Genomic DNA, 56,085 nt, shown 5'->3' on the forward strand with positions numbered 1-56,085 from the left:
CCTCTCTCTCTCAGACCTTTTTTTTTTTTTTAAGTTTATTTTTGACAGAGACAAAGACAGCATGAGTGGGGAGGGGCAGAGAGCAGAGACAGAGAATCCCAAGCAGGCTTCATGCTACCAGTGCAGGGCCCAATGCGGGGCTTGACTCACAAAACCGTGAGATCACCACCTGAACAAAAACCAAGAGTCGGACACGTAATCGACTGAGCCACCCAGGTACCCTTCTCCCAGACTTTGTTTTTTTTTCACGTGCACTTATTTTTGAGAGAGAGCAAGTGAGCGCATGTGGGGGGGTGGGGAGAGTAGAGAAAGATGGAGACACAGAATCTGAAGCAGGCTCTAGACTCTGAGCTGTCAGCACAGAGCCTGATGCAGGGCTCAAACTCATGAGCTGTGAGATCATGATCGGATGCTCAGCTGACTGTGCCACCCAGGTGCCCCTTTTTGTCCATCTTTCTTTCTCCTGCCAGGTCCCCAGTCAACCAGCCAAATCAACTGCCAGTGCTGTGAGTCCATATATATTTTAACTACTGCTACATTTCCACACAAAGTGAATGGCCAGGTGCACCACTGAGGATTTATCCTTTGGGAGAATTTTCCTGGCCACTGTCTTTCAGGATCACCTCAGGGTGGGGCTATAGTACAGACACAGTTCATTTTCTACTTGCATCCATGTACCATTCAGACCTATCAGCAAATTAAATTTTGCTTTTTTTCCTTGTTAGCTGATCAAAGGGACCTCACTTCCTATGTAACCATAGGTATGAGTTGAGGGCAGAGGCATTGGTGCAAAAACGGTGACATGAATGTCTAGGTCATCTGCTGGTAGAGCTTACTTGTGCCCCTGATCCTGTCCATACCCAATTCTGGATGTACTACTTCTGTCCTGCTATAAATTATTGCTGGGCCTATTTAACTTTATGTTTTAGGAGGTCTAAAGGGCAGAACCTAACTTACACAAGAAAAGCTCATGATGAAGAATTTGGGGCCAACAAAAGGATACAAAGGGAATAGTTTTTCAACTTGTTCTGGGGATACACAAGCAAAAAGTTTGTTGATAACGGATTGGAAGGGAGGTCAGGCTAGAGAATACTGTTAGGGCCTCAACAGAAAAGTAGAAGAGAGAATGGTGTAGAAGAAATTGATCTCTAAAATTCTAAAGTGGAAGAATTGGTAAGTTGGTACAGAAATGGAGACAGCAAGCATATTTATGCCATCCTTTTAAAAAACAAAATCATAGCTGTGAAAGGAAGGAGAGAGGTGGCATCTGAAAAGAGGATGAGTTAAAGGTCTCTTTTTCTCAAAGCTTTTTTTGAAGATGGACTTATGTTTATGTACTGAAGGAAGAGGCAATAGAGATGGAGAAAATGGCTAGATTTGAGGGTTAGAGGGGCTCAGCTGAAGTTCTTGAGAACTCATTTTGATAAACAAAACAAAAACAGAAAAGAAAAAAGAAAAAAAAAACCAAAAAAGCAGAAGTGCTAAGCTTTTAATCAAGGGAGCAAGACAGTAGGAGAGTTCAACCTCTCTCCACACAGCCCCCTCCTGGCCATCACTGGGAAAATCCTGACTCAAAGTTTCAAATACTATTTTCTGTTATATACCCATTTCTCCTTACCTGCTTTCTGGGGAAAATAAATATCAATACCAATCCCCGGAGTAAAAGCAGACAGTCTGGATAGGATAGATCTAAACTTCAGCTTCCCGTAAAGTTTGATTTTTTTTCTCTTTTTAGAGAAACATTTTTTATTAATCTCTGCAACGGTTCAAATAGCTACAGTAAGAGTAAAATTTCTAAATGCATTGTCTTGGAATGAGCACAACTCCTCTTGTAGCAAGACGTCCTTTTACATATTTTTTCTCGTCCCTAAGGTACCTGTAAGAAAAAAAAAAAAGGAAATAATTTAGTGTAAGGTTTTCCTACTGGACATCCAACAGTTGTGTTAATGAGATGGGTACAGATTAGTAATTTGATGGCTTTCGAGATCGTTTAGCCAGGGTGTTCACGGGTGGTGCAAAGTAGGTTTTAGGAGACCTGTTTACCTTCTCACGCTAACATCTTTGAGTCAAGGAGAGTGGGACAGCTACTACGCGAACTAGGGCATCTGTCCCAAGTAACTCCATTCTGCTGCCCTTTTACCAAAAGGTTTTTCAATTTCCAGACTGTGACAGGCCACCTGCCCACGTAGCTCTCTGGAAAGTGTCCTAGGCTCTAAGGATGCCACATCGGCCCACTCTAGCGACGTGGGGTTCAGAGAGATGAGTGCTACGACTCCGACCCTCGGAGACCATCCCACTACCTTTGGTTATTAAAAGCGCTTCCGGGAGAGGCCAGCCGGAGAGATCGAAGATGCTCTGGGAGATGATGGCAGCTGCTTCTAGGCCTCAGCAAGGTCTCCATTCACCAAAGGAGTCTACACCGTCCCGCCCTCTCCCCACCCGAACCTGGACACCCCCAGCGTCCCGCAGAGGCAATACCAAGACCCCATTCCACCCAAGATTCAAAGTAGTGAAACAGGAGACGCTCCCCCGCCTCTCAAACCAATTGAGCACTGCGCAGGACTCTAACTGACACCTGGTCGCGCCCCCCCGCGGGGTGGGGTCTTTTGGTCGGAATATGGCGGCGGCGGCGGGGTCTACGGGTCACTCTCCGAGGCGCCCTTGACTGGCTCTCTGCCGCGCCACCTACCTTGCTAGCTAGGGGCCCGGCGCGCTACACGAAGGGGCGGGAAGGAGCGCTGACGAGCACTGGGCAGCGCCAATCAGCACCGAGGAGTCCGGACCGCGCCCAATCAGGCGCCGGGTGGCCACGAAGGGGGTAGGTTGCAGGCGAGCAGCGCATGTGGCGGACGCCGAACGCCCGGGACCTCACCTGCTGCTGCGACTGAGCCGCCCACCTCGCTGCTTCCCGAGCGCTGCACATCAGGGCCCCGGTGCCGGCTTGAGGACGCCAAGGAAGCAGGGAGCCAACAACGCTGACCGGCTGTTGGCCTGCCGCGTTCGCGGCCTGAGCCCAGGAAGGCCTCTTGCAGAGGTTGCGGGGCCACCCCCGCGACTGTGCCATGACCGACTCTCTCCGCAAAGGGGACTCTTCCTCAACGTTTACTGCAGAGAGAGATGAAAAGCCTGTTAGACCGTGAGACGAGCTCGGGGCCGACCGACTAGGGGCACTCGCGGCAGGCCGCCCGCGCCTTCCCGGACCCGTTCTTTTTGCCCTGAGAGGGAGGCCTAGTTCGCCTCCGGGCGCGCAGCGGGCGCCGAGGGGTGGGGCAAGAGGGTCTGGGCGGGGCGCGCGTCGGCGGCATGTTCCTGCGGAGGCCGCGGGCCCTGGCCGCCTGGCTAGCGGGCGCGGCGGCGGCGGGACGCGCGGGGGCGCGGGGCGGGGGCCTGCTAGCCCTGCTGGCCAATCAGTGCCGCTTCGTGACGGGCCTGCGTGTGCGGCGCGCGCAGCAGATCGCGCAGCTGTACGGCCGCCTCTACTCGGAGACCTCGCGCCGCGTCCTTCTCGGCCGCCTCTGGCGCCGGCTGCGCGGCCGCCCTGGCCATGCCTCTGCCTTGATGGCGGCGCTCGCTGGCGCGTTCGTGTGGGACGAGGAGAGGATCCAGGAGGAGGAGTTGCAGAGGTGAGTCCGGAGACGAGGTCGTTCGGTCCGGTTCGCTGGCGCGGGTCAGATTGGGAGATCGGCACATCGATCCTCGGGGCCTGCTTTTTCGGTCAGTGTGTCCGGTTTACCCGGTGGTACTTGAAGTGACGATGCAGTAACTTGATCCTGTTTTAGCACACCATGGTTTTTTTTTTTTTTTTAATTGTCTTTCTGTGCTAATTTCATTTGTCTGGCTAGAAATAACGAAATGCAGATTGGTGTAGGTGGGAAGACTTTGAATAGGGAGCATCACGCCGAAGAAATAACGTTGTAAAAAACAAATTAGGTCTTGAAGGCATGTAACCCATTGGTTCACGTAATCTTTAATTCTTCCAAAAAGGTGCAAATTCAATGCAGGTTTCAAATTTGACCTAAGGATATGTAATTTACAAAATTACTGCATTCCAAATGGGATTTCGTGAGAAATGCCAGGAGAGCTCTTTTGCTGCTGTGACAGAATTATGAGGCTGGAAAGGCTTTTGGCCTCTCAGACCAGTAGCCCAGCCATTTTAACCTGCAAAAATTAGGTCAGTTTTTTGCTGCTCTAACTACAACTTAGGGAATAGTGTTTCATTAGACTCTGAAGTTACGCTGTCATCATCATCAAAATTTCTGGGTGAAAAATGCAGTACCATTGGTTGAATTTGTTAATCTGTGGTTCTGAATCTTAATCCTTATAGTTTTCAACTCATTTCATGGGAAGCCTTGATTTAGTTCTTGCTTTACAGTATCTTTGTCTTTTCCTTTTTTTAGTAAACTTTTTTTTTAAGTTTATTTATTTTGAGAGAGAGCATAAGTGGGAGAGGAACAGAGAAAAAGGGAGAGAGAGGGAGAGAATCCCAAGCAGGATCCGAAGTGTCAGCGCAGAGCCCACAACCGTGAGATAATGACCTGAGCTGAAATCAGAGTCCAGATGCTTAACCAACTGACCCATGCAGGCGCCCCTCTGTATTTTCCTTTTAACAGATATCCCCTCTCTCCCTCCACCCCCTAAATTTTTGTTTCCCTGTAAATCTTTACAAAATTAAGTGGTTGGCCCTAGGCTATGGTTTTTGATCCCTGCATTACTATGATATACATATAGAAAACTTACTAGTTACTAAATATCCACCCTGAGGATATAAATGCAATTGAAAGTCTTAATCTTATTCACAAAAATGTTAAGATACCAAAGCATGATAGGTTGCTTGCCTAGTTTCTGTCAGTATTCTTGTGCAACTTCTCAGTCTCAGGTATGGGAAATAAAACGACTTATGGGAGGAAAACCTTTGTATTAAGAAATTATCAATTAACTGTTTGAATTTTCGTTTTCTTTTTGATGATGAAATACCTATGTTCCCCAGTAGTCAAGTTTGAGAGGAAAATTCCCAGTTGGATCTATTAAGGAAAGACAAGAAAACCAGAAAAGGGCTACCTGGTGCAAAAGAGAGGGAGATGTTTTGGGATGGGAATTGAATAGCATTGGGGGCCTGGGTGGTAGATGACGTTCTTTGGCTTATTTCATGTGTTTTTATGGACAATCTGTCCTGGAGCCTTTGTTTAGTAGGCTTGCCATTAGCAGGAGCTAGAGAGGAAAACAAGATAAAAAATGCATGTGGTAAACATTTGAGTCAGTAGTCACTACCCACTGTGGCAGAAAGAGACCAGTTGATGACCAGGCCCTGTATTCGTACCATTTCCCTTCTCTTTGAGCTGTCTGTGAAACCCGGGGGCATTTGAAACACTCTTGGTTCTAATCCAGCTCCTGAAGAGGTATTGCCCTCTGTTAACCCACTCGCGAATTTCATAAGCTTAGATGAAGGCCAGTCAGAACACTTAAGGTCCTTTCTGATTCTCCAGAGTTGTTGTAGTAAAGATCTTCGTTTAACAATTTGTTTTCTAGTTCATGCTTGAATTCAGTCATATACCTAAAATTTGATGAAGGTGTCCATTTTGAGAACTAAAAAAAAATGTTTGTTACCTTGCTAGGGAGACGAATAGTAACGCTGTTCAACTATATGCCGATTGTACGGTGGTTCTATAGGTTTCTTATGTTTCTAATATCTTGTCATATATTTTATTTAATAAAATATTCTGGGTTCAGGTTAACATTTTTTGTTTGTCGTTTAAGTATTTTATTTGCTTTAAAGGAGGCACTGCTGAGGTTCTTATAGCTAGTTTGGAACATCTTAGATTTTCTTTGTTCTAGTGAAATGATTTTGGGTGGCTTCCATAATGGAGCGTGGTTGAATGTGCCTCAGGACAAGTGCATTTTTTTCATTGTTAATGGAAGAAGAGCATGATTGTCCCATGGCCCCTAAATCACAGCATTTGGTTCTTCTGTGCTGTTTTTGTACCAACTTGTGCTGGTACTCTTTGAATGTATGCTTTAAACGTGGCATGTGTTTTTTCTTATGTTACTTGAGTCTCCGTTCAGAATGAAAAGGAATAACCTCGCTTTCAATTCTTCTATGCTTGAGAACATCTTAACAAATAGAATCTCATTTATTTAGCAACAGCAAGAAAATTTGAGAAATGGAGTAACGTGTACAAAGTGACTCTGACGCACGGATGGGCACCAGGTGTAGAAATCAGGTCTTTTAATGCTTGGTCTAGTATTCTTACCCAGTGGCTTCAATTAAACAAATCAAACAAAATAACTTTCAATCATTGTTTTTGGTACTAGCTGGCATTCTGTGAGCCCAGGACAGATCTTATGGAAAAATACAGTAGTAATTTTTTATTGCTTTGGAACATTAAAAAAAAAATTACAAGAACAAAAGGAGGAAGGAAGTTAAGAAATATGAAAGGCTAGGGGAAAATGTTCTATTAACCCCTCCTCCTGTTAAAAAAGTTACAGTCCATTGCTCCAGAAATTTGAGTAAATAAGTGCCAGTAAAATTTCATAAAGAAATTGTTTAGTTTCCCGCTTTTATCTCAGGGCATTTAGAATAATTGTAACTTTTTGGTGTATTATTAATTAGATAAATGACCAACAAAAGTCCTTCATCTTTTTTGCCACTGTCACTTGAAGATTTTTTGCTGGCATACCCTTCTTAGATCATCAGGACTACATTAAACCTGACTTGAAATTTTTTACATTGTCTTCATTATTTTCCCGTTAACCAGTTGGCCCAGAATTGCATTGAGCTAGCTGATGTTTTGTTATTTGTAGATGTGTTGTCTCGTAACAGTTGTACTTGAAAGTTTCTAACTTTGACCGTAATTTGTAATTTAAGGAAGGGATTATGTGAATTGAGGCAGTTGTGTTACTGAAATTACTAATTTCGGGATGGCTAATTTCGGGATGGCTTTATTTGAATCATTTTGGGCCCTTATATCAAACTCTGTACTGGGGCAGGACTTACATGGCCAAACCTGGTTATACTTATTACTCTGTTTTAATAGTTTTATGTCTTCATTTTCTTTCTATACCTCTCAATCCATATTGAAATGACTTTAGTTTTGGAGAAAGGTAAGCATTGGCTGTCTTTTTCTTAATCCTTTTACTAATCTGCTGGTTCTGTTACTATTTTGGGAATAATCTCTTTTGTCCTTTCTTCTTATTACCTGTTTAAGTCTCTTAGATAACAAGGTTTAGACACTCACCCTGTCCAAACAGGATTTGGCACAGCAGGCTAAAGAGATGTATGGTGAGAGGTTTTCCTTCCTCCACATACAGGATAGTGACTGACTTTGAACACCTGTGTGCTGCTAATGATGTCTGTCATGTCAGCATTTAGAAGTTGAGACCCTTCGGGGGCGCCTAGGTGTCTCAGTCCGTTAAGCGACCGACTTCGGCTCAGGTCATGATCTCACAGTTTGTGGGTTTGGGCCCCACATCGAGCTCTGGCTCAGAGCCTGTAGCCTGCTTCTGATTCTGTGTCTTCCTCTCTCTCTGCCCTTCCCTCTGCTTGCATTCTGCCTCTCTCTCAAAAATAAATAAACATTTAAAAAAAAAAAAAGAAGTTGAGACCCTTCACATATTGTTGAATCTGTGGACAAGAATCATTTGCATTTTCATGTCGCAGTCTTGTGCCAGCATTCAGATTGTGCTATTTCAAGTATGAATGTCAGGCCTTCACAAGACCTTTCTCTCCCCCTCTGGGGACTTGGTCTCATAATTTTAATCAAGGTCACCTAGTGGCCTTTAATTATATAGGAGAGGTTGATAAAGCAATGGGTCAGAAGCTCTGTACCACCTTAGAAGGCCATTAAAAGTATTGCCTATAGTCATATAATTTTCTTAAAACCTTACTATGTAATTTTATGAGCCTCTGATGAAGTTTTAATAAGACATTCCTCCCCTTCTTCATTATGTGATAAGAATGACATTCAAGGGTGGTGCTTAATTTTTACTGAAGAATGCTTTACTAGTCCTGAAAAGTGTCATAATTGGTGCTGTGTGATGCCTGAATTGTTCTCTGAGCCAGTCTGGTTCTGGTTTTGCTTTTGCTTTTTTCTCTGAAAGATCTTACTGTATAAAGTTCCTTTCCTATTTCTATATGTGTTTGTAGTGGTAGCAGTGAATCCTGTTTTGCAATTTTTAATTCAAATTAAAACTTTTTAAAAATGGTTAAACTTTTTTCATCAGAACATCAGTATAAATTGTACTGGCTAGGGTTCTTGGTTGCAAACAGAGGTGATATTGGTTAACTTAAGCCAAAGGGATTAATCAGAAAGATGTTAGGTCACTCAGGGCATTGACAAGAAGACCAGAGTACAGGTTGGCCAAGAGAACAGCCAAGACTTGCCATAGGAATAATCAATCTCCTTAGGGTACTAGTGCTGATTTTGTTTCCCCTAGGTTGGTTGCACTGCTAGACTCTCAACTTCTTCAAGATCACTGAGAATAATCTCCAAAAGATCCCATGCCTTGTATTATTTCCTCAAGATTCACATCCTCTACCAGAAGTCTCTAATTAACCTCCTTTAAGTTAGGTGCCGTACTTCAACTGCTAGGGCTTGAAAGAGGGCTATATCCCACCTATTTTGGGATTCTCATCGAAGCCCAAAGTTTAAAATTCAGAGAAACGGAATTTTAGAGCTAATAGAAACCTTCAAGAAATAATGTCCTAACATTACAGGTAGAAAAAGGGAGGGATTTACAGGTAAAATGACTTGGCATAAGATCGCATAGTTGGCAGAGTGAGGACTGGAACACAGGTCTTTACAGTCACCATCACTTTGGGTTGCTCTAAACTTTTAATCTTGGGCCACTAGTATAACTTTGAATTTTTGGCTTTTAAAGTAATGTGTTAATATAATCTTTTAATAAGAATTTGAATCATTGAGGCCTGCTTTCATATATACTCCATTTATTCAGTAAACATTGGAGTGTTTGATGTTTACTAGGTACTTCTAGATGCTGGGAATACAGACATGAAAGACTGATTTGGGGACATTAGGGAATTCATAGTTTACTAAAGAGGCATGTATAAAGATAGATTAATTATAATATGATATATGGTTGTAGAGGAATAAAAGTAAAAGAATATGGTTACTCTGCCTGGAAGTTGACCTTGAACTGTGTGTTTTTTTGAAGGTTGAAGAAGAGTGGGCATTTCAGACAGTCTATCAGTAGTTGATGTCTTCTTCAGTCTTGAATAACAGAAGAGTTGTATATGATGCAGACAGCCAGCAATCTTTCTTTCCATGGGCTATTTAAACATTAAGGCGAAAATATAAGCCATGTTTTAAAAACTCTTATAAAATGTTTCAGATGTATAAAAAGACTTTAACATGAATGTTACAAATACAGTTATATTTAAGAAATAAAATAAGATACCATTAACGACTTCTCTGTACTCTTGTCCAGTTGAAATCTCCCCTGTCCCCCAGATTATCTATCTCAGTTTGTTGTATTTCATTCCCATCTGTGTCTTTATACATAGGCATATGTTCCTAAATAATATGTAATGAAACATAGAAGGTTATATGGTATTATCTTGGATGTTTTAAAGCTTCATGTAGTTCTGAACAAAATACTAACAAACTGAATCCAACAACATATAAAAAGGGACATGAAGTAGTGGGTTTTATTCCAGGAAAGTAAGGTTAGTTCATCAAATAAAAATCAGTTTAATACACCGCATTAATAAAGGCTAAAAAACCACATGATCATCTCAGTACAGGCAGAAAAGCATTTTGATAGTCCAACCTCCTCTCATGATAAAAAATCATTCAACAACTAGGAATAGAAGGAAACTTCCTCAACTTGATTAAGGGCATCTACAAAAGACATAGCTAGCAGCATAGTTTAATGGTGAGGGACTGAAAGGTTTTCTCTTAAGATCAGGAATAAGACAAGTATGTCTGCTCTCACCACTTCTGTTCAGCATTGTACTGTTCAACAACATTTTTTTTTTTTTAACTGCAAAAGATCATTGCAAGAAATTTTAAAACATATAAATGGGCAGATAAGCTGTGTTCATGGATTGGAAGATGATTGTGAAGATAGCAATACTAGTCAAACTGATCTATTCAATACAATCCTTATCAAAGTCTTAATTAGTACACTATTTTGTGCAATTTGACAAGCTGATCCTGATACTCATATGGAAATGAAAAAACCCAGAATGGTCAAAACAGTTTTGAAAAAGGAGGACAAAGTTGGAGGACTCTCTCTTCCTGATTTGAAAACTTATTACCAAGCTATAGTAATTAAGATGATATGGGGGGTGCTTGGGTGGCTTAGTCAGTTAAACATTGGACTCTCGGGGTGCCTGGGTGGCTCAGTCGGTTAAGTGTCCGACTTCGGCTCAGGTCAGGATCTCACGGTTTGTGAGTTTGAACCCCGCGTCGGGCCCTGTGCTGACAGCTCAGAGTCTGGAGCCCGCTTCGGATTCTCTCACTCTCTCTGCTCCTCCCCCACTCGCACTCTGTCTCCGTCTCTCAAAAATGAATATTTATTTTATTTATATTTTATTTTATTTATATTATTTAATTAAAAAAAATTAAAACAAAACATTGGACTCTTGATTTCAGCTCAGATCATCATCTCACAGTTGTGGGAATGAGCGCTGTGTTGGGCTCCACACTGAGTGTGGAGCCACTTGGGATTCTCTCACTCTCCTTTTCCCTTTGCCTCAAACCCACTTACCCTCTCTCTTAAATAAATAAGTATTTAAAAACGTATATGGTACTGGCATAAGGATGGATAAATAAATTGTTGGAATAAAATGGAGAGTTTTAGAAATAAACCCTTATATTTATGGCCAGTTGATTTTCAAAAAAAGTGCCAGACAATTCAGTGGGCAAAGAATAGTCTTCAAATGGGTCTGGGACAACTGGAGAGGCACATTCTAAATAATGAATTTAGACCCCCTGCCTCATACCATATGCAAAAATTAACTCAAAATGGATCAAAGTGTAAACTAATACTAAAACTTTTTTTTTAATACTAAAACTCTTGGGGCGCCTGGGTGGCTCAGTCGGTTGGGCGTCCGACTTCGGCTCAGGTCACAATCTCACGGACCGTGAGTTCGAGCCCCGCGTCGGGCTCTGGGCTGATGGCTCAGAGCCTGGAGCCTGCTTCCAGTTCTGTGTCTCCCTCTCTCTCTGCCCCTCCCCTGTTCATGCTCTGTCTCTCTCTGTCTCAAAAATAAATAAACGTTAAAAAAAAATTTTTTTTTTAAAATACTAAAACTCTTAGAGGAAAATGTAGGCATGAGTCCTTATGACTTTGGATTAGGCAGTGATGGTTTCTTAACTGTAACTCCAAAAACACAGGCAATTAAAGAAAAAAATAGGTGAATTGGATTTCATCAAAATTAAAAACTTTTGTGCATCAAAGGTCACTATCAAAAAACTGAAAAGATAACCCAAAGCAATGGACAAAATAGAAATTATATCTGATAAGGGACTGTTACTGAGAGTATATAGAAGAACTCTTACATTTCAACAATAAAAAAATGCAATAAAATAACAGTTTAAAAATAGGCAAAGGGGCGCCTGGGTGGCTCAGTTGGTTAAGTGTCTGACATTTTTTTTTTTTAACGTTTATTTTTGAGAGACCGAGTGCGAGTGGGGGAGGGAGACATGGAATCTGAAGCAAGCTCCAGCTCTGAGCTGTCAGCCACAGAGCCCAAAGCAGCCTTGAACTCAGGAACTATGAGATCATGACCTGAGCCAAAGTCAGACACTTAACCAACTGAGTCACCCAGGTGCTCCCAAATGTCCAACTCTTGATTTCGGGTCATGTCATGATCCCAGGGTTCCTGAGATCAAGTCCTATGTAGGGCTTTGGGCTGACAGTATGGAGCCTGCTTGGGACACTCTCTTTCTTTCTCTTTCTCTCTCTCTCTCTCTCTCTCTCTCTCTCTCTCTGCCCCGCCCCCACATGCGGTGCATATGTGCTCTTTCTCTCAAACATTTAAAAATAGGCGAAGAGTTCCATAGCTGTTTCTCCAAAGAAGATACACAAATGGCCAATAAGCACTTGAAAATATGCTTAGCATCATTAGGCCCTGGGGAAATATAAATCAAAGACCATAATGAGATATGCTTCTCACACCCACTAGGATTGCTAGAACCATGAAGATAGACAATAACAAGTGTTGGCAAGGATGTGAAGCAGTTGGAACCCTCATACATTGTTGGTATGAATATAAAAATGGTGCAGCTGCTTTGGAAAATAATTGGGCAGTTTCTCAAAAGGTTAAACATAGAGTTGCCATGACCCAGCAAATTCGATCCTAGGAATCTACCCAGGAGAACTGAAAGCTGTGTAGAACTGTGTCTACATGAAAACTTGTACACAACTGTTAATAGCATTATTATTTATAACAGCCAAAAAGTAGAAACTTAAGTGCCCATCACCTGATAAATGGATAAACAAAATGTGATGTATCATTCAATGAAATAGAAGTATTCAGCCAAAAAAGAGGGGAACAAAGTACACCATGAATGAACCTTGAAATTATGCTGAGTGGAGGGGCGCCTGGGTGGCTCAGTCGGTTAAGCATCCTACTTGAGCTCACTCAGGTCATGATCTCGTGGTTTGTGGGTTTGAGCCTCACATTGGGCTCCATGCTGACAGCTCAGAGTCTGGAGCCTGCTTCAGATTCTGTGTTTCCCCTCTCTCTCTGCCCCTCCCTCCCTTTCTCTCCCTCTCTCGCTGTCAAAAATAAACATTAAAAAATTCATAAGAAAATATGCTGAGTGGAAAAAGCAAGACACAAGGGACTATATATTGTATAGTATTTATATTAATTGTCCAAAATAGACAAGTTCATAGAGATGGAAAATAGATGTGTGGTTGTGAGAGGTTATGGGAGTGAGTGACTGCCAATGGGTATAGTTTTTTGGGGGGATGATGAAAATGTTTTGGAATTAATGGTAATGGTTACACAACCTTGTGACTATACTAAAAAACATTGTATTATACGCTATAAAATGATGATTCTTCTGGAATGTGAATTATATTTTTAAAAGAGGAGGAAAAATATGTAATTATATAAGTTTTTATAATCAACCCTTTGAGGTAGGTGCTGTTATTATCCACATTTTACAGATTAAGAATACAGACTGGTCAAGTAATTTAATGTTTTGGTGAATGAATGTTGGACTGGGATTCAAACTCAGGAAGTCAGGTTTTTATTCATTTTATACTGCTTTAAACCCACACCTTTCTTATGCAAGTCATTGTGTGGACATTTCATTTCACAGGTTAATTACAACCACCTGCAGCATTCCTTTTGTTTTTCTTTGCAGATCCATTGATGAGATGAAGCGGTTGGAGGAAATGTCACATGTGTTTCAGCGCTCTGGAGTTGAACGCCACCCTTCAGAACCAAAATCCCAGACAGAAGGGAATGAAGATTTAGGGGGCAAAGAGCAGCCATGGGAAATGGTGATGGATAAGAAACACTTTAAGCTGTGGCGGCGCCCTATTACAGGCACTCACCTTTACCAGTACAGAGGTGAGCCCAGCTTGGCTGCCTTGTGTGTTCCATGGTTGCCCAGGTGTGCAGGACTTTTGTTCCTCATCCTCTCTAAACTGTTCTTTTCTGATTCTTGATCAGAAAATTTACCATGGTTTCTTGTTTTTGTTTTGCCTCCCCCAGATGACAAGTATCTCAGTGTCTTCATTGCTATACTTTGCTGTAGGTTGTCTTTGTCTGTCTTTGCTGTCCCAATATGATAATCTAGTTTTTGAATCTGCCTTTTATTTTTCTATAGCAAATGTTTTTTTGTTGTTGATGTTTATTTATTGGGGGGGGAGGGGCAGAGAGGGAGTGAGAGAATCCCAAGCAGGGTCCGCTGTGTCAGCACAGAGCCCCATGTGGGGCTCCATCTCAGGAACCCTGGAGTCATGACCTGAGCTGAAATTACGAGTCGCCTGACTGAGCCACCCAGGTGCTCCTGAATCTGCCTTTAAGATCTGTCTGTACTCTATAATTGGAATGCAGTTAAGTGATAGGAATAAGGCAAGTGATGGGGATGTGGCATTAATCCCTTATTCTTTGTTATGTCATTCTAGTTTTTGGAACCTACACAGATGTGACACCCCGGCAGTTCTTCAACGTTCAGGTGAGTAAATTTTTCTTCCCAGATTTGGAGCTTCTAAGCCTGGAAATCCACTGCAAACTGTCCACATGAATAATTTCTTTAACTCTGAAGACATTGGCTTCAGTACATCTATCTTTGTATCCTTCTTCTCCTGTCAAATAGCATCTAGGTACACATTGGACTTACTCTTTGTTCACGGGGATGAGACTGATTCTATCCTCTTACAGGGCTGTTGGGAAGATCAATTAGAGGAATGTAGTTGAATGTTTTTAGTATTTTATAAGGTGTTACGGTTATTTTTTCCTAAACAATTTAAGGGTAAGTTACATACGTGTCCCTTTATTCCAAAATCCTTCAGTGTGTATTTCCTAAAACTAGACATATTCTCCTAACTGTGGTGCCATTATGAAAGTCTCTAAATTTAACATTGATGCAGCTCTTATACTCTTTTTTTTTTTTTTTTTGCAGCTCTTCTACTCTTGTTTGTATTCCAGTTTTTATCTATTGACCCGACAATGTTCTTTACAGCATTTTCCTCTTGAGTGCAGATCCAATCAGGATTTAGTAATGTGGAATATTGCCACAGTGAAGCTATTTAATTAGTAAAGATGAAGAGTATTCAAAGACTCCTTTCTTCCTTGGGTGGAAATGTACGAAAAGGGGAGGTGGGATCACCTAGAGTTGTATAAAAAATTTTTTTTCCTTCTTGGATTTTTCACTGTTTTATCAGGCTTTCAGTAACTAATTAATGATTATGACACTCACTAATAATATGCAAGTGCACACTTCCCCCCAAACACTGAATTTTGTTAATTTATATGGAGTTTTTGTTGAGTTTGGATGTGTATGATATGTCTTATTTTGAAATTCCCTGGTTACAAGTGATGCTAGAAATTTAAATTTTTTTTTTTTTAACGTTTATTTATTTTTGAGACAGAGAGAGACAGAGCATGAACGGGGGAGGGGCAGAGAGAGAGGGAGACACAGAATCAGAAGCAGGCTCCAGGCTCTGAGCCATCAGCCCAGAGCCTGACGCGGGGCTCGAACCCAAGGACCGTGAGATCGTGACCTGAGCCGAAGTCGGACGCCCAACCGACTGAGCCACCCAGGCGCCCCTGATGCTAGAAATTTAAACATACGCTGCCTGCATTTCTTTTTGTGAAGTGTTGCTCATACTTTTGGGCTTTTTGTCTGTTTAAATCTTTAAAAATTTGTTTTACCCTTGTACATTTGTATGTCATTACCTATTAAATTTTCCCTAAACATGTCTATCACAATAGTTTTTTCTTATATTTTCCTTTGCTTTGCCTTTTTATTTTTTTAAAATTTTTTTTCAACGTATTTATTTATTTATTTATTTATTTATTTATGGGACAGAGAGAGACAGAGCATGAACGGGGGAGGGGCAGAGAGAGAGGGAGACACAGAATCGGAAGCAGGCTCCAGGTTCCGAGCCATCAGCCCAGAGCCTGACGCGGGGCTCGAACTCACGGACCACGAGATCGTGACCTGGCTGAAGTCGGACGCTTAACCGACTGCGCCACCCAGGCGCCCCTGCTTTGCCTTTTTAAAAAAATACTTATTTTTGAGAGAGAGAGCGAGCGGGCAGGGGCAGAGAGAGGATCCGAAATAGGCTCCATGCAGTCAGTGCAGAGCCTAACGTGGGGCTCGACCCCATGAACTATGAGATCATGACCTGAGCCAAAATCAAGAATTGGTTCCTTAACTGACTGAGCCCCCCAGGCGCCCCTGTGCTTTGCCTTTCTTTAGTAAGATTCACTTTCAAGATAATGCTATTGGCCTATAAGAAAGGATTTTGAAAGACTTGTCTAAAATAAACACAGCTGTGTTTTTCATACTTTGCCACTTTTAGGTCAGGTTTCCATTTCAGAATAAGATCCTTGGGTCAGAGGTCCAAGCATCTGGAGAAGTCTTCTGCAGCTTTGTTTTGAATTTCTTAGGTCTTGACAGTCTCTTCTCTTTCTACAGCTGGATACAGAGTATAGAAAAAAGTGGGATGCCCTGGTAATCAAGCTGGAAGTGATTGAGAGGGATGTGGTTAGTGGTTCTGAGGTTCTTCACTGGGTAACCCATTTTCCTGTGAGTATTTTCGTTACTATTTTTACTTTTATCACATCCATGTGAGGCAGAACCCTAATTCTGCCTATTCTTTCCTTTAGTATCCAATGTATTCCCGGGATTATGTTTATGTTCGACGGTATAGCGTGGATCAGGAAAACAACGTGATGGTGTTGGTGTCACGGTATGTGTGGTTACTTGTGGCTCCTCCTGAGACCCTTTAGCTGTGTCCTTCATAGATGTCTGGTGGGAGTTTGCATGGTCTTGTTGTTAATAGGGGCGCTGCTAGGACCCCATCCATCCCAGCTAGAACACGAGTGGGCTTTGACTGGTGACAGTCTAGGAAGATAGAAGGGATGTAAGCTTTTCATTAAACCATTTCTTTAACCTTAATATTGATAATTAGAAAAATAAGTGCTTTTTTCTTCAACATAAAAGTTACAAAGCCTAGGAATCACCAAGGAAACTCACTTTGTTTTTAGAACTTAATTTGTATTCATTCATCTTGGTGACTCTCTGTTTTGTTTTATTTTAAAAATTAGAGCCAGCTTTTTAGATTTTCCTCTTAACTTTAGCTCTTACGCTGTTTTGTATGTAAACATTACTGAGTTTCCTTAACTTTTCTCCTTCCCAGTGCTGTGGAGCACCCTAGTGTTCCAGAGTCTCCAGAATTCGTAAGGGTCAGATCGTATGAATCCCAGATGGTTATCCGTCCCCACAAGTCATTTGATGAGGTGAGTTTTACATCATCCGAGAGATGATGTGTAGCTGCTGTGGGATTTTCTCAAGGAATGACTTTTGTCTGAACTGGGAAGGGCAATGGTTCTCAAACTTGGTGTGCATCAGAGTCCACTGGAGCTTGTTAACATACAGTGCTGGGGTATGGCCCAAGAATTCTCATTTTTAAGAGGTCCCCATGTGATGCTACTGGTTTGAGAACCATTGCTGTAGGGTGATACACCTGGAAGATCCTCCAGGACAAAGTTCTGATGACCCACGATTCCTGTTTGTGAGAGACAGGAGAAGATGACGACCTGTTAGCGGCATTCTTTGGGAACTGAAGGAGCGCCTTTTCCATCAGAATTTCACCACAATGGGCAAAACATTTGAAACCTTTCTGGATTTCTGTTTCCTTATCTGTAAAATGAGAGTGTTAAAATAATGTTCTCAGCTTTCTTTAAAATTCTGTGACCTTTCTTTGAGAAGAATTTTTTTTTCAATGTAGGGAATTGCTTTTTTTTTTTTTGTCAAATCTATTGAGTTTACTACGTATTGATTCCAGTGGTTGCTGGTTTTAGTTGTATTTCTTTTTAATTTTTTTTTTTTCAACGTTTTTTATTTATTTTTTGGGACAGAGAGGGACAGAGCATGAATGGGGGAGGGGCAGAGAGAGAGGGAGACACAAAATCGGAAGCAGGCTCCAGGCTCCGAGCCATCAGCCCAGAGCCTGACGTGGGGCTCGAACTCACGGACCGCGAGATCGTGACCTGGCTGAAGTCGGACGCCTAACCGACCGTGCCACCCAGGCGCCCCTAGTTGTATTTCACTTTATAATTAAAGGCTTTGTTTCTTTCATTACTTTTATTTTTGAGCTGGATGAACTGTGTGTTAGTATGGTTTTGTTTTCAACAAGTTGTTCTATTTATACTGCCTGACGTGGGACTTTAAATATGACAGAAATGGTGGTTCGCTTCAGTTAATGTGGTGATTGACTCTTTTTAACTGGGAGATCTGTGTGTTTACTTGTATACTATTTTTAGAGCAGTATTTTTCAAACAGATTGCTACCCATTAGTGGAAGGCAAAATTAATTTAGTGCATTATGACCAGCTGAAAAAAAGAAAAGAAAAAATACATGGAGTAGAAATCATCTGAGTGTAAGCATGTTTCATGAGACTTGTTTAGGTACATACGGATGTATGAATGTGTGTGTATGAGGCTGAGAGAGAACTGGTTGCAGTGTAAAAAGTTTATTTACAGTGTGTTGTAGTTAAAAAGTCCTTTAGAACTTTAGAAAATAGGAAAGAAATAGTAAGGCTACTTAGTGTCCATGGCTAGTTGCCTTTAGGAAGGGGAGCCTGGGTCAGGCTGGAGACCGTGTGGGAGACAAACTTAGGTCTCACTCTTTTCCTTTAAAATTTTAACCTTGCCCCCCATATATTTCCTATTGGGAAAAAACTGACTTGAGTTCCAGCATTGCTACCTTTAGATACCATGACCATGAAATAGCCAAGGCATCGTTTAGCACCTAGCCGAGTGTGTTGTATCTAGCAGGGGCCCAGTAAATAATTTCTTTCAGTTGGGGTGGGGGAACAATAGAAATTATCTATATAATTCTTTTAGTGTATTGGTGGCAAGCTCTTATGAAAAAGGTAAGATTTGAGTGGGGTCTCTTGAAAAGGCAGACTGGATAGAGGAAAACAGGAAGTGCCCTGGGGGCGGACAAAGACAAAAATGAGCCATGAATAGGTTCAGAGACTCACCACTCAGAAAGGAAAGTTGAGATTAGGGAGGAGTGATAAGTTAACATTGACCACGTAGATAGAATACTTGAAAACCAGGCAGCTGCATTTGGACTTGGCAGATGGAAAATAGATCCTTGAGCCAAGGTATGGTGTTTTATTTGTTTTACTTTTATATACATTTCAAATTTTCCCTAATTAAAAGATAAAGAAGTAGAAAGAATCATGTTGATGAACCTTCTGTATCCATTCCCAGCTCCAACAGTGATCAACTCATGGACAAACTTATTTTATCTATATCCTTTCTTGTCCCTTTTCCTGCTCTCCTGATTATTTTGAAACAGTTTCTTGCTTTACTATAGAAGAACCCATAGAAGAATTCTTCTATAGATATTTCAGTATTTATCTCAAAAAGAAAAAGCATTTTTGGAAATACAACCTCAGTGTCATAATAATCCCTAATATCAAATAATCTAGTTAGTGTTCATATTTTCCTGATGGTCCATGAATTTTTTTGTAGTTGGTTTATTTGACTCAGGACTCAGTTGGTTAAGCGTCTTACTCTTGATTTTGGCTCAGGTCATGATCTCCCAGTTGTGAAATGAAGCCCTGCGTCAGACTCTGTGCTGGGCATGGAGCCTGCTTTAAAAAAAAAAAAAAGTTTGGGCACCTGGGTGGTGGCTCAGTTGGTTAAGTGTTGAGTCTTGGTTTTGGTTTTGGTTGAGTCTTTGGTTTCTGTCTCTATCTCTCTCAAAATAAAAAAATAAAAAATAAATATCTTTTTTTTTTTCTTATTTATTTTGAGAGAGCACGAGCTGGGAGGGTCAGAGAGGATCCCAGGCAGGCTCTTTGCTGTCAGTGTGGAGCCTGGCACAGGGCTTGAACTCATGAACTGTGAGATCATGACCTGAGCTGAAATCAAGAGTCGATGCTTAACCAACTGAGCCACCCAGGTGTGCCAGAAGATATTTTTTTTGTTTGTTTGTTTATTCGCTTTTTGAGAGACAGAGTGTAAGCAGGGCAGGGAGCAGAGAGAGAGGGAGACAAGGAGTCAGAAGCAAGCTCCAGGCTCTGAGCTGTCAGCACAGAGCCTGACGCGGGGCTTGAACTCACAGACTGTGAGATCATGAACTGAGCTGAAGTCGGACACTAAACCGACTGAGCCGCCCAGGCTCCCCCCAAAAGATAAAATTCTTGAAGGAAAAAAATAATATCATTCAGACTCTAGACATTTGAAATTTGTTCATATTATCTCTTGAGTCTTTTGAAGTCAGTATGTTTCCCCTCTTTCTTTTTTGTTTTTTTTTTTGTTTTTTGTTTCTTGTTGTTGTTTTGCAATTATATTTGTTGAAGAAGCAGGGCTTTTTGTCCTGGATCTTGATGATTGTATCTCCATAGTATCATTTAATGTGTTCCTCTGTCCCTGTCCCCTGCCTATATTTCCTGGGTATTGGTAGTTACTGTTCAAACCTCAGGCTTGAACAGATTCAGGTTGGTTGGTTGTTTTGGGCAAGACCACTGTATCAGAAGGCCAGTTGATGACTGTTTCTTTCTTTGTGAATTTAGAAATGATTGGTGATTATGGCTCAGATCCGTTATTTCATTAGGGGTATAACAAATTGCTGGTTTTGTAATTCCTTTATTTTTCTTCATTTATTTCCACTTATTAATTGAAATACATTAAGGTAATTTTCCTCACCAACTGTTTGGTTTTCTATAGTGCACATAGGAAAGGGAAGTAAGAGAAATGGTTGATTTGTTCCTTTATTTATGAGTTTCAAAATAATGCATTGGTCCTTTCAACCAGGGATCCTCCAAAGGTAAAGTTTTTATCTTTTTGTTATAGACAAATACCATTAGTCTTTGCTGTAGAAGAACCGATAGAAGACTTCTTCTAATGCTATTTTAGTTGTTGTTGTTTTTTAATTTAAATCCAAGTTAGTTAACATATAGTGTAATAATGATTTCAGGAATAGAAGTTAATGATTCACCACTTACATATAACACCCAGGGCGCATCCCAGCAAGTGTCCACCTTAATGCCCCTTGCTCATTTAGCCCATACCTCCCACCTAGCACCCCACCAGCAACCCCCAGTTTGTTCTCTGTATTTAAGAGTCTCTTATGGTTTGTGTCCCTCTCTGTTTTTATATTATTTTTGCTTCTCTTCCCTTATGTTCATCTGTTTTGTATCTTAAATTCCACATATGAGTAAAATCCTAGGATATTTGGCTTTCTCTGCCTGATTTATTTCAAACAGCATACATAATACATTCTAGTTCCATCCACATTGTAGCAAATGGCAAGATTTCATTCTTTTTGATTGCCAGGTAATATTCCAGTGTGTGTGTGTGTGTGTGTGTGTGTGTGTGTATCATAGCTTCTTTTTTTTTTTTTTTTAATTTTTTTTTTCAACGTTTTTTATTTATTTTTGGGACAGAGAGAGACAGAGCATGAACGGGGGAGGGGCAGAGAGAGGGAGACACAGAATCGGAAACAGGCTCCAGGCTCCGAGCCATCAGCCCAGAGCCTGACGCGGGGCTCGAACTCACGGACCGCGAGATCGTGACCTGGCTGAAGTCGGACGCTTAACCGACTGCGCCACCCAGGCGCCCCTCATAGCTTCTTTATTCATTAGTTGATGGACATTTGAGCTCTTTCCATACTTTGGCTATTGTTAATAGTGCTGCTATAAACATTGGGGTGCATGGCCCCCCTTCAAATCAGCACTCCCATATCTTTTGGATAAATACCTAGCAGTGCAATTGCTGGGTTGTAGGGTAGTTCTATTTTAAATTTTTTGAGGACCCTCCACACTTTTCCAGAGTAACTACATCAGTTTGATTTCCTACCAGCAGTGCAAAAGGGTTCCCCTTTCTCCACATCCTTGCCAGCATCTGTTGTTGCCTGAATTATTGATTTTAGCCATTCTATTTTTTTTTTTTTAATTTTTTTTTTTTAACATTTATTTATTTTTGAGACAGAGAGAGACAGAGCATGAACAGGGGAGGGGCAGAGAGAGAGGGAGACACAGAATCTGAAACAGGCTCCAGGCTCTGAGCTGTCAGCACAGAGCCCGACGCGGGGCTTGAACTCATGGACCGTGAGATCATGACCTGAGCCGAAGTCGGACGCTTAACCGACCAAGCCACCCAGGCGCCCCGATTTTAGCCATTCTAAATGGTGTGAGGTGGTATCTCACTGTGGTTTTGATTTGTATTTTCCTGATGATGAGTAATGTTGAGCATTTTTTCATGTGTCTGTTAGCCATCTGGAGGTCTTTGGAGAAGCGTCTATTCGTGTCTTTTGCCCATTTCTTCACTGGATTATTTGCTTTTTGGGTGTTGAGTTTGAGAAGTTCTTTATAGATTTTGAATACTAACTGTTTATCTGATCTGTTATTTGCAAATATCTTCTCCCATTCCATTGGTTACCTTTTAGTTTTGCTGATTGTTTCCTTTGCTGTGTAGAAGCTTTTTGTCTTGAGGGTAGCTATTTCAGTTTTTAAACATGTTTGGTTAGTTTTAACCTATTACAGTTATTCTTTTTCTTTTTTTCAGTTTGTTTATTTTGAGAGAGAGGTGCGAGCAGGGGGGAGGGGCAGAGAGAGGGAGAGAGAAAATCTGAAGCAGGCTCCAAGCTCTTAGCACAGAACCCAGTGTAGGGCTTGAACCCATGAACTGCAAGATCATGACCGGAGTTGAAATCGAGAGTTGGATGCTTAACTGACTGAGCCACTCAGGTGCCCCTACAATTATTGATACTCAAATTTGTCCCAATTTTGGCCATTAGGGGCCTTATCTTCCTGGCTTGAATCCTTTTGACTTGACCTCAGGGGTTCTTTTGTTTTCTGCTGTTATAAGATATCCTAGGTTCATCTTGTATAGGTTTAGCTGAAATTAGCATTTCTTTAGGGAGTCCTGGTTCCTTTTAAGAAAATGTCATTTAAATACCAGGATTTGGGGGTGATGACTGGCTCAGTCAGTAGAGCATGTGATTCTTGATCTCAGGGTTGTAAGTTCAGGCCCCAGGTTTGGTATAGGTATTACTTGAAAATAAAATCTTTAAAAATAAATAACCAGAATTTGGTTTCTAGGAGTAATAGCTATTGGTTTGCTCATTGTTTTTAGGTCTTTTCAGAAGATAGAACTAAGTAATAAATTTTACTTGTTTGTTTTAAAGATAAATCTTAAATACATGCCAATACTTTTAATTCAAATTTCAGACTGGAGAGTTGTTTATTATTTTGTGTCTTACATCTATCATATTTTCCCATGATGAGAAATTCAGTTCTTATCACTCCAAACATAACTACCCATTTGCTTTAACCTGATATATACACAACAGCTTCAGAGTAATACCGCAAAGATCACCAATAATGTGATGACTTAAAATTTGTATATATATATTTTTTTATCCTTAGGGTATGTACACAGGGTACAAAATAATTGAGTTTAAGTTACTTGAGAGGCACCTGGGTGGCTCAGTCAGTTAAGCATCCAAATTCAGCTTGGGTCATGATCTTGTGGTTTGTGGGTTTGAGCCCATGTCATCTCTCTGCTGTCAGCATGAGCCCGATTTGGATCCTCTGTCCCTTTCTCCCTCTGCCCCTCCCCCACTCTCTCTCTCAAAAAATAAACATTAAAAAAAAGTTTTTTATTACGTTTCTTTATTTTTGAGAGGCAGAGAGAGGGCATGAGTGGGGGAGGGGCAGAGAGAGAGACACACACAGAATCCAAAGCAGGCTCCAGGCTCTGAGCTGTCAGCCCAGAGCCCGACGCGGGGCTCGAACCCATGAACCGTGAGATCATGACCTGACCCAAAGTCGGTCATTCAACCGACTGAGCCACCCAGGCGCCCCCAAAAATAAACACTTAAAGTTATTTGAAATAGGTGTTCTCTTTGTGATTTTTCTTACTGACTCAGTTTGTACTTGGGTTCCCTGTTTTCTACTTTACTTTTGATTTTTAGATACTGCTTTTTAAACTTAATTTTGTTTTATTAAATTATGAAAAAAATTTGTTTTTCCAAAGTGAAATTTATCAATAACTAGAGTGATTTTGCTTATATCCCTGTACCTTCCACCCAGTTCCATCCTTCTTCTTATGGGTAATCATTGTTTTTGGTTTCCTTTTAAAACACAAGTAGTGGTGGATGAGAACTTGGGTCTCTTGACTTCTCAGGCCAAGTGTTTTATGGGAAGAATAAACTCTTTTATATATATTAATTAATTTAGTTTTCTAGCCAACCTTTGTGGTGGGTACTGTTACTGTTTCCACTGTACGGGTTTTACCTTTCCCTTCTCTTTACTTCCATAGTATTCATCTGTATCTCTGTTACAGCATCTATTCTGTTAATTGAAAGCTCCTGAGGGCAGGGACTAGCACATTTTTGTTTGCTCTGTCATACCCAGCACAGTGCCAATCACAGCAGACATTCAAATATGTATTGAGTAAATGAATAAAAGATTAAACAATCCATTCAGGAAAAAAAAGAACTTTGGTGTAAAAGTGTGGGAATTTAGGGGCACCTGCGTGGTTTAGTCAGTTGAGCATCCCACTTTGGCTCAGGTCATGATTTCATGGTTTGTGAGTTCAAGCCCTGCATCGGGCTCTCTGCTGTTGGAGCAGAGCCTGCTTGGGATCCTTTGTCTCTGTCTCTCTCTTTGCCCCCCCTGCTTGTGCTCGCTCACTCTCTCTCTCAAAAATAAATACATAAACATTTTAAAAAATTGGTTTAAAAAAAAAAACCATGGGAATTTAAAGTTGTAGTTCTGCCACCTGGAGTTGTGGCCACTCTGCTTTAAAAAGTACAGACATAGGAGCACCTGGGTGGCTCAGTGGTTAAGCGTCCGACTTCAGCTCAGGTCATGATCTTACAGTTCCTGAGTTGGGGTCCCATGTCAGGCTCTCTGCTGTCAGCACAAAGCCTGCTTCAGATCCTCTCTGTGCCTCTCTCTCTGCCCCTCTCCTGCTCACGCATGTACTCTCTCTCTAAAAAATAAACATTAAAAAAAAGTGCGACATAAGAGCGGTTATCTCTTACCCCTTTGGATGGAGCATGATTGGTTACTTCTCCTAGGATCAGGACACTTGTAAATCTCCTTAATTTCCTGTCCTTCACTGGAGTTAGGCAATGAGAGTGCTGAGCCAAAAAGAGTGGTGGGTGCAAGGGCCCTGCAGTCAGAATTCTGGGTTCGTCTTGGCTGTCATTGAGTATGTGGGTAACCTTGGGCAAAGCTCCTTCTTTTTGCTCAGTTTCCCCCCCCCTATAAAATGGGGTAACAGTATCTACATTATAAGTTGAAATCGTTCCTGGCACACCATTAAGTGGTCTATAAAGGTTTGCTGGTAGTAGTAGCAGCAGTGCGGCAGAGTTTATATCGTTTTAAAAATAATTTTTAAAAATTAAAAAAAAATTTTTTACATGTATTTATTTTTGAGAGAGCACAAGTGGGGGAGGGGCAGAGAGAGAAGGAGACACAGAATCCAAAGCAAGCTCCAGGCTCTGAGCTGTCAGCACAGAGCCTGATACGGGGCTCGAAAACTGTGAGATCATGACCTGAGCCAAAATCGGATGCTTAACTGACTGAGCCCCCCAGGCACCCCCGGGAATTTTTTTTAATGTATATTCTTGAGAGAAAGAGAGAGCACAAGTGGGGGAGGGGCAGAGAGAGGGAGACGTAGACTCCGAAGCAGGATCCAGGGTCCGAGCTGTCAGCACAAAGCCCGATGCAGGGCTCGAACCCATGAACCACGAGATTATGACCTGAGCCAAAGTCGGACACTTCACCAGCTGAGCCACCCAGGCGCCCCAGAGTTTGTATCATTTTGATAAAGATTAGGACCTTTAAACATTTTGGGATATGTGTTGGGATTTTCAAGACCACTCCCAAAATTCACAGGAAGGACTCCTAGGACTAAGCATGTAATTGTACCCATGACTAAGATTCATTATATAGTCATGTAGTAAGGATACGCAGCTGGATCATAAGGGAAGAGACAGGCAGAGTCTGAAGGAATCCACGTGGAGGCTTCCTCTTGCTGTCTCCCGTGAAGGAGAGCACATTCTTCCAGCAACAAAAACATAGCAACAGGTATGTGATGTTTCTGCCCAGAGAAGCCCATTAGAGACCCAGCACCCGAGATTTTTATTCAGGGCTGGTCACATAGGGATCCTCTGCATAGCACATACCAAAATTCCAGATGTCCCCAGAAGGAAAACAGGTGGTTAGCGCAAACTGTATGATTGTTTGCACAAACAGACAAGACACACAGGGAGTCACCCTTACACTTGACTGGGAATACTCCGGGAGTCAAGTTCCCGGACACCACCCGGGGGCCAACCTTGTAGGGTGGCCCTTCTACGAATGGCAACCTCTGAGGTCTTCAGTATTAACACTTTTCTGCGCGGGGTAAAAAATGACACTGTCTGCCCCAGAGTCCGATCATGATCATTCTGGGGTACTGGATATGGAAGCTATGGTGGGTAATTCAGGTATCATTATTTTTGCTGTACTTCTTTTTCAGAATGGCTTTGACTACTTGTTGACCTACAGTGACAATCCCCAGACTGTGTTTCCTCGCTACTGCGTTAGTTGGATGGTTTCCAGTGGTGAGTGGGCACTTGTATACAAGGCCTGGAACCTGGGCTGAGCATTTTGTTTTTCTCTAGCTCTTTTTTTAAAAAAAAATTTTTTTTTTTAAGTTTATTTATTTTTGGGACAGAGAGAGACAGAGCATGAACAGGGGAGGGGCAGAGAGAGAGGGAGACACAGAATCGGAAGCAGGCTCCAGGCTCTGAGCCATCAGCCCAGAGCCCGACGCGGGGCTCGAACTCACGGACCGCGAGATTGTGACCCGAGCTGAAGTCGGATGCTTAACCGACTGAGCCACCCAGGCGCCCCTGTTTTTCTCTAGCTCTTAATGGCAAGCAAGATTAGTGCTTGTCTCATGGGAGCACTGTTGGAGAAATTAAATATCTTTCCTGGTCCATTCTTGAATACTGTGAAGACACTGAAGCCTCCAGCTGGGGTTCAGAGGGATGAGAGGTAGGGAGTCCCTGAAAGCAACATGTGCCCAGAAGGGAGTTTTAAGAACAGTTGCTTAGCTTTTATTCCTTAAATATGGACTGTGTATGTTAATGTGTTAACAATTTTTTTCTTTTTAGATAGTGTTGGAGGCCATACAATCTGGTGGAAAAAATGTGGTAGTTATAGGACAGTAACCTTGAGAAAGGGGCTACCATGTATCTTGACAAAGGCTACATATCACAGCTGTAACTGTACCTTTTTCTTCCAATTCCTTGTTTTAAAAAGCATCCTCATGTGATTTTCTTTCTTTTGCTTCTCTGTAGGCAGCTTCTAATACCTCAGGGGGAGAATGGAGAGATTAGGTGTTTCTGTTTGATATTTGTCTAAATAAAATTGGCAGATAATTAGGCTATGCTACTGATAAGTGGTGTTTTAATCACCTAAAAGCCTTATGCGGCTTGATCAGTACCCCTTTCCAAAGGATCTCCGAGGTCATGGATTGTTTTCACTGTATACATTTTAGGAGGCAGCTGTCACTCACAGGTTGTTGATTAGGCTGTGATCTTTATAAGAAAGGAATTGGCTCCCTACCGTGAAAGAAATAGGGCCTTCTAATTTTGAGCCTATTGTCGGTTTGTATTTCAGCCTACCCAGATTTTCCTCTCTCCCACCAGGCATGCCAGATTTCCTGGAGAAGCTGCACATGGCCACTCTGAAAGCCAAGAACATGGAGATCAAAGTAAAGGACTATATCTCATCTAAGCCTCTGGAAACGGGTAGTGAAGCCAAGGCTACCACCCCGTCTTCAGAGCGGAAAAATGAGGGTAGTTGTGGCCCTGCCCGGATCGAGTACGCTTGAAGGGTTTTGGGATAAGAAGGGACAGGCTGCTTTTAGCCCTGTCTCAGTTCCTTATCTGCTACAGAATGGGGACACGTATTAGAAAGCGTCTGCTGTAACCACCAGTGCAGGATAACTCAATAACTGGTGTCCGATTTCATTCAGAGCCCTTATTGCTCTTTATCAAAACAGGAGGAATCATCCATGAGGGCGTTGTCATATTCTCAGGCCAAGCATTTTGAAATTCAGTATTTCATTGAGCTAATCTGGAACAAACCTCTCACCTCAGGCCAGAAGGGGACAACTTCTTTTCGCTTCCTGAGTAGTTTCCTCTGCCAACATTCCAGTTCTCACCATCGGTTCTGCGGCGCTTGGGATTTCCTTCAGTTCTGAAGGTCCAGCTGGAAAGTACAGTTGGCCAGTTGAGTCTTCAATGAGGGGTCATTGGGAGTGCTCTTGGTAACAGTCCTAGTGTTGAATGGATGTGAACTATTGCTTGGCAGTGTAAGTGCCTTGTCCTCACCCTGCTTCTATCTTTAGGGACATCAAGTTTGTACCAAGGAATTTCTGCCTCCCAAATACCACCCCATTGACTCGCCACCCCCCAAAGCAGTTTCCTTTGCATTGACCAGTTCTTCTCTATTCATGCACTATATTAATTTGGATCATCGCCTCCTTCCTTAGTCCGTTTATCAAGAACACTGGGAAATGAATCCTTTCAGATGGTAGCTTTCTGTGTCATCAGTGTTTTGATAGGGTCAGTGGTGATGCTCAAAATATCACACTTTAGGTTTGGGGTTTTTTTTGTTTTGTTTTTTGTTTTTTGTTTTTTTAACCTTTGTGTCAAAAAACGTAGGAATTGGGAACTTGAGTAGGATTTCTCCATAGTCCTACTGTATAGAAAACACCATTTTGATTCAGGCATTATTTTTCACACTTCAGGTTTGACTGGATGCTGAGGACTTGTCCATCTTGGAAGGCTAAAGGCAGAGGAATGGGGGTTGGGCCACTCTCTTGGAGCTCTCAGAGCTGTAGACAAGCTGTGTGAAGAATTAGATGTAATCTTGCCCCAAATACTAATATAATGGGGATGTGGTTCATGTGACCCTTTTCTTCCTCTGCAAAGTTTTTCCTCCTCTTTTCAGAGTTAAAACGAAAGCAAAACTACACTGTTTGGGTAAAGTCACAATCAGATGTATCAGTTTGGCCTGGCTGATTTTGCTTATGGTCCTGCTGCAATCTGACAGAATAGGGATCAAGTTTTAAATACTCCCTTCTCTTTTTTCCGTAGAATTTAAACGGCTGGATTTTCCCCTTTTTTCCTACTTGGCTACCCTTTTGTGTTGTTGAAAGGGGATCTAAGCCTCAGATTGACTCAAACCTCTGGACATTTTTGTTGCCTGTTAAGTTTTGTGCCAAGGAAATAACTGCCCCCGTGTTTCATGTCTTGCCTTCTCTGAGTCATTGGCAGAACAGAGAGATGTGTTGAGTATCTCCAGCTTCTTTTCATTGATCATTTCTCTCTTCTCATCCCCAGGACTTCACAGAAGCCAGGGAAAAGCTCCCTGGGCTATGTCTGAACTTAGCGCCTGTGATTGTTGGGGCATGGATGGTGGTGTGGTTAAGAGTGTGTGAGTGCACAGGTGTTAAGGAGCTACGTGTTGCTCATGTTCCTATTTTTGGCAACTTGACCCTATACTTGGGGTCAGTCTGTACAGTTACTTATGTCATTGTAATGACTTCACTTCTAACTGTGACATTTTTATCAAATGTGTGAATAAATACATAAAGATTGGTACAAGAGTGTTTGTCTTTGGACATGTGGTGGGAAATCTTGTATATTGGGCTTATGGTTTCTTCCTGATCAGAAAGTTGGAGTGTTTCTACTTAGGGTTGGCACATGGAAGCAGCAAGGTGTGGTCTGGGTAGGGGCTAACACAGAGCTAACCACCTTGCCTTGATTATGAGCCCTTTCCAGGTAGCCAGTTTGGCAAATGAAAACAAACCACCTATTTCCACTTGGTTGTCTTAATCTACTCACCATCTCCTTTGCTTTTAAGGAAGGATCAACCTGAGGAAACAGTGTTTGAGCTTTGCTGACAGTGAAACTTGGGAGGGAGCAAGGAAAGGAGGAAAGGATTTGAGGAAGCCAGGTCTAGTGCGGGAGGCAGACCGAGACTTTGGCTGGAGAGGGAGGGTGGTGAGTTCAAACCCCACTTGGCCTGGTGGGAAGTAGGGTCACACAAGCAGTTCTGCTAGAGTGTAAATTTCTTGCAAGGCGATGGATAGATCGGAGACACTTAAGAGCATAACCTGAATTTTGAGTTTATGTGTGATTCTGCCTGTGGGAAACACTACGTGAACACAAATGTACACCTGAACCATTAAGGCTCTTTTCTCCAAATTGTTCGGAGATAATCACTGGAAAGCCATCCCTGCTTGTACACTACTTGTTAGGTGTTGTATGCTTATGGGTGCACATGTGTTTTTATAATCAGTTTGGAGAGTTGGTGACTCTGGCCTCCGCCCTGCTGCAGAGGCCCCCTACACGTGGCATCCTTGACATCGTTCTCCAGATTCTGCATTAACACTTCCACTGAGAAGCATTTGAGTTCTTACAGAAAGCAACATTTCCATTGTTGGACAGTTCTAGCTTTCAGGAAGTCCTTTATGTTGAGACTAAATGTGCCACCTCAGCGTCTACCAGGATCAGTGGGTCAAGCCCTGTCTTTGGAACAACACAAGGAAAACATTTCCATGGGATAGTACTTCACATTCTTGAAGACAGTGCTCATGTGACCTTTACCCTTCCCCAGGTTTTCTGTTGCTAGCAGCTTCAAAAATCCTTCCAACTCTTTATTATGAAAATGTTTGAAAAATTGAAAAATAATAAAACTTTGTATGCCCTCCCCCTACCTTTGCTGGTTGTTAACTTATTATGGTGTGTGCTTTGTCTTTATATATAAATACACTTTGCTGTGGACTGAACTGTCTCCCTAAAATTCACATGCTGAAAGTCCTTATGCCCAATGTGATAGTATTGGAAATGGGGCCTTTGGGAGGTGATTTGAATGAGATGAGGTCATGAGGGTGGAACCCTCCATGAACGGATCTGTCCCCTTATGAGAAGAGACCCCAAAGGTTTGCTCGTTCTCCCCTTCCACCGTTGTGCAGACAACAAGGTAGCCTGGCAAGCCAGGGGAGAGTGTTCTCACCGGGAACAGGATTGGCCAGCATCTTGAGCTTGGACTTTTAACCTGCATAACTGTAAGAAATAAAGTTCTGTTGTTTAAGCTACCCGGTCTATGGTATTTTGTTCTGGTAGTCTGAGTAGAAGTTTTCATGACCATTTGAAAATAAGTTTCAAACATCACCATATTTCACCCCTAACTTGAGTTTCCTTTTTTTTTTTTTTTTTTTTTTACAGTGATGTTCTTTGTAATCACACTAACCAGTAGCACAGAGAATGTAATATCTAATAACTCACTCCATATTAAAATTTCCCCAGTTGTCCCCCCCCCCCCCCCCCCCCCCCAGTGACTTAACAGTACCTCCCTCAAATCCAGGATCCAGTTAAATATCGAGTGTTGTGTTAGTCAATAGCCAAGTAGCTAAGTCAACGGTAGCCTGCCGTTTGTAATGTAGCTTTCTGGGTGCTTCAGATGTAGTGCAGTGGTTCTCAAACTCGAGCTTTGAAAACTCCGTGCCAGGATCTCACCCCAGACCAATTACATCAATTGCTGAGGGTGTAAGTATGGAATGTTAAAGCAATCAGAAGGATTAAAAATAGGCTGCAATCTCCCTTGATCTGCACACTTCTAATCCAGGCAAAGGTGTCATTAACTTGTCACCAGTCTTGTCACACTGTTGGTTTAGGTTGGGCTTGGGATCAGCTAATAATAGCCACCATTATTGAGCACTCACGGTGCCGGATACCATGCTTCATGCATTCATGCAAGATCTCAATCCTACCACAGCCCTGTGAGTATGTAGCTATCCTTGTCGTATAAGCAAGGAAATGGCATCAGAGGTTAAGGAATCTTCTTGCTCAAGGTTACACAGGAAGTGACAGAGCCAGGATGCAGACCTAGCTTTGACCTCTCCAAAGACCCCTCCAGCAGCATGTCTTCACACTTGGTTTCTCATAAATACTGTCCTGCTTGATTCCTTCCCAGGGTGGCTGACTTCTTTTGGAACCTGGATCATAGGCTTTCTTTTTATCCGCTCTTGTTAACTTTTACATGGCTTAAGCCTCCCCCTTACCCCGTAGTTCCACCATCCAATTGGTAATTGTTTGGTGATGCTCTTTCTGGAAGTATCAGAAGCATAAATATTGGAGTGAGTGACTTGATTTTGGCTCAGGTCACGAGCTCTCGTTTCATGGGTTTGAGCCCCGCCTTGGGCTCCGCGATGACAGTGTGGAGCCTGCTTGGGATTCTTTCTCTCTCTGCCCTTCCCCCATGTGTGTGCATGCTGTCTCTCGCACCCTCTCTCAAAAAGAAGCATAAATGAAATTTCTATCTTGGAAACCTAACAATATATACCACTTTACAATGACATATGGGTTAATAAAGGGATAGGGGTGGTATTCTTGGGGACATCTTAGGGTAGCATTTTCTAAAAATAGTTCCAAAGTAGCCAGTCTCTGCTCAGCATGGGAGCACAGGAGTCTGGAAATTTTCCTTTAACAATGAAAGTACTCTTCATAAAATCTGAGAATTCTGATTTCTCATAAACTTGAAAGAGTTAAAAATTACGGCACGTGGATGGAAGGGATTTTTTTTTTTTTTTTTTTTTTAAGATTTTATATTTAAAGTAATCTCTACACCCAACGTGGGCTCTGGGGCTCGAAGTCACAACCCCAGGATGAAGAGTTGCAGGCTCCACTGACTGAGCCAGCCAGGTGCCCCTGGAAGTGATCTTAATGTACAATGTATTTGTTCCTACAAAGCTCAGTGGATACTTGACAGAGCATCGTTGCAAAAGAAACCCAGGCCACACACTGTCAGTTACTTTCAATAACCTAATGGCTGATTCTGTTCCGCAAGTGCACTTAAAATTTTTTTTCAGATAACTTAGAAATGACCTAACTCTAGCATCCACTTTTAAAGAGCCTGACCACCCCTAAAAAGGTAGGGTGGGTGTTTGAAAGTACTAATATTGATGTTTTTACGGTTTATGCATTTTATGGTGATCTTAAGACTCTGCTATGTGTGTGCGTTAGGATTATGTTAAGCCTTCAGGGACAGAAACCCACCATATGGCTGAAACCAAACTAACAATGTTCTCTTGTGAACATAGTCCAGGGCTGGTAGTTCCAGACCCAGGCTCCTGCTGTCTTGTCCCACCTTCAACATGAGAACGGTACATTGTTACATCTGAATCTCTGAGGGTGAGACCCAAGCATCGTGTTATATTTGTGTGACTGTTTTCCCTGAAATGTGGCGCCCAGGACTGGACCTGACTCTGTTCCCCGGCAGGTGAGCACCCTGAGGACCGGGACTGTGTCTGCTCATTACCTGTTGAGTCACTGCCTGGGTGGGTTCCTGCTCTCCCACCAGCCGCCATGTCTGTGTTTTGCTGGTGGGAAGGCGGGGAGGGGGAAAGAGAATGTCCCTTCCCTTGAGGACGCTTCCCAGAATGCCACACCATTTCCGCTTATAGACCAGTAGCCAGAACTTCGTCAAAAGACCACACCCAGCTGTTGAGGAGGAGTAGTTGCTCCTTGGAGCCTCCATATGCCCAGTTAAAATTCAGAGGTAATTTTGCTGAGGAAAACGGAGAGAGAGGAGATGGGGGCAACTGACAGGGTTCGCCAAATTACAGTTGAAACATCCTCGCCCACAACTTTCAGTGTGGCACTTCAAAGACTCTGGATCCAGAGTCTACTGCAAAAATGCCAGTAGATAATTCTGGTTTGCTAGGGCTGCCATAACAACCGCAAGCTGAGTGGCTTGACCAACAGAAATGGGCTGTCACAGATTTGCAGGCCGGAAGTCCAAGATCGAGGTCTCAGCAGGGTTGGTCCCTTCTGAGGGCTGGGAGGGAGAGTCCGTTCCAGGCCTCTCTCTCAGCTTCTGGTGCTTGGCGGCAGCCTGTGGTGTTCCGTGGCTTGTAGACGCGACACCCCAATCTTTGCCTTCAGGTTCGCAGTGTTCTCCTTGTGTGCGTGTGTCTGTGTCCAGATTTCCCTTTTTGCAAGGAACCAGTCATATCGGATTAGAGGCCCTCTCTGTTCAAGTAAAACCTCATCTCTTTTTTTAACCTGTTTAAAAAAAATGTTTATTGAGGGGACCCCTGGGTGGCTCAGTTGGTTAAGCGTCCGACTTCAGCTCAGGTCATGATCTCACAGCTCGTGGGTTCGAGACCCGGATTGGGCTCTGGGCTGACAGCTCAGAGTCTGGAGCCTGCTTTAGATTCTGTGTGCCCCTCTCTCTCTGCCCCTCCCTCACTCACGTCCTGTCTCTCTCTCTCTCTCCCTCAAAAATAATAAATAAACATTTAAAAAAATGTTTTTTAAAAATGTTTATTATTTCTGTGCCTGTATTTCTGTGCCTCAAAAATAATAAATAAACATTTTTTAAAAATGTTTTATTTAAATGTTTATTATTTTTGAGGGAGAGAGAGTGCACGCATGAACGAGCACACAATAGGGGGAGGGGCAAAGAGAGGGGGACAGAGGATCCAGAACAGGTTCCATGCTGACAGCATAGAGCCTGACGTGGGGCTTGAACTCAGGAACCACAAGATCATGACCTGACCCGAAGTTGGACGTTTAACTGACTGAGCCACCCAGGAGCCCCAACCTTTTTTTTTTATTCTTTTTCTTTTTAAGTAAACTCTACCCCCGACACGGGGCTCAAACTCACCACCCTGAGATCTAGAGTCACGTGCTGTACCGACTAAGCCGTCCAGGTGCCCCTAGTGTAACCACCTCTTAACCTAATTAATTACATCTGCAATGGCACTGTTTTCAAATATAAGGTCACATTCTGTGGTCTGGGGGCTAGGACTTCAACATATGAATTCTGAGGGGAAACAATTTAATCTCTAACAAGGGTAAATTACAGAGAACTCAATGTAAGAATGACTTTTCAAAAGAAATGGCCCTGTATGGAGTCCAGAAAGACTCCCCAGCCTGGGCAGGGTCACCTGTCCTGCAGCTTCAGCGTGGGAGCAGCAGGGGGCAGGGCTGCACCGCCTGCTGGGAGCCTCTTCTCTGTTTGCCCTTGGCTGCTGGAAGGATTTTACATCTCATAAAAGCCAACAGTTCAATGTGGGTCTATTTGGGCACCACTCCCCCTCCCTCAAAGCTTTGATGGACATCAAGACCTATGAATAAATGAGAGAGGAAGTAGGTCGGATGACCACAACCTGTGTGGGTGTATATAATAAGTTGGGAAGACGAGGCTGAGGGCCAGTGGGAGATTCATAGGCTCGCTGCCTAGTGACCAAGGGTTTGTGCAAGGGAAGGAGAGAGAGGTGGGGATAAAGAGGCAGTGGCTTTGATTTGCTGCTTCTTCCCTGACAGCCTGTGGCCAGTCCAGCCCCCGCTCTAAGGAGTTAGGTGCTGACCTCCGGCGCCAGCCAGAACTGATGGGCTAAGCAGAGGACCCTGTCCTCCTGTTATAATTCCTGCATTTCCTGTTATAATTCTTTTCTTTTCTTTAAAAAAAAAATTCTTTTTAGTGTATTTATTTATTTTGAGAGAGAGAGAGAGAGAGAGAGAGAGAACACTAGGGGAGGGGCAGAGAGAAGGAGACAGAATCCCAGGCAGGCTCCTTGCTGTGAGCACAGAGCCTGATGCGGGGCTTGAACTCACGAACCTTGAGCTCATGACCTGAGCTGAGATCCAGAGTCAGATGCTTAACCGACTGAGCCACCCAGGCACCTCTTTTCTTTTCTTTTTCCTTTCCTTCCCTTCCCTTCCCTTCCCTTCCCTTCCCTTCCCTTCCCTTCCCTTCCCTTCCCTTCCCTTCCCTTCCCTTCCCTTCCCTTCCCTTCCCTTCCCTTCCCTTCCCTTCCCTTCCCTTTCCTTTCCTTTCCTTTCCTTTCCTAAGTTTTTATGTTAGAGGCGCCTGGGTGGCTCAGTCAGTTAAGTGTCTAACTCTTGACTTTGGCTTAGGTCATGAGCTCACCATTTGTGAGTTGGAGCCCGGCATCGGGCTCCATGCTGACAGGGCAGAGCCTGCTTGAGATTCTCTGTCTCCTCTCTCTCAGCCCCTCCCCAACTTGTGCTCTCTCTCTCTCTCAAAAATAAATAAACTTAAAAAAAATAGTTTTTCTTTTAATTACAGTGATAACATACAATGTTGTATTAGTTTCATCCTGTTATAATTCTTTGCTGTATTTCTGTGCCTGCGAAAGAAGGCACGGTGTGGTGATATGTAGCAAGGAATTATTGAAGACCCACTATGTGCCTGATGACTTTCAAACGATTTGTGAAGCAGCTGGGGAGTCGACATTGAACTAGACAGAATTAAGCAGTCCAACATGGAGGACCAAAGGAGTGTCAGCTCTGTGTGGGGATGAAGCGGAAACTCCATTCCCGAGACCCGCCCACAGTCTGGAACCTACGCTCCAGTGTCATGCTGATTCACCAGTGAGAAAATTCTTGATTTTGCCTTCATATTCTTTTGTTTCCTGAAGTAATAATTGTGCGGTGAAAAAGTTAAAACATTTATTTTACTCACAAAACTATAAAGAAAAATTATTTGTAATCCTCATATCCCAGAGAATCAGTGTCTTTTTTTTTTTTTTTAAATGTTTATTTATTTTTGAGAGAGAGAGAGAGAGCATGAGTAGGGGTGGGGCAGAGAGAGGGAGACACAGAATCAGAAGCAGTCTCTGATTCTTTCTTGCACACCTCTTTATTTTTGCCTGGAGTGAGTACTTGGTTTCTCATTTGCTTTGTTGTGTTTTGATCGCAAATTCACACCCCCGCCCCCCCTCTGCCGACTGTGGTCTCTTGATATTCAGCCAGAGCAGGTATTAACGGCTTCTCCTCCCAGGAGACGGCTGGGCAGGAGAGATCTCCCAGAGATCTCCCTTCCCCTTCCGCTTGGGAATGTCCAAGGATGGACTGTCCTTCTCCTGAATAATAGAGGCGTTCCTTGAGTGGCTAAAAGCCATTGGTTTGAGTTCATATTAAGAAACTCAGTCTGGGGGGTTGTGAGCGTGTGAGTGTCGGCAGCTGGCTATGAACTTCATTGTGGGGTGGGCTGGCTGTGTTTCACACGGACCTTCAGCTGCTTCTTATTCTAGGCCCTCGCTTTGCTCCGCTCGGTGTCCCACTTATTCTGAGCCTTTCGCGGATTCTGCTGTGTAAGTGGGTTTGTCACTTGTCCCCACTACTGACTAGGAATTCAATTTTTTGTTTCCCCTAAGCCATGTACCATTTTGCGCACCTGCTTTCCAGTTCCCAAAACGTTTTTCCTGTTGTTCCTCTTTCTCCTTGACTGTGTGGGGTTTGCCTTAAATTTTGCTTCCTTTAATTGTTGTTGAAGTGGGGTTTCAGGTGGGCGCAAAAGGTAACGGGCGTTTTCAGTCTGACATCTACCTGGGTTTGTTTTTGTTTCTTTATGTAGTTTATTCTCCTAACTTGTTGATGTGTAATCAAAGTACAGTTAATGGCATGTATTTTTTAAAAAAAATTTTTTAACGTTTATTTATTTTTGAGACAGAGAGAGACAGAGCATGAACGGGGGAGGGCCAGAGAGAGAGAGGGAGACACAGAATCTGAAACAGGCTCCAGGCTCTGAGCAGTCAGCACAGAGCCCAAGGCGGGGCTCGAACTCACGGACCGTGAGATCATGACCTGAGCCGAAGTCGGACGCTTAACCGACTGAGCCACCCAGGCGCCCCTAATGGCATGTATTTAAAATGCATGATCTAATCAATTTTGGTGTGTGTGTGTGTTTGGTGTGTGTGTGTATACCTGTGACCCCATCATCACAAGTAAAATAATGAATATTTCATCATCATTCCATCGTTTATAAAATTCCTTTGTGCCTCTAGCCCTGTCTCCAGGTAACCACTAATCTGCTTTCTCCATCAAATAGCTCACATATTCCAGGATTTTATATAAATGGTGTCGTACGGTATGTCCTTTTCCCCATGGCTTCTTTCATTCAGCATAATGATCCTCGATTGGTCCACATTGCATTTTTAAAAACATTTTTAAATGTTTATTTCTGAGAGAGAGAGACAGAGAGCGAGCAGGGGAGGGGCAGAGAGACCGGGAAACACAATCCGAAGCAGGCTCCAGGCTCTGCGCTGTCAGCACAGAGCCCAGGGCGGGGCTTGAATCCATGAACCGCGAGATCATGACCTGAGCGAAGTCAGTTGCTTAACCGACTTAATCACCCAGGCGCCCCTCTACATCGCATTTTTTAATAGTTCCTCGCTTTCTATTGCTAATTGTTATTCCACAGCATGGATATACCACAGTTTGTTAATTCATTCACCTGTTGAGAGACATTTGGATTGTTCCCAGATCTGGGTTACTACAAATAGGGCTGCTATAAACATTTATGTACAAGCCTTTGTGTGACTATGTTTTTGAGGTTTGCTTTTGTTTTTTAAGTAAATACCTAGGATGGAATGGCTGAGTCATGTGGTGGCTGTGTGTTCAAACATTTTTAAGTAACTGCCAAACTGTTTTCCGAAGTGGTGGTGACATTTTGCATTCCCACCAGCAGTGAATGAGAGTTTCAGTTGTTCCGTCTTACTGCCAAGACATGTTATGGTGTCTTCTCATCCTTTTTGAAAATTGAAGTATAATTGACATACATCCTGTGAGTTTCAGGTGTAGGTCATAGTGATTTGATGATTTTTATATATTATAGAATGATCCCCACAGTCTACCGACCACATAAAGTTATCACAATATTATTGACAATATTACCTATGCTCTACGTTATATCCCCATGACTTACTTATTTTATAACTGAAAGTTTGTAACTTTTTTTTTTTTTTTTTTTTAATTTTTTTTTTCCAACGTTTTTTTTAATTTATTTTTGGGACAGAGAGAGACAGAGCATGAACGGGGGAGGGGCAGAGAGAGAGGGAGACACAGAATCGGAAACAGGCTCCAGGCTCCGAGCCATCAGCCCAGAGCCTGACGCGGGGCTCGAACTCACGGACCGCGAGATCGTGACCTGGCTGAAGTCGGAGGCTTAACCGACTGCGCCACCCAGGCGCCCCGAAAGTTTGTAACTTTTAATACCCATCACTATTTTGCCTGCTCCCCACACCTCCTCATTCTGGTAACTACCAGTTTTTTTCCTGTGTCTATGAGTCTGTTCCTGTTTTGTTTTGTTTGTTCGTTTGTGTTGGTTTTTAGATTCTACATATAAAAATCATTCGATATTTGTCTTTCTCTATCTGACTTACTTTACTTAGCATAATACCCTCTAAGTCTATCCATGTTCTTGCTCATTAGCCTTTTAATTTGCATGTCCCTAATGACTAATGATGTTTAGCATTTTTGTGTTTATTGGCATTCATAAATCTCCTATGAAGTGTCATTTGAAATCTTTTGTTCAATTTTATTAGGTTGTTTGTGTTCTTATTACACTGTAAGAGTTTTTACAGTGTAAGAATCTTATTTTTTTCTCTTTTATTTTTTTATTTTTTTATTTTTTTTTTCAAAAAAATTTTTTTTCAACGTTTTTTATTTATTTTTGGGACAGAGAGAGACAGAGCATGAACGGGGGAGGGGCAGAGAGAGAGGGAGACACAGAATCGGAAACAGGCTCCAGGCTCCGAGCCATCAGCCCAGAGCCCGACGCGGGCTCGAACTCACGGACCGCGAGATCGTGACCTGGCTGAAGTCGGACGCTTAACCGACTGCGCCACCCAGGCGCCCCTTATTTTTTTTCTCTTTTAAAATATTGAGTTGCATACAATTCATACACCATAAAATTCACCCCATCAAAGAGTACAGTCAGTGGTTTCTAACATATTCACAAAGTTGTGCAACCATTATCACTCTCTAATTCCAAGCACTTTTATGGCCCACCCCACCGAATCCCCAGACCCATCAGCAATCGCCCGTCCCTCTCCCTAGTCCCTGGCCACCCCTAATCTATTTTTTGTCCCTATGGAACATTTGATGTAAATGGAGCCATACAGTGTGTGGTCTTTTTTTTTTTTTTTTTTAAGTTTATTTATTTTGAGTGAGAACAGAGAGAGAGAGAGTGAGTAGGGGAAGGGCAGAGAGAGAGGGGGAGAGAGAATTGCAAGCAGGCTCCATGCTGTCAGCACAGAGCCCAACATGGGGCTCAAACCCATGAACCATGAGATCATGACCTGAGCTGAAAGCAAGAGTCAGACGCTTAACTGACTGGGCCACTCAGGTGCCCTATATGTGGTCCTTTTGACGGGCTTCTTTCACTTAGCATAATGTTTTCAAGGTTCACCCATGCCATATGTAATCAGTACTTCATTCCTTTATATGATTGAATACTATTCCACGGCATGGATATACCACATTTTGTTTATCCATTTATCATTTGCTTAACGTTTGAGTTTTTTTCTACTTTTTTGGCTGTTATGAATAATTCCATTACGAACATTCATGTTTAAGTTTTTGTAGGGACATATGTTTAAATAATTCTCTTGATTGTGCACCTAGGACTGGAATTGATGGGTCATATGATAACTCTGTTTAGCTTTTTGAGTTACTACCACACTGTTTTCCAAAGCAGCTGCAATTTTTACATTCGCACTAGCAACTTACAAGGATTGCAATTTCTGCACGTCTTCAACACTTGTTACTGTTTTTTTCATTCTAGCCATCTCAGTGGATGGGAACTGGTATTTTACTGTGGTTTTGATTTGCACTTCCCCAATGAGTAATGGTTTGGGCATCTTTTCATGTGTTTATTGGCCATTTTTTATCTTTTTTTGGAAGAATGTCTATTCAATACCTTTGCTCACTTAAAAATTGGATTATTTATCATTTTATTGTTGAGTTGCATATTTGGATATTTTATTTTATTTTATTTTTTAATTTTTTTTTAACGTTTATTTATTTTTTTTTTTATTTTTTTTTTTAAATTTTTTTTTTTCAACGTTTTTTATTTATTTTTTGGGACAGAGAGAGACTGAGCATGAACGGGGGAGGGGCAGAGAGAGAGGGAGACACAGAATCGGAAACAGGCTCCAGGCTCCGAGCCATCAGCCCAGAGCCTGACGCGGGGCTCGAACTCACAGACCGCGAGATCGTGACCTGGCTGAAGTCGGACGCTCAACCGACTGCGCCACCCAGGCGCCCCTAACGTTTATTTATTTTTGAGACAGGGAGAGACAGAGCATGAACAGGGAGGGTCAGAGAGAGAGGGAGACACAGAATCTGAAACAGGCCCCAGGCTCCGAGCGGTCAGCACAGAGCCCGACGCGGGGCTCGAACTCACGGACCGCGAGATCGTGACCTGAGCCGAAGTCGGACGCTTAACCGACTGAGCCACCCAGGCGCCCCAACATATTTGTATATTTTAGGTACAAGTACTTTGTCTGATACATGTGTTGGGAATATGTTCTCACTGTGGCTTGCCTTTTTTTTTTTAATGGTATCTTTCAAAGAGCACACGTTTATAATTTTGATGAAGTCCAACTTATTAATTTTTTTCTTTTATATTTTGTGCTTTTGTGTTCTAAGAAATCTTTGCCCAACTCAAGGATGCAAAGATTTTCTCCTATGTTTTCTTCTAGACACTTTATAATTTTAGGTTTTACATTTAGGTTCATGATCTGTGCAAGTTAATTTTTATATATGGTATGAGGTAAGATTCACATTTAATGTTGAGGATATTTCCAGTTATTCCTTGTTCTATATTATTACATATATCTCCTCACTGCAGATTATTTTGTATTTCATATGAGGCAGAATGGGAGTATCATTCCTCTTCTTCCCTACCTTTTTCCCTCCTTGCCCTATTCTACCCTTTCCCACACTTCTTACAGGGAAGGTTTTTTTGGTTTTTATCTTTTGTGCTTTTCTTTAAGAGTGAGGATACAGAGATTTTGCCAATGAAGTATACTGTTTTGACTAAATACTGCCATGTTTCTTTCCGTACATCTTTGCCAGCACTTGGTATTATCTGTTTTATTTATTTTTAATTATTTTATCTATTTTATTTTTTGAGAAAGAGAGGGAGAGAGAGTGTGTGTGTGTGCGCGTGTGTGTGCAAGCAAGGGAAAAGGAGCAGAGGGAGAGAGAGAGAGAGAGAGAGAGAGAGAGAGAGAGAGAGAGTCTTAAGCAGGCTCCATGCTCAGTGTGGAGCCTGACATGGGGCTCAATTCCATGACCTGAGCTGAAATCAAGAGTTAGATGTTCAACCAACTGAGCCACCCAGGCACCTCTGATTTTTAATTTTATTTTTAATTTTGCTAATCTGGATGGTGTAAAGGGATATCTCATAGTTTTATTTTTGAATTATCTAATTGCTAGGGAGTTTAAGATTTCTCTATATACTTATTAAACATTTAGATTTCCCTTATATGGATTGCCTATTATGGCTATCTCCATTTCTGTATAAATTCTCTATTTTTTTTCTTGATTTGCAAAATTTCCTTGTATATGCTAAATTAGGATTTAAAAAAAATTTTTTTTAACGTTTATTTATTTTTGAGACAGGGAGAGACAGAGCATGAACGGGGGAGGGTCAGAAAGAGAGGGAGACACAGAATCCAAAACAGGCTCCAGGTTCTGAGCTGTCAGCACAGAGCCCGATGCGGGGCTCGAACTCATGGACCACGAGATCATGACCTGAGCCGAAGTCAGATGCTTAACCGACTGAGCCACCCAGGCGCCCCTGAATTAGGATTTTTAATAGTTTATTTATGAAACAAAAGATAATATATATGCAATAACTGTTGTCAGTTTTAGACACTGCAAACATTTTCTTCCAATTTATCACTCATCTAGTACTATCTTTGATGTTGTTTATTGAGCTGAGATCTTTACTTTTTATGTAGTCAAACCCACTTTTTCAACTATAATCTGTGCTTTTAAAATCTTTATTCCCTCAAGGTAAAAAAGATGCCCTCCCACATGCTTATCTCTTAGCTTTATAGTTTAACTTTGTATATTTAGATATCTACTCCATTATGTAGGTGGTGTGAGGTAGGGATCAAACCTTGCTTTGGCCATCTGGTTTACCAGTTTTATGTTCTAAGCGTAGCTAGCACAGAAGCTAGGCTGCCAAGGAGTGGGAGAGGGGCACAAGGATCAGGGGACCCACGAGTGGGAGAGAGGAGCAGAGAAGGACCCATTATGGTGGTTTTCTCCAGCAGCAGTTAGCTACCAAAGCTGAGCGCTGGATTGAGCCATTAGGTTTTTTCCCCCAGGTGTCAGGTTTGGAAGGACAAAAAAGGAAGGGGGTTCAGGACTTGGCAGGGGGCAGGAAGAGTAGCTACAGTAAGCCAGGAAGTGCTGTGGACAGAAGCAAGTGTCTTTGGTTCTTGTGGGTAGGTGCTTGAGACATGGGGACATGCTTAGGTTATAATAAATGAAAAAACGACCAGGAAGCCAAATGTGTGGTCAGTGACAGTGCCCAAATGTAATAGGAGGGGTTTCTTCCACCCCCTCCACCCTTGTTGGAGTTTGCACAGACCAGGGTAGACTGACTGATGGCGGCAGTCAGAGTTAGGGCCGGTAACGGCTGCCCTTCCATGTGGGGCTGTCTCCAAGGTGCTGGCCCTCAGGCCAGATAGGAGAGAACCCCTCACTGTCGAGGATCCCCAGGAGGAGGGCGAACAGGATGTACATGACTAATCGTCTGAAGGCTGAGGAGAAGCTCAGGCCCCAGACGGTGGTGGGTGACAGGAAGCAGAGGGGTTTAATAGATGTGACATGGGAGCTGGGGGGCGGAGGGGCAGGGCCGCAGAGAGTGGGTTTGTCCCAGTAGAAACAAACGTGGGGCTTTCCAGCCAAGGCAGACTGCCGCGCGAAGCCGGAGAGCTGGGTTACGGTACACTGCCGCCCTACCATGCCTACCACCGGACACGTTAACAGAGGTTCGGGGCTGGCTCACAGACCTCCCTCGTGTTGTTGCACTGCCCGCAGAACAGGACGTCCTCCCCGTCGGAAGGCCGGAGGGACAGAGCAAGACTGGAAAAGCCCACAGGCCTTTTCAGCACCCCAGACCGGAAGTGACATTTCATTGGCTGGAGTGGGTCACGTGGCTCTGCCCTGCTGCCGGATGGCTGAGAAGGGCGGGACTCCGTGCATCGGGTAGGGGAGGTCTGGAGACCAGCCACCACCGGTCGTGTCCACCATAGGGTGTGTGATGCTGTGTTCCCGGTCAGGACTGGCCTCCTCCTCCACCTGCCTGGCTTCCAGCCCCACTGCTGGACTTGCCCCGGAAGGGGAGATGTTGATGAAAGGGGAGGCTACAGGGGTTCTTGGAGGGCTACCCGGCTGGTGGGACCAGCTGGTGAGGAGGATGGGGGCGGGGGGTGAGGGGCAGGGTCTCTCTGTGCTGCCAGAGGAGGGGCAGTCTGTCTGGGGCTCCCTGCCAGGCCTTGTGGGGCTAACGGCCTTGCTTTCAGTAATGAACTTCCCTCCCTGCCCTTTCTCACCAAGTGCAAAGGTCTCACACCTAGGGAGCGAGTGACTCCAAAAATGAACCAAGGTGGGTTATGGCCAATGCTTCAGTGTCTTCTCCTTTCTTTTCCGTCTAGTTTTCTCGTCTAGTTTTCTATAGTGGGGTAGATTTCTGGGACAACTAGGGAACATAGCAACTGTTGTGTGGTAACTGAGTGCAGGGTGGGGTGTGGCAGATGAGGCGCCTGTCCTGGGGGAGGTAGGACTTGGGGTCTCAATGGTATGCGGTGGGTGTCTTTGTTGCTGGCTTTCACCGGTGAGGCCACCCGCTTTGGATTCCCATTTGGTAGCCAAGGAAACTGAGGCTCAGGTCATTTAAGGATCTCGCCCAAGGTCATGTAGTGTGTTGGTGAGAGAAATAGGCTTGGAGCCCAGCTTCCTGACCCTGCCTGACCTGACCTGACCCTTGCTCCTTCCCCTCCACCTTGGTGCTGTTCTAAGCTGAGCCTGCCCCATGAGACATTTGAGACATTAAGACTGTTCCTTCAGGAGGGCAAAATCAAGTGCAAATTCCTTCAAGCCCCCAGGTGTTGAAAGCAAGAGGCTTGTGCTCCTAGAGCACCCAGGAAAGGCCGTGTGAAAACCCAGCAGGCGGGGGTGGGGGCCCAAGTCTTGGGGCCCAGGGTGTCAGAGGGGTGGAAACAGGATGTGAGCAGAGAGGGGCCGGGCCGTGAGAAGCAAGGTGGCTCCCAGCAAAGGCAGCCACCTGGTGCGCTGTGTTCTGAGCCACGGAAAAAGACCCTGGGCTGCGTGGGAGTCGTCACATCCTGCTCCCTGTCAGGCCTCCCCCGCCCCGCCTGGCTCCCAGCCAGGGCAGAAGCGGACCCCTGGGTGAGAGGTCAGGAACGGTGCCTTCTGGAGAGATGGGGATTAAATCTCCCCAGCTACCCCAGGGAGGTCTGGTATCCAAGGGCGAAACCAAACCTGAAGGAAGAACGGGGCAAAAATGTCACTTGTCCATCCCGTAGACCCCGATGGAGGACCTGCTCGGGCCAGGCCTGAGCTAAGAGCGGGCAACGTGAAACTGCCAAGGCCCATTCCCTGACATCAGGGAGGCCTGAGTATTGGGAGGGGTGGAGTGCAGTGGTGAGCCTGGGCTCTGGGAGACCCTCGGAGAGGCCCTTGGTTCAGCCTGAGGATCTGGGAAGGCTTCCTGGAGGAAGTGAGGCGTAAGGGAACTCTTGAAGGAGGGGCCTGTGAGGGGTGGGTAAAGGCATCCCAGGTGGGGTCAGCCAGCACAGGGTGCTGGGGCACACCTGGCCTAAGGTGTGTGCGTCAGTGTCATGGGGGGGCCTCTCTTTGCGTACCCGGCCAGAGCCGACCCACTTGGCCTGCTCAGGGCCTTCAGTCTCCCCTCTGGCCTGGCCTCCCACCAACACTAACACTGACACTCTCTTTCCTTGTCAGAGCAATCCCTGCCACACGCCCCCGCAGCGGACCTCAGGGCCCCTTCCCCTGACAGTTCACTTGTGGGAGAATCCTAGACATTCGCTTCCTGGCCTGGCCCAGCCACGGTGTGGCCCCTGCAGCTCTTGTCACACCAGCAGCCACCTCTGGGTGCTTCAGTGCTTGTCCTTGGTTTGTAACCAGACTTTTTCTCCTAAAGCGTCTTCAAAAAACTTTCTTTGTTTTAATGTTCTAATTTATTTTTGAGAGAGAGAGAGAGGCAGAGCATGGCAGGCGAGGGGCAGAGAGAGAGGGAGACACAGAATCAGAAGCAGGCTTTAGGCTATGAGCTGTCCGCACAGAGCCCCATGTGGGGCTCGAACCCATGAACTGCGAGATCATGACCTGAGCGGAAGTCGGACGCTTAACGACTCAGCCACCCAGGTGCCCCCCTCCTAGAGTGTCTTGATACATATTTACGTTTATATAGAATACAGAGCTTTCTCTTTTTTATAAAAATAGTATCATACCATACGACCTTATGGGCAGCTCCCCTTTTTCATATTCTCTTGCAGCTTGTTCTAGATGAGTGTGTGTAGATTTGCGTCATGATTCTTTTACAGGTGCTTGGTAGAACTGTAAAAATTGTGTATTCCATTTCCCCCCGATACAGACAATGCTGCATCGGAAATCTTTGTACAATTCTCTTTCCAGAGTGATACCCACAAGAGGGGTTGTGGGGTCAAAGGGCATGTGCTTTCAACATTTGGATAGGCCTTGCTGAATTGCACGTACCACCCCCGCCAATGATACCAATTTATACTCCCACCAAAGGGGCGTGAGGTTACTCATTTACCTGACCCTCCCAGTACTGAGCAAATAACCCCATCACATTGTTCCTGTGGGCAGAGTATGTTTGTTGGACATTTGCATTAAAAAAAAATTTTTTTAAACGTTTATTCATTTTTTGAGCGACAGAGAGAGACAGGGCATGAGCAGGAAAGGGGCAGAGAGAGGGAGACACAGAATCTGAAGCAGGCTCCAGGCTCCGAGCTGTCCACATAGAGCCCAACGTGGGGCTTGAACTCACGAATCGCAAGATCATGACCCGAGCCGAAGTCGGATGCTCAAGCTGAAGTCAGATGCTCAACCGAATGAGCCACCCAGGCGCCCCGGACATTTGCATTTCTTGACCTGTGAATTCTACGTTGCTCTTCTTTGCCCCTTTTTCTGTTGTGTTCTTTGACTTTTTTTTATTCTTGCTTTCCTTCCCCACACTCCCTTTCTCCTCCCTGTTTATTTTTTTCTGTGACCTCCATCTGACACCCAATTTACAGGAGTTCAAATGTATCAATTCTTCCACATGTGGCTTTTGTGTTGTGCATTTTGCTTATGGCTTTTTAACCCCAAAGCTTCCAACATATTCTGGTGGATATTTTCTCTAATACTTGCATATTTTGGTCTTATTTTAAGTGATTTATTCTCCATGCAACGTGTTTTTGTGAATTTGAGATATGGATCAAAAATTTTGAAGGAGTGGATAGCCAGCTGTCCTATTGCTGTATGTGGAAGGGTCCAATCTTTGCTCTGTTGGTTTGAAATGCCGCCTGTGTCACTAAGTGGGCTTTTGGACCTTCTAATCAGTTCCATTGTTCCACCTGCCTATTTCTGGGACAGAACCACACTTGAAAAATGACCAGACTTTTGGGGCGCCTGGGTGGCTCAGTTGGTTAAGTGTCTGACTTTGGCTCAGGTCATGATCTCAGTCCGTGAGTTTAAGCCCCGCGTGGGGCTCTGTGCTGACAGCTCAGAGCCTGAGCCTGCTTCCGATTCTGTGTCTCCTTCTCTCTCTACCCCTCCCCGGCTTGTGCTCTCTCTCTCTCTCTCTCTCTCTCTCTCTCAAAAATAAATAACCATTAAAAATTTTTTTTGAATGGTTTATAAAAAAAACAAAAAAAAATCACTAGAGTTTTGTGGCTTATTCTTTTAAAGTTCATTTATTTTGAGAGAGAGAGAGAGAGAGAGAACATGAACAGGAGAGGGGCAGAGGAAGAGAGGGAGAGAGAGAACATGAACAGGAGAGGGGCAGAAAAAGAGAGGGAGAGAGAGAGAATACCAAGCAGGTTTCCACGCTGTCCACACAGAGCCCGACTCAGAGCTCGAATTCACGAACTGTGAGATCACGACCTGAGCTAAAATCAGCAGTCGGACACTTAACTGACAGGCCAGTAGTTTATTTTTAGAATAAGTGGGACAAGTCCTCCCTGTGTGTTCTTAATTTTCAAAAATTTCTTTGCTGTTTTTGTAATATTTTCTCTTTTCACATGAATGTAAAAAAAGTTTTGTCAGATCCCATTAGAACATCTCACTGTTTGGGGCGCCCGGGTGGCTCAGTTGGTTGAGTGTCCGAGTTCGGCTCAGGTCATGATCTCGCAGTCTGTGAGTTCGAGCCCCTCATTGGGCTCTGTGCTGACAGCTCGGAGCCTGGAGCCTGCTTTGGGTTCTGTGTCTCCCTCTCTCTCTGCCCCTCCCCCACTCATGCTCTGTCTCTCTCTCTCTCTGTCAAAAATAAATAAACATTTAAAAAAAAAAGAACATCTCACGATTGGGTTGTAATGCATTTATAGATCAAGCCAGGTAGGACCGCACATCTTCATGTGAAATATTCTTATTATGGGGCCTGACATAGTTCTCTGTATACTTAGCTTTACCATGTCCTTTCAACCAAATTTTACAGCTGTCTTCACATGGGTCTTGCACCTTCCTGTTAGGCTTGTTTCTTGGTTATCTTATAGTTTTTGTTAATATTTTGAACGGCAACATTTTGCTATAATTTCCCATTGGGGTGTGTGTGTATGTGTGTGTGTGTGTGTGTGTGTGTGTGTGTGTGTGTGTAGGGAAGCAAGGATTATTGTGTGATGATCTTGTATCTAGTTACCTTGCTGATTTCCCTTTATAGTGCTAATATTTGTCAGATGATTCTCTTAGATTCTTCTGACAGGGAGTCATATTTCCTACAAATAACAATGATTTATGTTCTCCTCCTACATCTCTTTCTTGTCCCGTTGAAAGACCAGGACCCGCAGGCCTCTGTCCGGCAGCTGTTCTAGTGGGCTAGCTTGTCTTGTTCTTCCTCCTAGGAGAATGATCCGGAAGCTTCGCTATTAAGTATGATGTTCGCTGGACTTAAGGAGGCTTCTATTTTTTTCTATTCCTCGTATGCTAAGAATGCCGCTTTTCCGTTATCTTGAATGAGTGTTAAACGGGATCTGTGTTTTGACAAGCTTGCTTGGCGTGGTGGAGCCTGGGATTTTAGCTGGGGACGTGGCTGCCGAGGATAATGGGTCTTCCTTGCAGTTAGGTGTGGGCCCAGGTCTGGCCGCTGGGTCACGAGCCTATTGTTCCATAATCCTTTACATTATTTACACATGCACAGCCCTTCATAGTTTCCAAAATGCCTTTCCGGAAGGCGGCTGATTCAGTTCCCACAACAAGGCAGGCAGGCAGGCAAGGTGGCGCTGCTCTGGGCCCTTCCTCGGGAGGCGTCTGAGGCTGACTCACCAGCCACAGCACAGCACGAGGGGGCTGCCCAGCAGGGCTCACTGGGAAGGGGAAGGTGCCTCCTTGTTGGTATGCAAGCAGTTTCTGTTTCCCTTATTTGACTGGGGCTGTGGGGTCTCTTCCCCCTCGTCGAGATCTGTCACGGCATAGCACCAGTCTGGGGGAGCTGCCCTGGCCCCCTGCAGGGTGGGGGCATGGGGGAGCCCAGCCTGGCCTCACCTCAAAGATTTCAGGCTGCTGGACACTGCCTTGCCCCGTGTCCCCCAGACCCACGTGGCCACCCCACGGCTCCAGCAACTTATTCCCTCCCTGGCCAGGATGCAGTGAACTTCTCTTCCAGCCCTGAGGCTCTGGATGGGGAAATGGGAGACCACCGAGGACAGGCCCAGTGGCTCCTCTGTGACCTGCTCCTGACCCTTCTCCCACAGGAACCGCGGCTGTCAGCTGCCCACGGCCTCATTGCTCAGCGTGGCTCTGGCACAGGGCCTCTTGTGACAGTCGGGCAACTGCGGTTGGCCCAGGGGCAGGAGAGTTCTGTAAAGGGGTGGAAGGAAGGGAGTGCATCTCTAGGAGCTTAGACGAGACAGGTCCTCCCCTCCACCAGCCCCCTGCTCTGGACGTGGCCTCGCAGGTCTCACTTCTAGGTCCTCTCTGGACCTCTTTTGTCACCTGTAGATCAGGGCTAATGAAATTCCCCAGGGTGAGGCCTGGGTGAGGCAAAGCAGGGAAAGGAAGAAAGGATGCACGAGAGCGCTCTGCACCCACCTCCTTGACTCCAGTCCTTTGCTTGGCACCGAGAGACAGAGAGACAGAGTGGCATCCGAGAGGGGCAGGCGGCAGCTGAGTGCACAGAGGCTCCGGTACAGCCACAAGCTCCTGAGGGCTCAACAGTGCTGTGGTACTCCCGAGAGAGAGTCGAGAGACAGTCGACGCTCCATCAGGGCCGCCAGGGAGGCTTCCTGGAGGTGGAGGCAAAGCGAGCTTATCTCTCAGTCAAGGTGGAGAGGTTCCCTAGCCCCCGGAAGATGGGATCCAGTCCCTCTAATTTGTAGCTACTGTGGGTGGGTGGGGGGTTCTGGGCCCAGGGCCACCTTAGACTTGCTTCCTGTCGTTGGAGAGGCAGGAGCAATGCACCAAGCACAGGGACCTCACGGGGAACGGAAGGGTTGACATCGCAGCTCAACCTTGAACACACTAGGGAAAATCTCTGAACCTCAGTTTTTTCATCTGCAAAGTGGGGAGAAAAAGTAATTCCTGTCAAAGTTAAGGGAATTCCTATCTTTTTTTTTTTTTTTTTAAAGAGAGAGGGTGCAAGTGAGCAAGGGGCAGAGAGACAGAGAGAGAGAGAGAGAGAGAGAATCCCACAAGGGGCTGAGAGAGAGAGAGAGAGAGAGAAGTGGGGCTCACCCAGGGCTTGTGCTCAGCCGAAGCAGGGCTCCAGCTCACGAACTGTGAGATCATTACCTAAGGTGAAGTCCGATGCGTAACGACTAAGCCACCCAGGCACCCCAGTAATTCCTATCTCTTCAAGTGACATAAAGCGAAGAATGAGAAATGCCATAGAGTGTACCTAACATCTGGTAGGTCCACAAAAAGTGTGAGTTTGAAAACATTGCTGAGTGTTTCTTGCTCTCGGCCCGTGTGAGGCACCACCCAGATGCCTGGGGCTCCCGGAACAGAGCTGAGCAAGCCCGCAGGGTCTGGGGTCTCCAGTGGGGCAGCAGGAGGCAGGCCCCGGCCCCCAGGAGCTGGGGAAGGTTGGCGGCATGTGGGGAGACCCATGGCCAGGCCCCTTAGCCATAGACGTTCTGGGCTAGAGTCTGCGGCCTGGGCAGAGGGGCCTGGTGGGGGAAGGGTGCAGGGAACTGAAATTCTGGTGTGTGGGGAAGCAACCAAAAATCTTGTTCTACCTGGTGAGCATCCTGTGCTGGAAGGAGCTGTCTAGTTCACGTCTGCCACCCCCCTGCCTCGGCAGGGGCTTCAGTCCCCAGATGGGAAGATGTCCCCAGGCTCTGGGGCACCTGGTCTATTGGGGGGGGGCAGTTCTGCAATTCTGACCTCAGAGTGCCGGCTTCCTCTCGCTCCTTTGGCCTTGATGGACAAGAGCCTCAGGCTGGGGACGGAACTGACCCTCAGGTGGGGACAGTCCACCGCTCCGGCACTGTGCAGGGGAGCATCCCTGGAGCAGCAGCTGTGCCGGGCCTGGGATGGTGTGGGGCTGCAGGGCAGGATGGAGGAGGGCTCCCAGAGATACCGGCCCCTGAGGGGAAATCTGCGGGGCTGCACTAGGGCCCAGGAACTTTTCCTGGAGACGGTGGCTTCAGCAATGGCGGTGGGGGTGGGGACAGGTGGCCCAGATGTAGGTCTTTCCAGCTGCTGCACCAGACATACCTCCCAGGGCACTGCTCTCCTGCCCTCCCGTGGGTCCTCCTATGGGTTCTGGGCAAGGACAGCACACCCTCTGGCCCTCCTGTGTCTCTGGTGTCCCTTCCCCACCCTTAGTACCCAGACCAGCAGTGGGGAGGTCTAACCGCCTGGATTTCTAGCCTAATGACTCTTGTCTTTGGGGCTGCACCCTGGGGCCCATGGCCTCGTTCCAACCTCCTGCTCTTTTGCGCTCAGGCCAGCGTGATCTGGCAGCCTCAGCCAGCCCGCCCCATGATGGCAGGAACACTGGGCATCTGTGCCTACCTGGCCACCGCAGGCTCCAGGAAGGTGGGCCTGCGAAACTACCGGTGACCCGCCTGGCCTAGCCCCCAGGGCCCTTTCCTGTGTCAGACTAAATCGGAGGCCTGCCCCTGCCCCTGGGGAAACTGAGGCCGGCACTCCTTGCCCAGTCCTTGCTATGCATGAGTCAGGCTGGGGAGACAGGACAGCAGCTTCCCCCCGGGAAGAAGCAGGGCACCTTGGTTGGGATGCTCAAAAAGGACCTGCCGAGAATACAGCCAGGCCTGGCTCCTTGGACATTTCTGCCTGTATCGCCATCTCCCTGACTTGGGGTAGTGAATGGGCTATAAGGAATTGTGTCACTGGGGATGACAGCAAAGCCCAGCTCATAGTGAAGTGTCCCTGGGGCATCCAGCACAGGGCCTGACACCCAGGGGAGTCTTTGCCACTGTATTTGCAGAGTCCAACACTAATGCGGACCATCTTGTTTGGCCTCGTGATCTCCCAGGGTGATCTCCCCTCCAAAGAACATGTGCGCGTGTGATTGTGCATGCACGTGTGTGTGGGTGTGTGCACGTGCACGCACGTGCGCGTGGCCCTCTCTAGATGTCCAGGGGCGACTCCATGAACAGTGAGGGCTTCGGCTTTTCTTCAAGGGCAGCATAATCCGATCTGTGGCCCTGATCCGCCTAATCCTCTCCAGACACTTCCTCTCTCAACCCCCAAGCCATCTGTGCTGCTACAGCCAGCCTCAGAGCCAGGGCACTCCTGGGCACCCTGTGTCCTCCAGCCCCCCAGCTCCTCTCTGGCTGTGGCATAGGTGGCCTCCCTTCTCTGCCCTTCTCCTTCACACGTGCTGAGTAAGCGCCCCTCTTCCAGACTGTAAAACCGAGTCCCGGGACGTGGTGAGCACACACAGCAGCTGGCGTCCCCTGGCTGGCTTCTGGGTCCCCCGGCTGGGGGAGCAGGTGCCCAGGCAGAGCTCGAGGTCGGGAAGGAGGAGAGGAAGGCCTGGCCTCATCCTTCCCTTAGACAGCTGTCCAGCCCTCTGCTCAGCCCAAACCCGGGAGCCCTCCTCCAGTGGCTCTGTCCACAGTCCCTGCTCATTCTCCCCACACCTGATCTGGACACATTCTCCATCTTCATTACCCCCCACCCCCCCAGGTCCAACCAGTTCCCCTGAGCCACTGCAGCGGCCCCCGACGGCTCCCTGCACGGGTTCCGAGGACTTCTCTACTCATGTGCCTGCCTGTTTCCTCTCCGGAACCATTCCGTGCGGTGGGGACCTGAGGGCTCCTCTTCTGCTCTGGAGCCGGGAGAAGGTCGGAGTGAGGGGCCTAGCGGGCCCCATCCTGACACTGACCTCTGTTCAACAGTGTGGATTTTCGACTTCCTATGTAATCAGCTTCCTGTTTGAGGGCTAGCACAGAGACACGTTAACATATCTACAGAGGTGCGTCGGGCTGTGGCCGTGAGCTGAGCATCGGGCTGTCCGGGGCCCTGTGCACCCCGCATCCTCAAGGGCTTTGTGGCCGAGCCAGGGGATAGCGCTGATGCCCTACAAATAGCAAGGTCCTCCTGGATGGCCTCCTGTGTGCCCAGAGCCCAGCCGAGAGAAGGGCTTTGGGCAAGAGTAGGAGCAGATAAGAGGAGCCTGGGTGGGTGGGGTGGGGATCTGGATTCCGAGGGCTGGAGGGAGGGACACAAAATTGTGAGCTCAAACTGGCTCTATGATCTATCAGCTACGACAGCTTGGGTAACTTAGCCTCTTGGTGCCTGGGTTCCCCCATTTGTATTTGAAGTACCAGTCGTTCCTACCTCTTAGGGCTGTCTGAGGTTTGCATGTGACCATTCCCGTACAGGTTTTAGGACAGAGCCAGGCTTCCCAGTTTTCGCATTTATGGGCCGTGTGGCCTTGGTTCCACCACCTGACCCCTTTGGGCCTGGGTTTCCCTGTCTGCAAAGCCTGGGTAATGAGGTCGGCCCCCAAGCCCTGAAGCTTAGATGCAGGAATGCCTAGGAGACCCCCAACACAGTGCTAGTAACTGCTCTTGTTTCATGAGGGCACAGAGAGGTTAAGTGACTTGTCCAAGGCCACACAGCAAGGAAGCAGCCCAGCTGTGTTTGAGCCAAGGCAATGTGGCTCCAGAGCCCCCAGCGCTCACCGATACACACTGCGGCCATTGCCCTGCTGCTGGTGGCATCACTCGTCTTCAGGGGAGTGGACCAGCCTGGTCTTTGGTGGTGGTAAAGGTGTCAGGGGTGACAGGTGGGAAGGAACAGTCTCTGGCTCCTCTGGGCCTCCAAGCCCCCTTGCCACCCCTCACACTGCCCCCAGCCCTGGCTGTGAGGCAGCCCTGGGAGTCCTCTTACCACAGAGCCACGCACCCTGAGACCGCAGTGTGGTCACATTTCTGAGAATCCCTCGCCTCTTGCCTAACCGTTCCCACTGGTGACTGAGCTCTTCCTTAGCAACCTCTTCTTCCCTTCTCGGCCACTTCATCCTAAGCCAAGGGCACATCTGGCCAACAGGGTGGGAAGGGACCGTTTCACGGCTGCAAGAGGCAAGTGCTGGGGGCCCAGCGTGTGCTGGGGGTGGGTGCCTGCCAAGGGAAGAGTGTGGAGAGAAGATCTCCGCTAGCCCCAAGCCCGGGCACACCCAGGGGTGCAGCCCGGATCCTTTTGATGGATACGCCCGTGGAGCATGGCTCTCGCCCAGGGGAGCTGGCTCTGGCTTTGGCAATGGGACCGGGTCTCCCAGATGCCCTTTGTCATGGCTGTGGCCTGCTCTCGCCTCTGTCCTCCATGCCTCATGCTCCTCTTTTGATGGGGGACCATGGCAGGAGGGAGAACCAGACCCCAGAACCACACAGAAGCTGGAAGGGGCTGTGGGGATTCTCTCCTGGACAGTGAGTCCTGACTCTCCCACCTGTGTCACACTCTTTAATATCTTTGGGTCCCATCTGTACCATCCAACTATATCATTACTCTAGGTGGATAACTAGTCTCACTTGCCATGAATACGACATAATCACAAAAACAAATATTATTGAAACAATGAGGTCAGCCCCCTGAGGGCAGTGGTTTGTGATTTACTGCTGTATTCCCAGCACCCAGAAAAGTACCTGACACATCACGGGTCCTCAAAATATATTTTTTGAGTGAGGGGCCGGTAAATGAGCAAATGCACAAAGGAAAGAGTGATCTGGGTATGGACGCTTGGGGAAGGCGCTAATGTTCGAGAGGTGTCAAAGCCACACCGGCTTCCAGTAGAGACTTTCTTCTCGACATATCTATTGTGGGGAGGAGAGCTTTCCCAGCAGACTGCCTGACTGTGCTCCTGCCCACAAGTACATGTAACAACGTGTGTGGGGACAGACGCCAGCCCCTTCGGCCACAGGAGGACCCTCTTCCGAGTCGGGCTTTCTGACCCCTGGATGCTCCCCGTGGTGCTGGACAGGGCCATCTTCGAAGAGCATGCAGTCACCGTGCCCGCCTGGCAGGAGCCTGTGGGGGTGGCCGCCGTGCCTCCTAGGCAGAGGCCTGGCACAGGAAACCTGACGTCACCCTGACTCACTCCTCAGATGAGGCTGAGGGTGGCCATCACTCGTCACTCTCACCTTCGTGCCTCCCTGGCATAGACGATGATAGCCATGCCATTCATTTCTTCCTTCCTCCCTGGGGCACAGGCTTGGGGTGTAGGTTTGGAAGGAGGAGGAAGGAATACGACACACAAGCCCACATCAGCACAGAGCTTCGAGCTTCGTGATTGTAGAAGGGAAACCACTTGGCGTGGGGGCTGGGTAGATGTGCTAGGGGGGCAGGGAAAGACCAGGAATCCCAAAGGCAGGAGGTGAACGACACTTCACTGTCCAAGCAGGCGGTTACAAAGAATAACACAGCATCATCATTTGTTCCAATTAGATATTTTAATTAGGGGCGCCTGGGTGGCGCAGTCGGTTAAGCGTCCGACTTCAGCCAGGTCACGATCTCGCGGTCCGTGAGTTCGAGCCCCGCGTCAGGCTCTGGGCTGACGGCTCGGAGCCTGGAGCCTGTTTCCGATTCTGTGTCTCCCTCTCTCTCTGCCCCTCCCCCGTTCATGCTCTGTCTCTCTCTGTCCCAAAATAAAAAAAAAAAAAAAAAAAAAAAAATGAAGGTGGGTCCCAAACCTACTTAACAGTGCCCGCTCTGTAACTGAGTATGGCACACCCCTGCTGTTGTCCCTTACGGTCTAGTGACGAGCGGGGTCCGCCCTTCAGAACCTGCAGCCTGGGGGGCATCCAGTCTAACCGAGACCCCTCCTCACACTGTCTTC

The 56,085-nt window shown here is 45.3% G+C and overlaps 1 protein-coding gene and 1 long non-coding RNA gene across 2 annotated transcripts; one reads left to right on the plus strand and one right to left on the minus strand.

The window, feature by feature from the left end:
- Nucleotides 1-1,684: 1,684 nt before the first annotated feature.
- Nucleotides 1,685-2,986, minus strand: LOC131484701 (uncharacterized). The gene is made up of 2 exons (XR_009248400.1): nt 2,873-2,986; nt 1,685-1,876 (listed from the first exon to the last, which is right to left on the minus strand). It is a non-coding gene; the product is annotated as an uncharacterized LOC131484701 (long non-coding RNA).
- STARD7 (StAR related lipid transfer domain containing 7) lies at nt 2,854-30,841 on the plus strand. Its single transcript, XM_058683208.1, has 8 exons — nt 2,854-3,623; nt 13,338-13,546; nt 14,107-14,156; nt 16,125-16,235; nt 16,316-16,398; nt 16,849-16,948; nt 26,204-26,288; nt 27,381-30,841. Exons 1-8 carry the CDS (start codon nt 3,304-3,306, stop codon nt 27,563-27,565), a joined length of 1,143 nt encoding a protein of 380 aa, XP_058539191.1. The 5' UTR covers nt 2,854-3,303; the 3' UTR covers nt 27,566-30,841.
- The last annotated feature ends 25,244 nt before the right edge of the window (nt 30,842-56,085 follow it).

This window comes from Neofelis nebulosa, chromosome 9 (assembly GCF_028018385.1).
Source record: "Neofelis nebulosa isolate mNeoNeb1 chromosome 9, mNeoNeb1.pri, whole genome shotgun sequence".
Lineage (NCBI taxonomy): Eukaryota > Metazoa > Chordata > Mammalia > Carnivora > Felidae > Neofelis > Neofelis nebulosa.

Coding starts and splice junctions, on each gene's coding strand:
- STARD7 (XM_058683208.1), top strand. CDS start 3,304: ATGTTCCTGCGGAGGCCGCGGGCCCTGGCCGCCTGGCTAGCGGGCGCG. Junction 3,624..13,337: donor CAGGAGGAGGAGTTGCAGAG/GTGAGTCCGGAG, acceptor TTTTCTTTGCAG/ATCCATTGATGAGATGAAGC. Junction 16,949..26,203: donor CCCACAAGTCATTTGATGAG/GTGAGTTTTACA, acceptor CTTCTTTTTCAG/AATGGCTTTGACTACTTGTT.